Source organism: Carya illinoinensis, chromosome 10, assembly GCF_018687715.1.
Source record: "Carya illinoinensis cultivar Pawnee chromosome 10, C.illinoinensisPawnee_v1, whole genome shotgun sequence".
Taxonomy (NCBI): Eukaryota; Viridiplantae; Streptophyta; class Magnoliopsida; order Fagales; family Juglandaceae; genus Carya; species Carya illinoinensis.
Window position 1 is genome coordinate 34095857 of NC_056761.1, and position 72089 is coordinate 34167945.

The window sequence follows — 72089 nt, forward strand, 5'->3', positions numbered from 1 at the left end:
CTTCAGTTCTTGATATTCGGGTAACTGATTTTGAAGAATTGAGAACTCTCCAAAGAAAGGATCCGAAGCTGCTGAACATCAGGAAAAGAGTCAGAAAATCTCGAGGGCCGTTGCATTATAGCATGGATAATGATGGGATACTTCGGTTCCGAGATCGCAGAGTGGTCCCAAAGGACTCAGATTTCAAAGAACGGATCATGGCGGAAGCTCATGCGGCCCCGTATTCAGTTCATCCCGGCAGTACAAAGATGTATCGAGACTTGAAGAAAAATTACTGGTGGGATGGAATGAAGAAGGACGTTGCCTTATATGTGGAGAAATGCCACACATGCCGTTAGGTGAAGGCCGAGCATCAGAGACCTGCAGGTATGCTCCAACCCCTCCCTATTACTGAGTGGACGTGGGATGACATCACGATGGACTTCGTAGTGGGTTTGCCGAGAACGCCTAGTGGGAAGAATTCTGTTTGGGTGATTGTGGACCTGTTAACGAAGAGTGCTCATTTTCTGCCTGTTAATAACACCGACTCTTTGGGTAAGTTGACCCGTTTGTATGTCAAAGAGATAGTACGGCTACACGGCGTACCAAAGAGTATAGTGTCGGATCGAGACCCGAGGTTTACGTCGCAGTTCTGGAAGAGTTTGCAGGCAGCTTTGGGTACTAAGTTGAAGTTCAGCACTGCTTATCACCCGCAGACAGACGGCCAGTCAGAGCGCACCATTCAGACCCTGGAAGACATGTTGCGAGCATGTGTCATGGAATTCCAAGGAAGTTGGGAAAACCATTTGCCGCTCATCGAGTTTGCCTACAATAACAGCTTCCATGCGACCATTCAGATGGCTCCCTATGAAGCTCTTTATGGGAGAAAGTGCAGGTCGCCCTTGTGTTGGGATGAAGTTGGGGAGAGTAAGATAATTGGACCCGAAATAATTCAAGAGATGCAAAGCCAAGTTCGGATCATCAGAGATAAAATGGCGGCAGCTCAGAGTCGCCAAAAGAGTTACGCTGATACCAGGAGGAGAGAGTTGTCGTTTGAAGTTGGTGATTGGGTTTACCTTAAAGTCTCTCCCATGAGAGGTGTTAAGCGTTTTGGTAAGAAGAGGAAGCTAGATCCGAGGTAAGTCGGCCCTTTTCAGATTTTAGAGAGAGTAGGGTCCGTCGCCTATAGAGTTGCTTTGCCAGATTATTTTGGGGATGTTCATGATGTCTTCCACGTATCATCCCTGAAGAAGAGCTTTGGACAGCAAGAACCACGCTTCGTCGACCCAACGAGTATTCAGTTGCAACCGGATCTCACTTATGAAGTTGTTCCGTCGCAGATTTTGGATTGGAAGGAGCAACAGTTGAGGTCCAAGACGATACCTTTGGTTAAAGTGGCTTGGGGAGATCCGTTAGCTCAAGACTTCTCTTGGGAGCGAGCAGCGGACATGAGGGAGCAGTACCCGTATTTGTTCGAATAGAGAAGGTATGTGTCTTAATCTTGATCACAGTTGGTTTATGGGCTTTCTTGTGGCTTGCTTTAAGTTGGTGGTTGATCTGCAAATTTTGAGGATGAAATTTGTTTTTAAGGAGGGGAGGATGTGATGACCCGCTTTTGAGTGTATTTTCGCTGAAATAGTTGTTTTTATTTTAATTAATATTTTAGTTAATTATTTTAATTTAATTGCGTTTTAAAATTTTTTTTAATTTAATTGATGTTGTGTTTTATTTCTTTTAGTTGTTTTGTGGTTTTTAATCTCTTTTTGGCGGTTTAGTTTTGTTTCTCGGAATGAGGATTAGACCTCATCTTTTTCTTACATCTCTTTTCCTTTTTTTCTTTTTTTTCTTTTTCTTTTTTTCTCTTTTTTCTTCTTTCTTTCTTTTCTTTCTTTTTCTTTTTTCTCTTCTTTTTCTCTCTCCCCGCGTCGACCCCCCCGGCCTCTCTCTCTCTTCTCTCTCCCTCACGCCGGAACACTTCTCAGCCCAGACCCACCGCCGCCGGCCACCGTGCGGCACACCACCCCCACCAAAACCTTCCCCTCCCTCCGGCGCACCACCCCACCGTTTTCCACCCCCATCCGGCCGGCCGTTTGGCCGGAAAAGCTCTCCAAAGGCTGCACGGTTTTGGCTCCGATCCGCCGCCGTCGCTCCACCTCCGGCCACCATTTCTTCACCACTTCATCACCGGTCCCTTGCCGTCCTAACCCAACCATTTCCGGCCTCCAACGACCACCGGAACAGCTCCTACGAGCTAGCTTTCCTTTTGGGAAACCTGGCCTCTTTCCGGCGATTCCTCCGCCACCCACGGCCAACCACCACTTCCAATAGCTTCACAACCATCCCTAGACCATTCCCTATCAATCCCAAGCCCTAGTTTGTCCCCGTTCAAAAGTGGGTTTTTCACAACCCACGACCACAGTGAATTTTCACTGTGACGTTGCTTTTTCGCCGCCGTTTGCAACGCCGCGAGTTTTCTAAAATTGCCATATAGCGCCGTAAGTATTTTCTAAACCCTATTTTCAGATTTAAATATATATTGCTCTTTCAATTAATTAATCTGCTGGTTGGTTGATTCCGGACTGAGTCCGAGGAGTTCGGGGGTCGGATGGATGGAGGACGGAGTTGCTTGTTTTATTGTTTTATGTTGTTGGATTATTTTATTATGCATTGATATGGCATTACATGGTGCATGCGCGTGTGTTTTTGTTTATGTGTGAAAAGCCTGTGTATTGGCGTAAGTGGTCTTGCGGGTGCGTGTGTATCACGACCCCAAGCCGGGATGGGGTATTATCCCGGTGGAGCTCCTCTGGTCACTCGGGAGCGGAATAAACTGAGTGATGTCCCCTGGGTCGTCGCTAGACGACGGAAGCGGGGGCTAGGGGTTGCTTGGCTACGAACGCGCCGGGCGCGGAACCGGGCATCGCTCTACTCACCGACTCCGTGGCCCTTCGCTGGTGAGGGCTAGAGGATGCTTGGCTACGAATGTGCGGGGCACGGAACTGGGCATCGCTCGTTAGGTGTCACATGCGTGGTGGTACTCTGCGGTGTGGCACTGGAGCCAGGGTGTGCAGATGACCCCTAGGGGAGGTCATGGTGCATACGGTTAATATGGATAATGGTTTGAGACGAATAAAGGCCAAATGTGACTTTTGGCGTGTTTTTCGGAAAGGATGTGTTTTTGGGCCAAATGGGTTTTTGGCGTGTGTGGAAAATTATGTTTTTGGGTTTTGTGCATTGGGCATGTTTCATGCATATTGTTTGAGTTCTATGTGTTTTTATCTGGTAGTGTTTGGGTTGTACTTACTTGCAGTACCATTTTTGGTTCCGTAGCTTTAGGTGCAGAGTTAGAGGACGAAGAGGAGGAGGCTGAGCCCGAGGATGCGGCTCCGCCGGGTTGCTAATGCTATGCTTTATGTTTGGTTTAAAACTGTATTTGTGTTTTTGTAATATTTTATTTATGTAAGTTTTAAACAGCTTGTTTTATGTTAAGAAAAATTCTGGTACTTAGTTAACGACTTTCGTTATCCGCTGCGTGTTTATTTGTGCACATATGTTGCCTTTGCACACACTTGGCACCCGTCGATAGGATGGTGACCCAGGTTGTCACCATCCGAACGTCTCGATTTTCCCGTGTTCGGGCGTGGGGATTTGGGGGCGTCACAATTTTAATTAAAATAAATAAACTAATATTAATTAAAATAAAAACAACCCTTCAGTGAAAATACACGCAAAAGCGGGTCATCACAATAAGTTTGTTAATAAATTAATTTTGTTTTTTATTACCAATTTATCAATTTAACTCAGGGCATGCTTGGGTAATAAAATAGGATGAGTTTTTGAGTTTTAAGTTTTGAGTTACTATTATCAATTTGTAAATAATAGTAAAATGTTTTAAGTTAAGATGTTTAGTGTGTTTTTTAATGTTAAAAAATTGTATGAATATAATTTTTAATATTTTATTTGAAAGATGAAAAATTTGTATTATTTTTTTGTGTTTTATTTTTGGAAGTTTAGAAAACTTATAATGATTAGGTAATGATTAAATGAATATATTGAAAATTTGAAATTAAAAAATGTTGTATTTGAGTAATATTTGGGAAGGAAATTATGAGAAATTTTGAGATGAGATGAAATATTCTCAACTAATCTCACTTACTGTTACGCTTAAACTTTGACTCAAACTAATGAATCAAAAATTTCGTGTAGTTTTACCAGCAAGTATACATGTGTTGCAGTATCTCACACAGTCAAATTCACAAGGATTGACTTTTACGATAAAGAAAATAAATTCTAACAATGAAATGAAATTACTAAAATAAACGTGCAATCGAATATAAAATAAAATTACTGAGATGAAGACTTGTAAAATAACTGAATAAAACAAAAAAAATAATAAAATGAATTGATATTAAGAAAGACTAAGTTTTGAGGATCCGTCTAATAATTTATAAAAGTGTTTCCGATTGATTTACTTCAATTAAACTAGAATAATGATTCCATTTAATTGGAAGATTTAGCATTTAAAGTCAAGAAAAAAATAGTTGCTAATGATTGAGCATGAACGATTAATGATTAAAACATTCACTAATCTATTTGAATATCACAGGATTCCTCAAGCATTCACTGTATTCGAAAATCACAATGAATCAAGATAAATATATAGACGATCAAAATATTCAATAATAAAATCCTTCAATCAATCAAGCTCACAAAATAAATTTTACGTTGATCCGAAAATAATGTTTAAATTATTAGATTTTATCTCTAACCTTAGTATGAAAATTTAGCCAACCATACTCATGAAATGAGCCATGGAAACAACTAATCTGGAAACAACTAAGAAAATGCCGAGAAAATAAAATCTGCGAAAGGAATAAATCACAAGATCTGAAACGAAAGTGAAAACTGCAAAATAAAAATCAAATCTGAAAAGCAATAGTCTGTCAATGGTTAAAATCGTAAAACTGGAAACTAAAAGAGAGAAATCTAAAACCAAGAGAGAAGAAAACTGCTTCACACCGACTCCAAAAAATCTGGACGAAGAAGAACACCTGACGTCAATACTCTACTCAGCAAAATAAAACTCCAACCGACCAACACTCCGGCAAGAAAAATAAATTCGGACGTCCTCTTTAATGAAAGCTCCATAAAATCCAAATGACCGACACACATTTTCTCTCCCCCTCTCTACAGACAAAAACGTCCACACCTCTTCTTTGCCCCTCACTTTCGACTTACTCTAAAAAAATTAACCAATCCCAGTCGACTAACACTCCCTCAACTCCAACATCCTCCCTCTTCAAGAATAGAGCAAGGAATATAAATTGATAGCTGCCTCAAGTCCAAGACACCAGACGAAAAAATATCATCCAATCCCTTCCCCTATGTCTTTACATCTCTTGCCTTTTTCTGCATAATCCACTGAACAGCCTCCCTTTACGTCTTTACGTCTCACTCCCGTCCAGACCAGCCTCCGCTTTTCTTAAAACAAATCTAGTGCTTTCCTCCTTTTTCTTTCGTCAATCCCGCTATGTTCTTTTTTTTTTTTCAACGTATGTGCCTCCACTTGGTTTAAGCCCCCTTCTTAGACTTTGATGTTGCAAGTGATGTCTACCGAAAACCATTTTCTTCACCGCGTGCGTCTATGAACAACCACTGAAAAGTCATCTTCATCTTTTTTTTTTCCAGCTACCCAAGTACACCGCTTCCTTCCTTCTCTTCATTCCTCTCAATTAGTATGCGCTTTTGGTCAAAAGTTCCAACCGGATCTGATGTGAATTTTATTTAAACTAAAAATAAGTAGATAAAAATAGCACTCAAAAAATAAATTAAAATGAAAAATATTTTATCGAAAATATATTATATTTGTGAGGAAATATTGTCCAATTAAATCATAGTTATAAAATTAAGCATAAACATGATATCAATGAATTAAAAATCTAAACTCGTATTTATGCTTATTAACCGTTTTTCATCTAAAATCAATAATAGTGTCACCAAGAATTTAAAATACATTGGTTTTAAATATTTAAAATATGCAATATTTCAACTCAATCACACCTCCCAACTAGGTTTTTGGTAATCATTGAGCAAAATAGTGAAAATTAATCGATATGAACATTGTATAAAGCTCGAAATTCAAACGGAAGCAATCAAACAAAATTCTGAATTCTCACAAAAAATCGATTCGTGACTACTTAACACCAGGAGTTGTATCCACAAGAAAAGTCTCAACAATTATTCACATAGAATTGGGGCAAATGTTTTAGAACTCGGATATGTGTGTGTGGCTAAACCTCTGCATGTTCCTCACTAATAAGCATGATTTATTATAAGATTTTTCAACCTTAAGATTAATTATTATTGATTCTAACTACCTCAAAGCCTAAGGGATTAGCAGTTTTCACACCAACTCTGTTTAAAGGTTGAACACTCAACTCCCAAAGTTTTGGGTAACTGTTTCTAGCCCTTTATTTAGGAAAACTTATATGATTTTATCTTCTTTTTCTCCTTTTTTTCTTTTCTTTTGTTTTTTTTTGTTTTCATATAAGGCTTGACAGTCCTGCAGTTTACTTCTCCTATTTTAAATCAATGAACATTAATGAGGAACACTACAAGTGTAAGCATGCACAAAATGTTCTTCCAAAACTTGCCCTTCATTCTATATAGATCATACTAATTCTCATTTATGTAAATATCGCATCCCGATGTTTCAAGTCACTCTTCAAGAAAATATGATGCATCATAAGTCATGCCCTATGCTTAGGGTTGAAAATAAATCTTCACAAAATAATTCCGCTCAACTACTCCACCAAGATACTCAAATCTCACAAAAATGCCAGGAGTGTATTAATCATTTATGTTTCCATGCACCTCACAATTTTTTTTATTTTTTCTTGGTATTAACACATTTTCAACAGAAAACCCTCCCCCCAACTATATGTGAAATTGTCCTCAATGTTCAGCGAATGAATGTTCGATGATGTATGCTATACAGGCATGAATTGAAGTAAGATAAACACTGCAGAACATATATTGAGACAAAAATGATTAAACAGAGAGGAAAGAAGTCACCTAGGATACTTGAGTGCACATAAGGAGTAGATTTCTGTCAAAGTTGTGATGACCCGCTTTTGCTTGTATTTTCGCTGAAATAGTTGTTTTTATTTTAATTAATATATTAGTTATTTATTTTATTTTATTGCGTTTTAAAATTAGTTTTTAATTTAATTGATGTTGTGTTTTATTTCTTTTAGTTGTTTACAGTTTTTAATATCTTTGCGGCGGTTTAGTGTTGTTTTCCCGGAATGAGGATTAGACCTCATCTTCTTTCCCTACACCTCTTTTCTTTTTCCTTTTTCTTTTTTTTTTCTTTCTTTTTCCTTTCTTTTTCTCTTTTTTCTTTCTTTTCTTTTTTTTCCTCTCCTCCCCGCGTCAACCCCCCCGTCTCTCTCTCTCTCTCTCTCTCTCTCTCTCTCTCTCTCTCTCTCTCTCTCTCTCTCTCTCTCTCTCTCTCTCTCTCTCTCTCTCTCTCACGCCGGAGCCCCTTTCAGCCTCGAACCGCCGCCGTCCGGCCACCGTGCGGCTCACCGCCGCCACCGTTCGACTCCCCTCCCTCCGATGCACCTCCCCACCCCCATCCAGCCGGCCGTTTGGCCGAAAAAGCCCTTCAAAGCCTGCACGGTTTTTGCTCCGATCCCTTGCCGTCGCTCCACCTCCGGCCACCATTTCTTCACCACTTCATCACCGGTCCCTTGCCGTCCTAACCCACCAATTTTCGGCCTCCAACGACCACCGGAACAGCTCCCACGAGCTAGCTTTCCTTTTTGGGAAATCCGGTCTCTCTCCGGCGTTTTTGCCGCCACCCACGGCCAACCACCACTTCCAATAGCTTCACAATCATCCCTAGACCATTCCCTATCAATCCCAAGCCCTGGTTTGTCTCCGTTCAAAAGTGGGTATTTCACAACCCACGACCACAGTAAATTTTCACTGTAACGTTGCTTTTTCACCGCCGTTTGCAACGCCGGGTGTTTTCTAATATTGCCATATAGCGCTGTAAGTATTTTTCAAACCCTATTTTCAGATTTAAATATATATTGCTCATTGAATTTATTGACTGCTGCTGGTTGGTTGATTCCGGACTGAATCTGAGGAGTTCGGGGGTCGGATGGATGGAGGACGGAGTTGCTTGATTTATTGTTTTATGGTTGGTTGTTTGTTTTGTGCATTGATAATTGCATTTGCATGGTGCATGCACGCGTATTTTATTTTATTTGAGAAATCCTGTTTTGCTGGCGTGAATGGATTTTTAGGTGCATGTGTCTCATGAGCCCAAGCCGGGATGGGTTATTATCTCGGTGGAGCTCCTCTGGTCACTCGGGAGTGGATAATACTGAGTGACGTCCCCTGAGTTGTCGCTGGGCGACGACGAGAGTGGGGCTAGAGGATGGCCCGGCCAGGTACGCGCGGGGCGCGAGTCTGGGCATCGCTCTACTCACCGACTCCGTGGCCCTTCGCTGGCGAGGGCTAGAGGATGGCCTGGCCAGGTACGCGCGGGGCGCGAGTCTAGGTATCGCTCGTTTAGGTGTCACATGCGTAGTCGTTACCTGCGGTGTGGCACAGAGCCAGGGTGTGCGGATGATCCCTAGGGGAGATCATGGTGCATGCATAACTGGTTTGTTTTTATGGTGTTTGGATGTGGGCCATTTTCTGGGAAAATGGCGATGTTGGTTTTTCGAGGCTTTTGATCCATTTTCTGGGAAAATGGTGGTTTGGGCCATTATCTGGGATAATGGCGAGGCGTGGTTTTTAAGGATATGTTTTTATTGGGCCACATGGGTTTTTTGGCATGCGTGGTAAAAATGTGGTTTTGCGGGACATGTGCATTGGCTTTTCTTGCATCCATGTTGCTTGAGTTCTATGTGTTTTTATCTGGTGGTGTTTGGGTTTTACTTACCTGCGGTACCATTTTTGGTTCCGTAGCTTTTGGTGCAGAGTTCGAGGATGAGGAGGAGGAGGCTGAGCCCGAGGATGCGGCTCTGCCGGGTTGCTGATGTTATGCTTTGTATTTGATATTATATTATATGCGTGTTTTGTAATATTTTATTTATGTACGTTTTGGAATAGCTTTGTATTAAACAAGAGAAATTCTGGTACTTAGTTATTGACTTGCTTTTTGCTGCGTTTTTCTCGTGCACTTTGTTGCTTTTGCACACACTTGGCACACGTCATTAGGGTGGTGACCCGTGATGTCATCATCCGGACGTCTCGATTTCCCCGTGTCCGTGCGTGGGGATTTGGGGGCGTCACAGGTGGTATCAGAGCGGTTTGGCTCTGGGTAAAACCACATGTCCCGTAGGTAGTACCGGAATGCTTTTAAGGTTGTGTTTTAATTATGTTAAGTACAGTTATTTTATTTGTTTTATTTGTTTGAGGTTGTTTATTTGTTTTTATTTAGTTATGTTTTTACAAGTTGTTTCTTTTGTTTTGGTGTGATGTGGTGTTGGTCTTTGGTTCTGTTTTGTTGGTTGTTGGTTTTATTTGTTTTTGTTTTTCTGAAAGGGGGTCAAAGGTTGTGGTGGCAGGAAAATGGGAAGGCCAAAGAAATCTACTCAGGAGCCACGGGACAATACATCAAGGGATGACTCCATAGCTCAAGCCATACGGCAGATGACGGAGTTTATGCAGCAAAATTATAGGCCACAATAGACAGGGCCTTGGCCACAACAAAGGGGTCCCTGGCAGCCACAAGGAGGGCATTGTCTGCAACAAGAAGGATTTTGGCCACAACCAAGAGGTCCTTGGCCATATCAGGGAGGGCCTTGGCCTTACCCGGGAGGATCTAGCAGCATGGTGCAAGCCGGGTGCACCTATGAGCTCTTTCTGGCGCATAGGACTCCTCACTTCACTGGAGAAGAGGATCCGCTTCGAGCTGGAAAGTGGATCAAGGACCTGGAGAGAACATTTGAGGTGTGTGGATGCACCAAGGCGCAACAGGTACTCTACGCCAGCTATCTCTTGCAAGGCACTGCTTCGGATTGGTGGGATACCAAGAGAGTGATGCTGGAATCAGAATTGGGATCTTTCGCTGTGGTGACCTGGCAGCGCTTCAAGAAGGAGTTTAATGACCGCTTCTTTCCCGCATCGGTAAGAAAGCAAAAGGCGAGGGAGTTCTCAAATTTGGTCCAAGGGGGCGCGACAGTGGAACAGTACGCCTGGAGATTCATAGAACTTGAGCGATTTGCTCCTCACCTTATCGCCACAGAGGAGATGCGAGTTGATCATTTTCAGGAGGGACTGCGCCCTGATATACGCCGTATGGTGGTCAGCTATCGGATATCCAATTTTCAGGAATTAGTGGATGTGGCCACCCTAGTGGAACGAGAAAACAATCTGAGTATGGGCTCCCCTCCAGGACATAAGAGGCGGAGTTGTTCTGGTGAGGGAAGCAGCTCGGGTCGCCTCAGAAATTTGTTCAGCGGACCGGGACTCGACCGCAAGCATCCTCAAGTGTTCGCATGGGAGGACGTGTGCCTGTTTGCGGAGTTTGTAATAGAGCCCATGTGGGTGAGTGCCCTTCTGGTGGGGCTCGATGTTATAATTGTGGCCAGCAGGGTCACTTTGCCCGAGAATGTCCAAGAACAGTTCAAGGAAGCTATGGAGGTAGACGCGGTGGAAGAACAAACCCGAGACAAACAGTGCAAGCCCGGGTTTATGCTGTCACACCCGGAGAGGTGGATGATGAGGCGCCAGCGACCCATGATGCTGGAGTAATCACAGGTATGGATTAATTTAATTTTAAGTTGGATTTAATTTTTGGTGTATTTGGTTTATTCTTTGCTTTTTGGATTTCTTGGGTTGATGTGTTTGGTTCAGGAAGAGTCCGTTTGTATGAGTTTTATGCGTGTACTTTGTTTGATTCCGGTGCGTCGCAGTCATTTGTATCTTCCACGTTTGCACGGGTGTGTAATTTGGTCACGGAACCGTTGCTGAAGGCTATGGTAGTGGCTCTACCCGATGGTGAAATGGTGTGGTGTTCCAAGGTTGCTTTGGGATGCCCGTTAAATTTTGAGGGAAGGTTTTTGGATGCTGATTTGGTGGTGTTCAAGCTGTTGGGTTTTGATATCATCCTCGGAATGGATTGGCTATACCGTTATTTTGCGAGTATTAATTGCAGAAGTAGGATAATTAGCTTTCAGCTTCCAGATGGTGATTGTCTGGAATTTGCGGGGAGTAAATTCAAAGAAAAGCCGATGATTATATCGGCAATTCAAGCAAAAAGGGAGATTGCATGGGGAGCGGATGCATTCTTGGTTCAGATGGTGTCCACGCCGTCCGAGGAGAAGTCTTTGGCAGACATTCCAGTTGTGGGAGAATTCCCCGATGTGTTTGTGGATGACTTGCCCGGACTACCCCCTGTTCGGGAAATGGAGTTTGTTATAGACTTGGAACCTGGAGCGGCTCCTGTGCATAAAGCTCCTTATCGCATGGCACCGGCTGAATTAAAAGAGTTGAAGACTCAGTTGCAAGAGCTGGTAGAGAAGGGATTTATTCAGCCTAGTACTTCACCGTGGGGTGCACCAGTTTTGTTTGTTAAAAAGAAAGATGGAACCCTCCGTATGTGCATTGATTATCGAGAATTAAACAAGGTGACCATCAAAAATAAATATCCTCTTCCGCGGATTGATGATTTATTTGATCAGCTTCAAGGAGCAGCCGTGTTCTCTAAAATTGATTTGAGGTCGGGATACTACCAGCTGAGGATCAGAGACAAGGATGTGCCTAAAACTGCTTTCAGGTCGAGGTATGGGCATTATGAATTTAAGGTGATGCCTTTTGGGTTAGTTAATGCCCCTGCATCTTTCATGGATTTAATGAATCGAGTGTTTTGACCTTATCTGGATTCATTTGTGGTAGTATTCATCGATGATATTCTGATTTATTCCCGAGATGTTGAAGAGCATGTGTATCATCTTCGTCTGGTACTTGGGAAATTGAGAGAACACCAACTGTACGCCAAGCTCAGCAAGTGTGAATTCCGGTTGGAAGAAGTTAAATTTCTTGGGCATGTAATTTCTCGAGACGGAGTGGCTGTTGATCCTAGTAAGGTAGAAGCCATTTTGTCATGGCAGCGCCCGACTACAGTGCGTGAGATCCGGAGTTTCTTGGGGCTGGCCGGGTACTACCGAAGATTTGTAGAGGGTTTTGCTCGCCTATCCGGACCTCTCACAGCTTTGACTCGGAAGAATACAGAGTTTGTTTGGTCAGAGAAATGTGAGAGAAGCTTCTAGGAATTAAAGAACAGGTTGACGACGGCACCAGTGTTAGCACTCCCAGAACCGCATAAGCCATTCTTAGTCTTCATTGATGCGTCTAAGTTTGGTTTGGGTTGTGTCCTTATGCAGGAAGGATGAGTTGTTGCCTATGTATCTCGTCAGCTAAAGGACCATGAGAAGAATTATCCGACGCACGATCTAGAATTGGTTGCGATTGTTTTTGCCCTCAAGATCTGGCGGCACTTCTTGTATGGGGAAGCTTGCGAGGTATTTACTGATCACAAGAGCTTGAAGCATTTGTTTTCCTAGAAAAATCTGAATATGAGGCAGAGGCGATGGCTGGAGCTAATCAGTGACTATCAGTGTGAGATCAAGTACCATCCGGGGAAGGCTAATATAGTTGCTGATGCTTTGAGCCGGAAGTCACACTTGGAAGATGAAGCCGAGCAGTCAGAATTGGATTCGTTGCTTTGTGGGATGAGAAGGCTCCTTATAGAGAGTTCAGAGCAAGAAGAGGTTTTATCTTCAGTTCTTGATATTCGGGAAACTGATTTCGATGAATTGAAGACTCTCCAAAGGAAGGATCCGAAGCTGATGAACATCAGAAAAAGAGTCAGAAAATCTCGAGGGCCGTTGCATTATAGCATGGATAATGATGGGATACGTCGGTTCCGAGATCGCAGAGTGGTCCCCAAGGACTCAGATTTCAAAGAACGGATCATGGCAGAAGCTCATGTGGCCCCTTATTCAGTTCGTCCCGGCAGTACAAAGATGTATCGGGACTTGAAGAAAAATTACTGGTGGGATGGAATGAAGAAGGATATTGCCTTATATGTTGAGAAATGCCACAAATGCCGTCAAGTGAAGGCCGAGCATCAGAGACCTGCAAGTATGCTCCAACCCCTCCCTATTCCTGAGTGGAAATGGGATGACATCACGATGGACATTGTAGTGGGTTTGTCGAGAACGCCTAGTGGGAAAAATTCTGTTTGGGTGATTGTTGACCGGTTAACGAAGAGTGCTCATTTTCTGCCTGTTAATAACACCGACTCTTTGGGTAAGTTGACCCGCTTGTATGTCAAGGAGATAGTGCGGCTGCACGGCATACCAAAGAGTATAGTGTCGGATCGAGACCCGAGGTTCACGTCGCAGTTCTAGAAGAGTTTGCAGGCAGCTTTGGGTACTAAGTTGAAGTTCAGTACTGCATATCACCTGCAGACAGACGGCCAATCAGAGCGCACCATTCAGACCCTTGAAGACATGTTGCGAGCTTGTGTCATGGAATTTCAAGGGAGTTGGGAAAACCATTTGCCGCTCATCGAGTTTGCATACAGTAACAGCTTCCATGCGACCATTTAGATGGCTCCCTATGAAGCTCTTTATGGGAGAAAGTGCAGGTCGCCCTTGTGTTGGGATGAAGTCGGGGAGAGTAAGATAATTGGACCCGAAATAATTCAAGAAATGCAAAGCCAAGTCTGGATCATCAGAGATAAAATGGCGGCAGCTCAGAGTCGCCAGAAAAGCTACGCTGATACCAGGAGGAGAGAGTTGTCTTTTGAAGTTGGTGATTGGGTTTATCTCAAAGTCTCTCCCATGAGAGGTGTTAAGCGTTTTGGTAAGAAGAGGAAGCTAGATCCGAGGTATGTCGGCCCTTTTCAGATTCTAGAGAAGGTAGGGTCCGTCACCTATAGAGTTGCTTTGCCAGATTATTTTGGGGATGTTCATGATGTCTTCCACGTATCATCCCTGAAGAAGAGCTTTGGACAGCAAGAGCCACGCTTTGTCGACCTAGCAGGTATTCAGTTGCAACCGGATCTCACATATGAGGTTGTTTCGTTGCAGATCATGGATTGGAAGAAGCAACAGTTGAGGTCTAAGACGATACCTTTGGTTAAAGTGGCTCGGGGAGATCCGTTAGCTCAAGACTTCTCTTGGAAGCGAGTAGCGGACATGAGGGAGCAGTACCCATACTTGTTTGAAGGATGAAGGTATGTATCTTAATCTTGGTCACAGTTGGTTTATGTGCTTTTATGTGGCTTGCTTTAAGTTGGTGGTTGGTCTTGCAAATTTTGAGGACGAAATTTGTTTTTAAGGGGGGAGGATATGATGACCCGCTTTCGCTAGTATTTTCGCTGAAATGGTTGTTTTTATTTTAATTAATATATTAGTTATTTATTTTATTTTATTGCGTTTTAAAATTAGTTTTTAATTTAGTTGATGTTGTGTTTTATTTCTTTTAGTTGTTTACAGTTTTTAATATCTTTGCGGCGGTTTAGTGTTGTTTTCCTGGAATGAGGATTAGACCTCATCTTCTTTCCCTACACCTCTTTTCTTTTTCCTTTTTCTTTTTTTTCTTCTTTCTTTTTCCTTTCTTTTTCTCTTTTTTCTTTCTTTTCTTTTTTTTTCCTCTCCTCCCCGCGTCGACCCCCCGTCTCTCTCTCTCTCTCTCTCTCTCTCTCTCTCTCTCTCTCTCTCTCTCTCTCTCTCTCTCCTCTCTCCTCTCTCCTCTCTCTCCTCTCTCTCTCACGCAGGAGCCCCTTTCAGCCTCGAACCGCCGCCGTCTGGCCACCGTGCAGCTCACCGCCGCCACCGTTCGACTCTCCTCCCTCCGGCGCACCTCCCCACCAAAACCCACCCCCATCCGGCCGGCCGTTTGGCCGGAAAAGCCCTTCAAAGCCCGCACGGTTTTTGCTCCGATCCGCCGCCGTCGCTCCACCTCCGGCCACGATTTCTTCACCACTTCATCACCGGTCCCTTGCCGTCCTAACCCACCTATTTTCGGCCTCCAACGACCACCGGAACAGCTCCCACGAGCTAGCTTTCCTTTTTGGAAAATCCGGCCTCTCTCCGGCATTTTCGCCGCCACCCGAAGCCAACCACCACTTCCAATAGCTTCACAATCATCCCTAGACTATTCCCTATCAATCCCAAGCCCTGGTTTGTCTCCATTCAAAAGTGGGTATTTCACAACCCACGGCCACAGTAAATTTTCACTGTAACGTTGCTTTTTCACCGCCGTTTGCAACGCCGGGTGTTTTCTAATATTGCCATATAGCGCTGTAAGTATTTTCCAAACCCTATTTTCATATTTAAATATATATTGCTCATCCAATTTATTTACCGCTGCTGGTTGGTTGATTCCAGACTGAGTCCGAGGAGTTCGGGGGTCGGATGGATGGAGGACGGAGTTGCTTGATTTATTGTTTTATGGTTGGTTGTTTGTTTTGTGCATTGATAATTGCATTTGCATGGTGCATGCACGTGTATTTTATTTTATTTGAGAAATCTTGTTTTGCTGGCGTGAATGGATTTTCGGGTGCATGTGTCTCACGAGCCCAAGCCGGGATGGGTTATTATCTCGGTGGAGCTCCTCTGGTCACTCGGGAGTGCATAATACTGAGTGACGTCCCCTGAGTTGTCGCTGGACGACGACGGGAGTGGGGCTAGAGGATGGCCCGGCCAGGTACGCGCGGGGCGCGAGTCTGGGCATCGCCCTACTCACCGACTCCGTGGCCCTTCGCTGGCGAGGGCTAGAGGATGGCCTGGCCAGGTACGCGCGGGGCGCGAGTCTGGGCATCGCTCGTTTAGGTGTCACATGCGTAGTCGTTACCTGCGGTGTGGCACAGAGCCAGGGTGTGCGGATGATCCCTAGGGGAGATCATGGTGCATGCATAACCGGTTTATTTTTATGGTGTTTGGATGTGGGCCATTTTCTGGGAAAATGGCGATGTTGGTTTTTCGAGGCTTTTGATCCAATTTCTGGGAAAATGGTGGTTTGGGCCATTATCTGGGATAATGGCGAGGCGTGATTTTTAAGGATATGTTTTTATTGGGCCAAATGGGTTTTTTGGCGTGCGTGGTAAAAATGTGGTTTTGCGGGACATGTGCATTGGTTTTCTTGCATCCATGTTGCTTGAGTTCTATGTGTTTTTATCTGGTGGTGTTTGGGTTTTACTTACCTGCGGTACCATTTTTGGTTCCGTAGTTTTTGGTGCAGAGTTCGAGGATGAGGAGGAGGAGGCTGAGCCCGAGGATGCGGCTCCGCCGGGTTGCTGATGTTATGCTTTGTATTTGATATTATATTATATGCGTGTTTTGTAATATTTTATTTATGTACCATTTTGGAATAGCTTTGTATTAAACGAGAAAAATTCTGGTACTTAGTTATTGACTTGCTTTTCGCTGCGTTTTTCTCGTGCACTTTGTTGCTTTTGCACACACTTGGCACACGTCGTTAGGGTGGTGACCCGTGATGTCATCATCCGGACGTCTCGATTTTCCCATGTCCGTGCGTGGGGATTTGGGGGCATCACAAAAAGCAAAAGAAAGAAAAATAAAACAAACAAATACGGTGTATATAATGAGGAATCATAAGTTAATTCTGATAAGCAGGATCCTCCAGAGTAGTGGACTCAACTTCTGAAGTAAAATCACCCAAAAATAGTTTTAACCTTTGTCCATTAACTTTAAATATATTATGATTTTCTAGATTTTCTATCTCAATGGCCCCAAAAGGATAAATAGTTTTTACAACAAAGGGACTGATCCATCAGGATTGAAGCTTGCCAGGAAACAAATGGAGTCTTGAATTATATGGCAAAATCTTTTGGGAAGGCTCAAAATATTTTCAAAAAATATTTTTATCATGAAAAATTTTCATTCTCTCATTGGATATGCAAGAGTTTTCGTAAGTTTCATTCCTGATTTCTTCCAACTCATTAAGCTGAAACTTATGAAGGGAGCAAGATTTATCCACATCAAAATTAAATTACTTGATTGCCCAATAAGTTTTGTATTCCAATTCCACAGGCAAGTGACATTCATTTCCAAAAATGAGTCGACATGGGGACATACCAATTGAGGTTTTAAAAGCAGTACGATATGCCCAAAGTGCGTCGGTTAGTCGTAAAGACCAATCTTTGCGACTTTGGTTAACCGTCTTTTCTAAAAAAAATTTGATTTCCCGATTAGATACCTCAACTTGGCCACTTGTTTATGGATGATAAGGGGTAGCAACCTTATAAGTAATATCATATTTTCACATTAAAGTCTTGAAATGCTTATTGCAAAAATGTTTACCCCCATCATTGATAATGGCTCGAGGTGTTCCAAACCTTGACAAAATATTTTCTTTAAAAAATTTTAGTACAACTTTGTGATCATTGTTCTTGCATGGAACGACCTCAATCCATTTGGACACATAATCCATAGCTACCAAAATGTAGAGATTGCCAAAAGAAAATAGGAAGGGTCCCATGAAATCGATGCCCCAACAATCAAATATTTCAACAACCAAGATTGGATTTAATAGCATCATATTCTGGCAGGTAATCCCTCCTAATTTTTGACAACACTCACAAATTTTACAAAATTCATGGGCGTCCTTGAAAATAGTAGGCCAATAGAAACCACATTGCAAAATTTTAAAAATAGTTTTCTTTCTAGAAAAAGGGCCACCACATGCCCCAGAGTGACAAAAGGATATCACACTTTGAAATTCATTATTGGGAACACATCGTCTAATTATCTGATCTGGGCAATATTTAAACAGATATGGATCATTCTAAAAGAATTTTCTTACCTCCACAAAAAATTTCCTCTTATCTTATTGATTCCAAATGTGAAGAATTTCACTTGTAGCAAAAAAATTAGCAATGTCAGCGTACCAAGGCAATTGAGATATACCAAAAAGTTGCTCATCTGGAAATGTGTCTCTAATAGGAACTGTCTCTATGGAATCTGAAAGAACAAGTCGAGACAGATGATCAGCAATAACATTCTTAACTCCTTTTTTTTTATCTTTAATTATCAAATCAAATTCTTGCAGCAAAAGGATCCATCTAAGCAACCTGGGCTTTGCACCTTTTTTGGCTAAAAGGTACTTCAACGTAGCATGATCAGTAAAAATGACAATTTGAGATCCAATCAAATAAGAGCAAAATTTGTCAAGTGCAAATATTACTGCAAGTAGCTCTTTTTTAGTTGTTGAATAATTCATTTGAGCACTATTTAAAGTTATACTTGCATAATAAATAACACAAGGCTTTTTGTCCTTACGTTGGCTGAAGACAGCTCCAACAGCATAATCACTAGCGTCACACATAATTTCAAATGGTAAGTTCCAATCAGGTGATCGCATAATTAGGGCTAAAATCAACATATCTTTTAGCTTTGTAAAAACTAACTCACAATCATTAGTCCACACAAAAGAATTTTCCTTTGACAATAAATTGCACAAAGGTCTAAAAATTGTGGTGAAGTCTTTAATGAACCTCCTGTAAAAACCTGCATGACTTAGAAAAGATTTGATATCCCTGATGTTCTTTGGAATGGGCAATTTAGAAATTAATTTAATTTTGGCCTTGTCCACTTCAAAACCTTGAAAAAAAATGATGTGACCAAGGATAATCCTTCGAGTGACCATAAAATGACACTTCTCCCAGTTTAAAATCAAATTCTTTTCTTTGCATCTAATTAGCACTCTTTCCAAATGAGTCAAACATTCATCAAATAAATCACCAAAAATAGAAAAATCATCCATGAATATTTCAACGAAACGCTCTAACATGTCACTGAACATGCTCATCATGCATCGTTGAAATGTAGCAGGAACATTACAAAGTTCGAATGGCATCCTTCGATATGCAAAGGTACCAAATGGACATGTAAAAGTGGCCTTTTCTTGATCTTCAAAAACAATCTCAATTTGGTTATATCCAGAATAACCATCTAGGAAGCAATAGAATTTATGGTCCGCTACACGTTCAATGATTTGATCCATGAATGGTAAGGGAAAATGATCCTTTCTGGTGACAGAATTTAGTTTTCTGTAGTCAATGCATATACGCCAACCAGTAGTAACTCTAGTTGGGATCATTCATTATCAGCATTCTTAATTACAGTCACACCAAATTTCTTGGGTACCACCTGCTCGGGACTAACCCATTTGCTATCAAAAATAGGGTAAATAATCCCTACATCTAGAAGTTTTAACAGCTCTATTCTGACAACCTCTTTCATGCTGGGGTTTAGTCTACGCTGTATCTCTTTAGAGGGTTTAGAATTGTCCTTTAGATATATCCTGTGGGTACAAATGAAAGGACTGATGCCTTTGATATCAGCTATAGTCCATCCTATTGCCTCTTTGTGTTTAATGAGAACACCAATTAATTTTTTCTCCTGAATTTCATCCAGCTTTGATGAGATGACCACTGTTAATGTCTTTGCTTGGCCTAAAAATGCATATTTGAGATCAGCAGGTAACGGTTTAGTCGAGTTTTGGTGTTTGCACACTTGAGGGGATAGACACAACATCATGAGTTGGCAATTCCTCAAAACTTGTTCTCCATTTATCAGTGTCCATTATGGGAGCATATTCTAGCAAAAAATTCATAGATACAAGCACAAAGTCATTATCAAAATTTTCACCATGAACCAAACAAGCCTCAACAGGGTCAGAAAGTATTAACAAATCAAATTTATTTTGAACAAGAGTTTGGATCAAATTTGCTTCATGCACATCATCATCATCGCCAAGTTGTTTACAAATATTGAAAATATTCAACTCCAAAGTCATGTTGCCAAAAGAAATTATCATCACACCACTCATACAATTTATTAAAGCATTTAAGGTCGCAAGAAATGGCCTACTCAAAATTATAGGAATTTGAGTGCAAACATCAAAAACAGGTTCTGTGTCTAAAACAATGAAATCCACTGGGAAATAAAATTTGCATGCTTGCACTAACACATCCTCAACTATCCCTCTCGGTATTTTAATTGGACGGTTAGCAAGTTTGAGTGTTACCTTGGTGGGTTTAAGTTCACCAAGACCCAACTACTCATATACCGAGTAGGGTAGGAGGTTAACACTAGCTCCGAGGTCAAGTAAAGCTTTTTCAATTTTAAAATTTTCAATCATGCAGGAAATTGTTAGACAACCCGGGTCTTTGTACTTTAGAGGAGAATTGTTCTAGAGGATGGCACTTACTTGCTCAGTGAAGAAAGCCTTCTTTTTCACTTTCATCGTACGCTTCACTGTGCACAGATCTTTCAAAAATTTAGCATATGATGGAATCTGTTTGATTGCATCCAGCAGAGGAATGTTGATTTTTACTTATTTAAAAATTTCAAGAATATCAGCATTTTGAACCAACTTGTGAGAATGTTGTAACCTTTGAGGAAATGGGGCAGGTATTGGGGCTTTCACAGGCATATCTAGCTCGACCTTGTCAAGCTCACCATCACTCTTGAAATTTGAAGAATTGTTGGTCTCATCAACTTTCATTGAAAAACTCTTATTAATTATTTTTCCATTGCGTAGAGTGGTGATGGACTTGGCATGTTCAAATTTTGAATAAGAAGGATTTGAATTTCTAACCTCAAATTTACCTTTGGGATTCGACTGAAGTTGAGTGGGAAACTTACCGTTTTCTTGAGCATGCAATGCGGAGGTCAAGTCGCTAACGGAACTTCTCATCTCAGTAATGGCTTACATTGTTTGAGTGTTAATATTGGTTTGCTCCTGCATAAAAGTTTGTAATGTCTCTTCAAAGGTTTTCTTATGTGGAGGCACATAAGTAGTAGAAGAAGACGGCCCTTGAGGATTTTGATTTGAATTTGACTCGTTCCTCCAACTAAAGTTGGGGTGATTTCTCCATCCAGGATTATATGTTTCCAAATAAGGGGAAGAAAATGGTCTCCTATAAGAATTCGTGACATTTGCTTGTTCGTGCAACACCTCTTTAAAAGCGGGAATTGTTGGACAATCCTGAGTTAGGTGTCCACTAATCTTATATATGCCACAATCCTCTTCTTCCTTTTCAATAGACTTAGCCGAATTTACCTTCTTAAGTTCCATGGCCTCGACTTTTCTTGTCAAACTTGTTATTCTAGCATTCAAATCATCATTTCCTTTAAGGACATACATACCCTCTTGAGACATGGGATTGAGTTTGAACATATTTGACCGATCAGAACGATCTGTGTTATCCCAAGATTGGGCATTTTTAGCCAATTGCTCAAAATAATCCCAAGCATCATTAGGATCTTTATTTAAAAATTCACTATTACATATCATTTCTACAAACTGATGCATTTGAAATGTTAAACCTTTATAGAAAAAACTAATGGTGCGCCAAGTCTCATAGCCATAATGTGGGCAAGTTAGCAATAATTCTTTAAAACGCTCCCAACACTGAAAAATGTTTCATTTTTTTTTTTTGAGAAAAATTCAGAATGTTTCTGCGAAGAGTGTTGGTACTGTGAGTAGGAAAAAACTTTTTCAGAAATTCTCTTTGCATTTCTTGCCATGTGCCAATAGATCTTGGTCTCAAGGAATTAAGCCAATTTTTAGCTTTTTATTTCAAAGAGAATGGAAACAACTTTAATCTAATAACATCATCATTGACAGTTTGGGTTTGTAAAGTTGCACAAGCTTCTTCAAATTCTTTCAGATGCAAATATGGACTTTCCGAGTCTAAGCCATGAAACTTGGGAAGTAATTGAATTACTCCCAGTTTTAAATTAAAATTTCCCATATTTGTAGGAAAAATCATGTAAGATGGAGTACTTATCCTTGTTGGCTACAAATACTCGTGCAAAGTTCTCATTGGTGGATTATTTTGTGCCTCCTCATTTTCGAGTTCATCATGAACACTATGATTGTCAACCATCATATGATTGTCAACCATCGTATTAGAATGAGAAATTTTAGAATCACTAGACAACTTATCAACCAATTCTTTTAAAACAATTTCCTCTCTTCTCAATCTACCAGTTTGATCACGTTGACACGAAATCATTCATCATAGAGGATCAAGCACATTAAAAAACTAAAAGGTAAATGCAAAACAAGCAAGAAAGTAAAAGAAAAAATTTTGGAACGAGATTACCAAATGATATAAATATGGAAGCAATGTTACTTGATCCCTTTTCCATCAAAATAACAACAATTGTACCTACAAAAAGAATATGAGAAAATCAGCAAAAGATTACTAATATATATATATATATATTTTTCTTTCCTAAAAAAAAATTATAACATGTTGCAATCCTCGGCAACGGCGCCAAAAACTTGTTGCGCTTAAACTTTGACTCAAACTAATAAACTAAAAATTTAGTGCAGTTTTCCCTGCAAGTATACAGGTGTTATAGTACCTCACAGGGTCGAATCCACAGGGATTGACTTTTGTGATAAAGAAAATAAATTCCAACAATGAAAAGAAATTACTAAAAGAAACGTACAATCGAATATAAAATAAAATTATTGAGATGAAGATTTGTAAAATAACTGAATAAAACAGAAAAAATGATAAAATGAATTGATATTGGGAAAGACTAAGTTTCGAGGGTCCGTCTAATAATTTATAAAATTGTTTCCGATCGATTTACTTCAATTAAACTAGAATAATGATTTCGTTTAATTGGAAGATTTAACATTTAAAATCAAGAAAAAAATAGTCACTAATGATTGAGCATGAACGATTGATGATTAAAACATTCACAAATTTATTTAAATATCACAGGGATTCCTCAAGCATTCACTATATTCAGAAATCACAATGAATCAAGATAAATATATAGATAATCAAAATATCCAATAATAAAATCCTTCAATCGATCAAGCTCACAAAATAAATTTTACGTTAATCCGAAAACAATGTTTAAATTATTAGACTTCACATCTAACCTTAGTATGAAAATTTAGCCAACCATACTCATGAAATGAGCCACATAAACAACTAATATGGAAACATCTAAGAAAATGCCGAGAAAATAAAATCTAATGAATGAATAAATCACAAGATCTGAAACAAAAGTGAGAACTGCAAAATAAAAATCAAATCTGAAAAGCAATAGTCTGTCAATGGTTAAAACCATAAAACTGGAAACTAAAAGAGAGTAATCTAAAACCAAGAGAGAAGAAAACTGCTTCACGCCGACTCCAAAAAATCTGGACAAAGAAGAATACCTGACGTTACTCTACTCAGCAAAATAAAACTCCAACCAATCGACACTCCTGCAAGAAAAATAAATCCGGACGTCCTCTTCAATCAAAAGTCTAGAAAATCCAAATGACCGACACACCTTTTCTCTTGCCCTCTCTATAGACGAAAACATCCACACCTCTTCTCTCCCCCTCACGTCCGACTTACTCTAAGAAAATTAACCAATCCCAGCCGACCGACACTCCCTCAACTCCAACGTCCCCCCTTTTCAAGAATAGAGCAAGGAATATAAATTTATAGCCACCTCAAGTCCAAGACGCCAGACGAAAAAATATCATCCAATCCCTTCCCCTTCATCTTTATGTCTCTTGCCTTTTTCTGCATAATCCACCGAACAACCTCTCTTTACATCTTTACGTCTCACTCCTGTCTAGACCAGCCTCCGCTTTTCGTAAAACAAATCCAGTGCTTTCCTCCTTTTTCTTCTGTCAATCCTGCTACATTCTTTTTTTCTTTTTCAAAGTACATGCCTCCACTTGGTTTCAGGCCCCTTCTTAGATTTTGATGTTGCATATGATGTCCACCGAAAACCATTTTTTTCACCGCGTGCGTCTATGAACAACCACCGAAAATGTCTTCTTCATCTTTTTTTTTTAGCTACCTAAGTACACTGCTTCCTTCCTTCTCTTCATTCCTCTCAATTAGTATGCGCTTTTGGTCAAAATTTCCAACCGGATCCCATGTGAATTTTATTTAAGCTGAAAATAAGTAGATAAAAATAGCACTCAAAAAATAAATTAAAATGAAAAATAGATTATCAAAAATATATTATATTTGTGAGGAAATATTATTCAATTAAATCATAGTTATAAAATTAAGTATAAACATGATATCAATCAATTAAAAATCACAACTCGTATTTATGCTTATTAACCATTTTTCATCTAAGACCAATAATAGTATCACCAAGAATTTAAAATACATTGGTTTTAAATAGCTAAAATATGCAATATTTCAGCTCAATCACTTACCAAGCATGACCTTAGTCTATTTATTCATTTTCATTTTTTAGAGAATCTCATTCCTTCAACTTCAACAACTTAAGCATTTATTTGTTTGTGATTAGGACTAGGCCTTTATTTTCTTCAATGTAACCTGATTTAGTGTCTACCGTGCCTCTATTTGTAATCACACTAACTTTACCATTTGACCTTTTAGTTAAAGGAGATGGCTCATCAAGTCTTTTTAGGCCACGATTCCTATTGGGTGTCTCTCTCACTTAGTTTAGCAAGATAGTGGCCTGTCATTTCATGTAGATTGAAGTGTCGAGACATGCAACACAATATTACATGCTCTCATTCATGATAAATAAGATACAATGCACCTAGTATGTTTCTAACATTATACAATAATCACAGCGAAAAGTTTTCTTCTTGAAATTTGTACCGGAATAACTGAATCCAACTTTCATAACATTAATACTTAAACCAATTTATCACCCATCAAAACATGTCTTTACACAAAAGAGACATTGTATTAGAGTCAGAACTCATTAATACGTATTGGTTCAATAGGTATAAAAGACATCAAATTAACTCCTTGATCCTTTCTATGGTTGTCAAGACCATATCCAAAAACATCACAATTAGCTCTATATCCAAAAACATCACAATTAGCTCTATCTTCTGGTTTAGATTAGGCTTGATTTCAATCAATCTCCTCATCCAAGGGACTGAGTTCATTACCATCTTGCTTGACTAAACCCAATCTTGCTAAAACTTTTACCATTCCAAGGGGAATGATAGTTGAGATTACTACAGTGAGATTTTTCAATCTCGGCCAGTTATACGTCTAAGTTACCATCAATTTATAAAGCATGCATGACAATAAACATGGCATGTATTCTTGACTTACATGGACTTGTTTTTACAAAAACATAACTTTATGGACATTAGAGTTTTCATACTTCATAACATGCTTGCTTTCATAAAAAAATTTCATTCATTCTTATTCATATCTTATAGAGTTACTCGTACTTCATGACATGCTTGCTTTCATAGACATTATTATTCATTCTTGTTCTTACTCATACAAAGGGTGGACACCTCATGTTTCCCCATAAACCATGCACTCCTGCTAGTTACTGCATCACATCATAGGTCCTTAAACAAGTTGTGAATACGTCATCAAAGGAGGAATACTCAAGTAAATTGTAACACCTTTACCATGAGTATCCTTTAGTTTTTGGCAGATCGAATCGCCTTCACCAAAAACCCTTAACTGTTTTGGCATATTGTAACCCCTTCACCATAAACATTTTATTTTGCACACACCAGCATCAGGTACTATGACTTCACTTTGGAAACATTTTGGTCCCATCTGAAGCCTGTCAACAGTTCATTGTCAACTTAAAGAATTTCACTTTAGAGTGGATAGGTGTGATGCCCTGTCCCTAATTAAAGACTAGATGAGATTCATAGTACCAAAGATACTGGTTGGTCAGTTAGCCCTAAGAGAAATTGTTAGGCATGTAGTAATCCTAAGGGAAGTACATGTGTATGAAATCCTTGTAACAAGACAACAGAAATATAAATGAAACAGGTTGTAGTTACAATGTAAAATTGTATGTATCAAAAGCTAACTTCACAGAAAGGGGGCTTCTCACTCTTCATAGCCTTAAAATATTACATTATCCCATCCATAGATTTAGGCTCCGTTTAGATGTTGAGCTGAGTTGAGTTCTTTATAAATAGTAGTGAGTTGAGATGCTGGAGGGAGTTTTGTGAGGCCTACCTAAGATGAGTTTAGATGTATTTATGAGAAGTTATAAAAGGTTGTGGGTCGTGCATGTAAAGAGGTGTTAAGTCGGAAAAGGTTATGGGACCCAAGTGTAAAGAGGTTTTGAGTTGAGATGAGTTTAGTGATTTGAGAATTAGGTGTTTAGATTTTAGACTCAATGTAAAATTAGACTGAACTGAGTTGATATTAATTCAGTCCAAGTTTCAAATGGGGCCTTAGTCGTCATAGACAACCAGCTAAATTACAATTGAGTACTCGGCTCAGTAATATACATCCTACAAAAGGCATAAGGTAGCTATGGCTAGTACTAGTGCTATGACAGGGTCCTAATCTCCTTAGTTAGGACTTGGGCAGGATTGACTCATCTTCCTCAGGCATCATGCTAGGATTTGAACCTGCATCAAAGTCTATGGCTCTGAGAAGGAAACCATAGGTAAGTTAAGTAGCTATGACAAGAGCATTAATAAAAGATAATGCTATAAAAAATTCTATGAAAACATTTAATGTAAATACTTGAAGAACACGTATGTGCATTATGAGGTTCCACCTTCTCTCTTGTAGTTACGTGCATCCTCAAGACTTGAGGAGGAATCACCATTTCAAGATGTAGCACTCTCTTTATGCAAAGTAGGTAAAAACTCAATAGTACTATTATGGTGAGGAATTACCAATCTCCACATAATAGAAAACATGTAAAAATCAGTATTCAATCAAGTATTGTTCCTTTTCTTTGCTTATAGGCATAAATTAGCCACACAAGCTCTCAATTGCTCATAAGTGCGTACACACGCTTGCTCATAGGCACACACTAAAACTTTTTGCCCCAAGAATGCTACTCTACCTAATTGTAACTAACTTAAAAACACCAGCATGTGATACACCAAGGGATCCCACATCCCAACTATGAAGTGTGGTCAAGTTCAACATCATTCCACCCCACTCTCCACGAGGCATTCTCCTTTGTGTGCAAGTGAGAAGGAAATGGTGAGGGCATGAGGGACTAAGAGAGGTGAAGGAGGGGCTACTTGTGGGTGGTTGGGGTAGTTTATGGGTGTGGGAAGCTTTCTTGATGGCTTGGACAAAGGACTTTGGTGATTGGACTAGGTGTTGACCGATTGAGTGAGGATGGGGGTGTGTGATTTTGCTTGAGTGTGAGGTCACTACTTGGGATGACATGGGAGTACATGGTAGGTCATGGAGGTGGTCAATCAAGGGTGACATTGCTTGTCGAAGAAGCCAAAGGGATGGGGCCATTTGGTTGATGCATTTCTCTTAGCACTCGATTTCACTAATCTGGGGTTTGGTTGTCAAGCTTCAAAATAGTGGGATTTGGTCATGGATTGGTGTAAGAGAGGAGCATATGTGTGTATGAGAAGTACATAGGGGGCATGATGCTTGCTTGTAAAATTCCCTTAAGTCAAGAGGGAAAAAGAAAGAAAAAACCTAGTGGGGATTAGGAGCCATTTGGGGTTACCTTTTGAGGGCTGGTCAAGAAGGTACATGTGTAGTTGGAATAGTATGGTGGGTGGAAGAGAGGCATGGGCATGTAAGAGAGTATGGGGTTTGCTTGATTCTTACTCAACCTCCTTACATGTATACTAAATTTGAAATGTATAAAGTGAGGTCCAAATGGAGGGTGGTGATTGTGTCATGTGTCCAAGAGGTTCCCTGGTATTCCTAGGTTGATTTGGATATCCTACATGGTGATGTGATAGTTGGTGACGTGGTCTATGAGATGCCAGGTGGTGCTCTCCGATTGGTCCATTTGGCTTCTGAAAATTACAAAATTTTTTATTACACCATAAAATCTTAAAAATTTATATGAACCTAATAGTGCAATCTGTTTTGTTTAATTTTGATGTTAAGTCAAAAGGTCCAAAATTTATTTTGTTCCTTTAGCAGATCATAATTCGATTATGCTAAAGAATCAAAACCTAACTAGAATTTCATCCATGAAATTTCTCCTACATTTTCATAGCATATTAAATATCTAACTAAAATAAATTCTTTCCATTGAATTTCTTTCTAGGCGTTACATGGCCTCTCGATAGATATTAGATTGAATCAAGTTTTCTTTGTTTCATTGTTCTATATGAAAAGGGGGATGTATGAAAGTAAGGCCAGCACTCTTAGTAAGATAACTCAATATGGACAAAATAATAGGATTACAATCAAGTATCCATATTAGTTTAACACGAAGGCAAGTTGACTCGATTGATAATAGTGTTAACTTTGGGTCAACTGTGTGACTCAAAGATTGACCTAAAGTCTTGTTAATTTGGTTAATTATTACTATTAAATAAAGTTAATTCAGATTACCTCAAGCGCAACAGGATTCCCACAAGCCCAAATCATTATGCTCATGATTATATAAAGTCAAAATGACATAATCATTTGGGTTATGAGTCATAAGATAAAAAGTAAGAATCTACATAATTTTTTCTGGACACTCGCATCAATTCAATTAGACCTGACCACTTTCTAAGATATGCTCTGCGAGTCCATATCATTCATGGGCCATGGCCTTAAGATAATATGCTAAAGTAAAGACATCAATTTTTCATCTCATGACATAGGTCCAGGTTCAAGGCCAAAGGAATAGATCATTTATTGATCCATTAGGGCTCACATAGTAATGGAGTATGGACCCATCTAATCACTCCCTCGTTGTGATGACCTGCTTTTACATGTATTTTCACTGAATGGTTGTTTTTAATTTAATTAATATAGTGGTTTATTTATTTTAAATTATTGTGTTTTAAATTAATTTTTAATTTATTTGATGTTGTGTTTTATTTATTTAGTCGTTTTACGGTTTTTAATATTGTTTTCAGCGGATCTGTTTTGGTTTCCGGAGTGAGGACTGTACCTCATTTCTTTTCTCCATCTTTTCTTTTCTTTTTCTTTTCTCTTTTTCCTTTTTCTTTTTCCTTTTCCTTCTTTTTATTTCTTTTTTTTTTTCCTTTCCTTCTTCCCCGTGCTTTCCCTTTCTCCCCCGTGCATTTTTCTTTTTCTCTCTCCCCTCCCTCACTCCGTTCCGTCCAACCGCCCAGACCCACCGCCGCCGGCCACCGTGCAGCACACCACCACCACCCATCTCTTCCCCTCCCTTCGGTGAACCACCCCACAAATTTTCACCGCCAACGGAGCCGCCGTTTAGCCGAAAAATCACCATCAAGCCGAACGGCTTTTGCTCCGTTTTGCCACCGTCGCTCCACCTCCGGCCACCACCTCTTCACCACTTCATCACTGACTCCTTGCCATCCTAATCCACCCATTTCCAGCCTCGATCCGTCACCGGAACAGTCCCCACGAGCTAGCTTTCTGATTTGGGTATTTTGGCCTTCCTCCGCCGTTTTTGCCGCCACCCTTAGCTAAATTCCACTTTCCTTAGCTTCATAAACATCCCTAGGCCATTCCCTATCAATCCCGAGCTTTGGTTTGTCCCTGTTCAAAAGTGGGTATTTTACAACCCACGGCTATAGTGAAATTTCACTGTTATATTGCTTTTCTTCCGCCGTTTGCAACGCTGCGAACTTTCAAAAAATACCGTATAGTGCTGTAAGTATTTTCCAAACCCTACTTTTAGATTTAAATATATTTTACTCATTTAATAAATATTTATCTGTTGATTGGTTGATTCCAGACTGAGTCCGAGGAGTTCGGGGGTCGGATGGATTGAGGACAGAGTGCTTGGTTTTTGTTGTTTGTGATTGCTTGGTCATTTGTGCCATGAGGCGTGCGTTACATATTGCATACATGTGCATTTTATATTAAATCGAGAAAATCCTGTTTTATTGGCGTAAATGGATTTTGGGAGCGTGTGTCTCACGAGCCCAAGCCAGGATGAGTTATTATCTCGGTGGAGCTTCTCTGGTCACTCGGGAGCGTAATATACTGAGTGACGTCCTCTGAGTTGTCGCTAGGCGACGACGGGAGCGGGGGCTAGGGGATGCTTGGCTACAAACGCGCCAGGCGCGGAACTGGGCATCGCTCTACGCACCAACTCCGTGGCCCTTCGCTGGCCAGGGCTAGAGGATGCTTGGATACGAACGCGCGGGGTGAGGAACTGGGCATCGCTCGTTTAGGTGTCACACACGTGGTCATTACCTGCGGTGTGGCATAGGAGCCAGGGTGTGCGGATGACCCCCAGGGGAGGTCATGGTGCATACGGATTAATCGGTTAATGGATTAAGTTGGATATGGGCCAAATGTGACTTTTGGCTTGATATTTGGAAAGGATATGTTTTTGGGCCAAATGGGATTTTTGACGTGCATGGAAAAATATGATTTTATCAGTTTTGAGCATTGGCATCCTTTCATGCATATTGTTTGAGTTTTATATGTTTTTATCTAGTGGTGTTTGGATTTTACTTACCTGCGGCACCATTTTTAGTACTGTAGATTTTGGTGCAGAGTTCGAGGAAGAGGAGGCTGGGCCCGAGGATGCGGCTCCGTAAGGGTGCTGAAGTTAAAGTCTATGCTTTGTAGTTAGTGTTTAAAACAATATTTATGTTAGGTAATATTTTATTATGTATGTTTTGAACAGTTTCGTATTAAATAAGAAAAATTCTGGTACTTAGTTATGACTTTTGTTATCCGCTGCGTATTTCTTCGTGCACATTTGTTGCTTATACACACACTCGGCACTCGTCGATAGGGTGGTGACCCAGGTTGTCACTATCCGGACGTCTCGATTTTCCCGTGTACGTGCGTGGGGATTTTGGGGCGTCACACTCATATGATCTTCTATAGCACATGTAATATGAATGTATGTTATGGCAGAACTCTCACTCAATTGAGCTTGTCACATTCAAACGCCATAAGAATCTTAGTCTAGGTGCCACAAATGCGACCTAACTTAAATTTTTTAGTACAATCACTCATCTAGTGCCTATCTAAAATCTTATATTCAACTTTAATCAGGCTTTATGAAGTTTTTCAAATACTTCATATACGAATCTTTTAAGTGTCATCTTAGTCAAGTTAATACAACATGCTTTAAATTTATCTTGAATTCTATCAAAGTATCAAGATGTTTACTTGCTTGCTTTTCAAGTACCAAAGTAATCAGTTTGTCAGTTTGTCTCACCTTGCTTTCTATTCAAGCGCCAAAGTGATCATCCATGTGAGTGGATGGATTTTTGTTTTGTGGCATATTTATAATGTGTGCTTTGATCTTAGTATCAATTAGCTTATAATATGAGATAAAAACAATAATCTAATTGATATAATAGATACTAACATTGTTAAATATATAATAAAGTCTAAAATATCCTTAAGACAACATATATCAAATTCAATGAAATCCCAAACTCCTAACATGAGTCTGGAAAACATTTATATTAGTAACCTTAATAAAAAGAATTAGCTACACCTTACTAGTAGAGATATGTTGTTGAATCATCTCACCTTGCACAACATCTCTAACATAGTGAAATCGAATATCTATGTGTTTGGTTCTGCCATGGTATTTGGGATCCTTGGCATATATCATTATATATCTTAATGGCTTCATCTGCAAAAGTCGTAACCTCTAGGTGCTAAAAATATGTCCACAGAATAGGCTCTTCTATAGCTGCTGAACAAGTAACATACTTTGACTCAATCATGGACAAAGTAATGTATGATTATTTCTTGCTACACCAAGAAACAACTCCCCCATTAAAAATAAATGTGTAACCCGTAATGGATTTACGTTCATATTTATCACTAGACCAATCAGCATCGCTATAATCTTTTAGTCTAATATCACTGCTCTGATAGTAAAGAACAAGGTTTCTATCCCAGGAAAATATGTAAAAATCTCTCAACTGCTTGCCAATGAACAAGTCTTGGGTTATCCTGATAACAGCTAAACAATCCAACTGCAAAGCAAATGTCAAGTTGTGTACACAACATAGTGTATATTAGACTTTTGATTGCACTTGAATAATGAATTTTGGCCATCTCTTTCTTTTTCTCATCATTTTTAGGGCAATATTCTAGGCTCAATATATAACTATACGCAATTGGAGAGTCTATGGGTTTGGAATTGTGCATACAGCATCATTCTAAAATCTTCTTAATGTAAGTCTCTTGAAACAAACTAAGAAATTTCCTAGATTGATCCATTAAGATTTAACTCCAAAAACATAATTTTCTTCAACCATGTTATTTGAAGTATAGAACAACCACTTTTTTGTAGCGACAATTATCTCCCTATCGTTTTCAACTAATAAGATATCATCCACATATAGAGACAAAATTAGAAAACTCTTCCTTATACTTTTGATATATACACAATAGTCTTCTTTTAACATCTCAAAGCCAATTGAAGTAATGGCCTCATGAAATCTAAATTACCATTTTTTAAATGATTGTTTAACGCCATAAATGAAACATTTCCGTGGCATACTTTGCGATCTTGTCCTCCAACCTAAAAACCAATAAGTTGATCCATATAGCTCTCCTCATCTAGTTCTCCATTGAGAAATCTAATTTTCACATCCATTTGGAAAATTTTCAAATATAAATGGGTAGCTATAGCTAGAATAAGGCGAATGAAAGCAAATCTCACTGGGAAGGAGAATGTTTGTTCATAATATATACCCTTTCTTTGGGTATAGCCCTTCATCATGAGTCGGGACTTATACTTGTCAATTGATCCATCTAGCTGGCGCTTATTTTTTAAAACTCATTTGTTTCTAAAAAATTTACACCAAGGTGGAAAATCAATTAACTTCCAAATTTGGTTCTTTGCATAGAACTCATCTCATATCTTATAGCAGCCAGCCATTTATCTGAAGTAGGTAAACTTGTGCTTCTTCATAAAAAGTAAGCTCATGAAGGTCACACAGAGCACACAAGAAAAGATTCTCCTTCAATCTCAAAACGACAACGAGGAATGGTTGAACCTTCGCTTATACATAACTGAGACTCTTGTGAGTCACTTTCTACTAGTACATTCCCCATAGAAGGCAAGTCATTCCCACTATCATTTATGATTTTAGGATATGATAATTCATACTAATGCACAAGATGTGATAATTCTCTACCTTCGCCAAAAGATGGCCTAACTCACTCAAGTTCTTGGAACTCAAAAAGTATAATATCATTCTTTAGTTCACAAATATGAAAAATCATTCTCAATATACATGACATTACGCGACTCTATTTCCATCATTCCTCCATTAGGATGATCACCATACATTACATAATCTTTAGAGCTCTCTGAATATCTTACGAAGATATATTTATTTTCTCTAAGGTCAAGTTTCTTATATTTATGGAAAGTGGTGTCAACATAACCCACAGAACCCTAAGGCTACAAATGTTTCAAATTTGGTTTTGCACCATTACATAATTCAGATGTGTTGAAGAAATAGACTTAAAAGGCACACGGTTTAAAATGTAGGTAGCAGCTAGCCTCTACGACACTTTACTACCCTTTTGTCTCTTGGCTTAAGATTATTGCCACTCTAGTAGATCTATCATGTTGCTCTTACTAGCTTAGTCATGGTAGGTGGATTTCGCTCCAAATGGCAAGATATTTCAGTAAAAGTCTTAATATTCTCACTACATGCCAAAGCAAGTTTCATTTACCCCATGTTGACTCCGGCAAACATCGTATCACAATAGTAACTTGTTGTTCATCAATAAGATTATGGCCATTAGCCTTTAGATCACGAGGCAAGACAAATATCGACTTCAAATGCTTAGTCATGGTATGTTTAGGTTCCATAACATAGTGCTCGAGTCTCAAAGTGAGAGCACTGAGCCTAGTAGTTGATGTTCTCACACATGCAATTTTTAGTTGGTTCTAGACATTTCTCATACTCACCAATAAGATCATTGTGTATGCTACTAAGTGACTCGTCGTCGAGTGTGTTTCCAAGTGTAGAAGTGTCAAGTTGTATCAAGGATAAGTCCAGGATCGTATTCCACAGGGACAACGGGTTATCAAAACGAATAAGAGATTTGTGAGTAACAAATGAATCAAGTATGAGAGATGAAAATAAAATTCAAATGCAATGCAAAAAGATAATCGAAGTTGAAATTAGAGTTTCTAAAAAAGAAACAAATTAACAAACACTTGGGTTGGGTTTGAGACTCTCTTTATTTTGGATTCTAGATAATTTTCTCGATTAACAACCCAATCAAGGCATTGATAATCGGAAGATAAAAAGGGTTAGGCTCAAGTTTTTACAATATTTTCCTAAGGGATTTTCTATTTTACTAGCCGAACACACATTAACAAACAATCGAGAGAAGCCTTGATAATTTTCAAGCTTTTGTTGTGCCTTACGTCAACAACAAAACAAGAGCAAGAGCTTCAATCTATTTTCAATTTAAATCCAATTAGTAACTTAGTGAAATCAACATTCAACCATAAAATATTACATTAAACTAGAACCTAAAATAAATTAAATCTCATTCCACAACCCAAGTTTCTAAAATTAGCTACACATGATGTTTCTAGCTGTAAAAATTAATCTAATTAAAGCCATATCAAAAACTAAGAAAATACTAACTAATAAACCCTAGAATGAAAAATAAATAGTCTATAAAATATCAGCTCAAAGAAATAAAACAAACGAGACTAAATAAATAAATAAACTAAGAAAACTAAAATGAAACTGCCACCTCAAGACGCCAAACGAAAGAGTTAAGAAGAAAAGAAAAAGAAGCTAGCCGCCTCCTACTACTCAACGTAAAGTAAGAAAATAAAAGCTAAAGACTCTCCTACTTCCTAGCGTCTAAACGGAAAAGAAAGATTGAATAAAACCAACTCTGCTGCTTCCATCTAAAACTACCAAATGAAAGCAAAAAAAAAAAAAAAAAAAGAAGAAAATAAGAATAATGAAGTTGCCTGCTACTAAACGAAAAGAAAGAAAGAAAAAGCTAAGAACTAATGGGAAAACAACAGCCATCCACCCTACTGTCTGAATGGAAAAAAATAAAATAAAATAAATAAACTCCAACTAAACTCTACTGCTTCTAGCTAAACGAATGAAAACCAGATGAAGTAAGTGACAAAACCAGCCGGTTCTTTAGTCTGAAAAATGAAAAAGAAAGAATAATAAAACTCTACTCTGCTGCCCTGCGTCTAAATGAAAAGAAAGGAAAATAAGAACTCAGCCCACTCTACTGCTACTAGGTCTGGAACGAAAACAAAATAAAGCTTGAAAACAAAAACTGCCACCTTGCGTCCAAATGAAAAGAAGACAACGTCTGGAACTGAAAGACACAATAGCATGCCAAAAGGCTACTGAAAATAAACTAGAAAACCGAGAGCTTCAGAGAGCCCCCGCCTGAAATGAAAACTGGAAAGAAAAAAAAAAAAGTAAAACTCCCTTCTGCAACGTAAAGAAAAGAAAAATATGTCTGTCCCAATAAGCTTCAAGCCCCCAGTTTTATGAGGTCCGTAAGCTTACAGCCAGCTCAAAAGAATAAAAAAAAATGATAAAGAAAAAAAGAGAGCTGGAACCCCGTAGACCATGTGCATGGTTCTGTTTTTGGTCCAGCACATGATTACGTTGCTTTCTTGCGTGCCGTTTGCTGTGTTTGTTGGTTTGTTTCCCTTCCATCCGTGAGTTCCAGCATCCTACCATATTCAGGCCATGTTCAACAAAGTAAAGAGAGAATTTGTCGCCCAGCCATGTGCTTAGTTCTGCTGCTTTCCAACGAAATCTGAGTGTGTGCTGTCCGTCCCTGTGAGTGTCTTTCTGCTGCTGTACAGCGTCTGCAACTTCCAGGTTGGTTCTGTCCAAATGAGTGCTTTGCTGGTCTGCATGTGTATTGCATGTGTGAGTTGGTGTCACTTTTATGCATGTGTGAGTCCAGCTGTGTGCTGTCCATGTGGTGGCCGAGTGAGTTTGTTTTGCAGCTATACAACATCTGCAACGTCCAGGTTATGTGCTGTCCTGCATGTGTGAATCGGTCTACATGTTTACTGCATGTGTGAATGGGTGTGAGTGCTGTCCGAAGGCTGGTTTGCATGTGTGCATTTTTCTGCATGTGTGCATTTCGAATGAGTGCTGTCCGAAGGCTGGTCTGCTGCATGTGTTAGTTTTCTGCTCCAGCCGTCCAAGGGTCTCCACGTGCTGCGTCATAGATGAGATTCCTACTTGACCATAATCAATTCTTTTATTTCTTTATAGGTCCCATTCTTTCTTTCCTTCCATAAATGCCCTATGATATATAAATGAAATGATATTATAGTTTAAGTATTTCAAGAGCAAATATGAGACTTTGATGTGCAAAATATTATCATCAATAAATTTTTCATTAAGTGTTAAAATTTTAATGCATAATTAAGTGTTCAACCATTCTTTGATGTAATAAATCACTCACTAAAACAACTTAATTATGCATTTCTAACACTTCATCACAACCCCCAACTAGCTCTTTGCTAGTCTCTAGCAAAAAGAGTGAAAGAATTCATGCAAAGGTGAGATTACCAAATACAATTTCAGAAAATTCAAGAATTACATGCTATGAAATAGACTTGTTGAGTTTAAGAACACTAGAGATAGATTAATATGAATTTTGTATCAACTGAGAGATTTATACATAATTTAGTTAATCAACCAAGGGAATTACATGTAACAAAGCTTGCTTTCTATCAAGTGCATGGAAATGGGGTTAGAATTCCAAGATCGACTACCAAGAGATATTAACAGTTTTAATCACAACAACCAATCTGAGAAAACCACATGGTCTTACTCTAATTCAAAACCATTGTAGTGGCGGCTTTCACGCTATTACACTTTGAAAGGCACCTACTTTTTTTTTTTTTTTTCTTGTAAGGGCCCCGGTAGTAGGTAGCCTTTTCCACTACACAAATGTAATTTATGTTTTTAGATTTCCTAGTGGGGGAATCGGACCTATGAATGTGCATCTATCCACACTTTCACAAGTCACCCCTTACCACTAGTCTACCTAAAGGATTTTTTTTTTTTTTGGATCCCTGGCTTGTCCCTTTTCTCATTTAATTCATTTCAGATTTCTTCCTAAGCCATTAGGATATGGTTCATTAGAGTCTCAAACAATTGAAGTGTAAATCAACCAACAATGACTCAATGTAGTCTTTCTAGGCCTTTTGGGTATGTGTTGTGTGTTTTAGCAAAACTTTTAGGAAAATTCTTTTTATCATCCTCACACTTCACACACCACACTTATTTTAATTTTTTTTTTCATTTTTTCTATAATAAATATATAGTGTGTGGATGATAAATAGAATAATTTAATTAGTTTAATAAGAATAAAATGAAATAAAAAATAAAAAAATAAAAAATAATATTTTAATATATAAAGTGTGTGGTGTGGGATGTTGTGTAGCATTCCTCAAACTTTTAACATCTTTCCCTTGGTTTAACAACTAAATAAACTGGATAAGTCTCTCTTTTGACATATACTCATATTTGCACTACATTCCACATGTTCCGTGACCTCAACAAATCTTTCTTTTTTTTTTCTTTTTTTTTCCTCTTTTTTTTTTTTTTTTTTGAATCACTTTCCAGCGTGTAAACTTCAAGAATGAGGGATTTAATCTGCTTTCAACTCATTACTAACACTCTCCTAAAATGGACCAAAATATGTCTAAGGCATGCAAACAGAGAAATAAATTCTCTTCCATCCCCCAACTAGATTATAGCATTGTCCTCAATGATGCGAGAGAAACGAAAGAATTTACACAAAGAGAGTAGTTAAGGGGCAAAACAACTAAAAGAAGAACCGAAAATTCAAAGAAAAACTGAAGGAAAGAGGAAAAGGAAGTACCTGGATAGCTTTGAAAGGAATGCAGCTAAAATAAAAATAAAAACTGAAGAATAAAAAAAAACAATGAAAAGAACTGGATAGATCAAGAACCATCAATTAGGATCAAGCAAATGTAGAGTAGATTCCTCATGTGCAAAGTTAGAAATAAAAGGCTTGAGCCTTTGACCATTAACCTTAAAAATGTTATCATTGAGAGGATTCATTATCTCTATAGCACCATGAGGAAAAACAGTTTGTACCATATAAGGCCCACTCCATCGAGACCTTAACTTACTAGGGAACAAGTGTAACCGAGAGTTGTACAATAACACTTTTTGATTAGGCTCAAAAGTCTTACGTTGGATGTGTTTGTCATGGAAGTTCTTCATTCTTTCTTTGGACAACTTAGAGTTGTTGTAGGCATCCTTCCTCAACTCATCCAACTTAGACAACTACAATTTTCTCACACAACCAGTTTTATTAATGTTAAAATTGCATTGCTTAATGGCCCAATACGCTCTATGTTCCAACTCTACAGGTAAATGGCAAGCCTTACCATACACTAGTCTATATGGAGACATGCCCAAAATGGTTTTAAAGGCTGTTCTATAAGCCCACAAGGCATCAGACAATCTCAAAGACCAATCCTTCCTGTTTGGGTTAACTGTTTTTTCAAGAATATTTTTAATCTCCCTATTTGCTAGTTCAGCTTGTCCATTGGTTTGAGGATGATAGAGAGTAGAGATTTTGTGATGGATACCATACTTCTTCATTAAGGCCGAGAAATGTTTGTTACAAAAGTGGGTGCCATTATCACTGATTATGGTTTTAGGCATGCCAAACCTTGTAAAAATGTTTTCTTTTAAAAATTTTAAAACAACTTGATGATCATTAGATTTGCATGGAGCTGCCTCAACCCACGTAAAAACATAGTCAACAGCAAGCAAAATGTATAAATAACCATAAGAAGAAGGAAATGGTCCCATAAAATCTATCCCTCAACAATCAAAAATTTCAATCACTAGTATGGGTTGCATAGGCATCATATTTCTCCTAGTGATTCCTCCTAATTTCTGACAAGGTTCACAAGTTTTACAAAAACTAAAGGCATCCTTGAACATGGTTGGCCAATAAAATCCGCTTTGAAGAATTTTGGCCACTGTTTTGTGAGCTGAAAAATGCCCACCACAAGCTTCCGTATGGCAAAAATTTAAGACACCAGAAATTTCATCATTGGGCATACACTTCCTAATGATTTGATCTGAACAATACTTGAAAAGGTAAGGATCATCATAAAAGAACGATCTCACCTCATTCATGAATTTCCGTATATCTTGAGCGCTCCCATGAGGTGGTTTTTGTCCTGTCACCAAGAAATTAACTATATCAGCAAACCAAGGCAAATTTTCAACTAACATAAGATGTTCATTAGGAAAAGAATCAAGAACAGGTGTCGGTTGTTCAGTTTTAGCAACTGTGAGCCTAGACAAATGGTCGGCTACCACATTCTCTACTCCTTTCTTGTCCTTGATGATAATATTGAACTCCTGGAGTAAAAGTATCCATCTAATCAACCTTGGTTTTGCATCTTTCTTTGTCAATAAATACTTGAGAGCTGCATGATCAGTAAAGATGACTATAGGAGAACCAAGAATATATGCACGAAACTTCTCTAAAGCAAATACCACAGCAAGTAATTCTTTTTCAGTAGTAGAATAATTTTTTTGAGCAAAATTTCAAGTTTTACTTGCATAGTAAATGACATAAGGAAGTTTGTTCCTACGCTGTCCAAGAACAGCTCCTATAGCAAAATCACTTGCATCACACATGATTTCAAAAGAAAGTGACCAATTAGGAGGTTGAAGAATAGGAGCAGTGGTTAGCAAAGTATTAAGTCGACAAAAAGCTTCTTGACACTCGGGTGTCCAATCAAATTTTACATCATTCATCAATAGCTTACATAGAGGCTTAGAAGTAGAGCTAAAGTCTTTGATAAATCTCCTATAAAAACCCGTATGCCCAAGAAAAGATCTAATGTCTTTTATTGACTTAGGTGTAGGAAGTTTAGAAATCAACTCAATTTTTGCTCTATCTACTTCAAGTCCTCTAGATGAAATAATATGTCCCAGAACAATGCCCTGTTGTACCATGAAATGACACTTCTCCCAATTAAGTAGCAATTGCTTCTCTTCACACCTGGCCAAAACAGCTTGTAAATTGGTTAAACAACTCTCAAATGAATCACCAAATACAGAAAAATCATCCATAAACACTTCTAGGGTGTTCTCAATCATGTCACTAAAAATGTTAAGCATGCATCTTTGAAAAGTTTCTGGTGCATTACATAAACCAAAAGGCATTCTCCTAAAAGCAAAAGTACCAAAAGGAAAAGTAAAGGTGGTCTTTTCTTGATCCTCTGGTGCTATTTCTAATTGATAGTAACCAGAGAATCCATCTAAGAAACAATAAAAGGCATGTCCAGCAACTTTTTCTAACACTTGATCAAGAAAAGGCAAAGGAAAATAATCTTTCCTAGTGGCGGCATTCAACTTCCTATAATCTATACACATGTGCCAACCAGTAGGAATTCTGGTGGCAATCGATTCATTTTGCTCATTTTTAACAATGGTCAGCCCAGATTTTTTTGGAACTACATGAATAGGACTTACCCACTTGCTATCCGAGATGGGATAAATGATACCCACATCAAGCAATTTCAACACCTCATTTTTAACCACTTCCTTCATTGTGGGATTCAACCTTCTTTGCATTTCCCTGGAAGGCTTCGCATCATCTTCTAAATAAATCCTATGGGTACACTCCAAGGGACTTATACCTTTTATATCAGCCATTGTCCACCCAATAGACTTTTTATGCTTCTTAAGGACATCTAGCAATTTATCTTCTTGTTCACTAGTTAGTGAGAAGAAATTACCATAGGGAAGGTGCTTTGTGGTCCTAAGAAAGCATACTTCAACTCCAATGGAAGAGGTTTGAAGTCCAAAGTTGGGGATTGCTCCTCCGAAGGCTTGAGGGTTGGTGTCAATGGTGGAAGTTGCTCAAATTTTGGCCTCCATGGTGGTGTAACTTGCTGACCTATTGAGGAAACAAGAGATGAGTTATTAACATTATCAAATATTTTCAAATCTTCTTCAAATTCCTCTAAAGAATCAATAAGTTGAAAGTAATGTGTAGAATTTTCATCAATGAAATTTTCCAGTAAATTCACTTCATGAACTTCTTCAACTTCTTGCGGTTACCTGCAAAGATTAAAAATATTTAGCTCCAAGGTCATATTTCCAAAACTCAACTTTAAAGCTCCACTTCTACAATTTTTGAGTGTATTAGAAGTAGCCAAGAAGGGTCTTCCTAAGATAACAGGTGCTTGGAAAGTAGAATGATTAGTCAATTGCATGTTGAGTACGACAAAGTCTACTGGATAGTAGAATTTGTCTACTTGAACCAAAACATCTTCCACAACACCCCTTGGAATCTTAATAGACCTATCAGCCAACTGCAATGTGATAGAAGTAGATTTCAACTCACCCAATCCAAGCTGAACATAAACATTATAAGGCAATAAGTTCACACTTGAAGCTAAGTCTAATAATGCTTAGCCTATTTTTGAGCTCCCTATCATGCAAGCTATGGTAGGGGATCCTGGGTCCTTGTATTTGGGAGGAGTGTTGGTTTGGATAATAGCACTAACCTGCTCAGTAAGAAAATCTTTCTTTTGGACATTCAATTTTCTTTTTACGGTATATAAATCCTTTAAAAATTTAGCATAGGTAGGAATCTATTGAATAGCATCTAACAATGGTATATTAATCCTAACTTACTTAAAAATTTCAAGAATTTCAGCGTGATGCTTATCTTTGTGCAAAGGGGCTAACCTTTGAGGAAAAGGTGCAAGTGTAGTGCTTGGGACACTTTTAGATTCCAAAGGATCATGTGCCTCATTTTCAGAAGGAGGTTTAGAAGTGTTACCATTCTTTTCTACTTCTTGAGCTGGAATGCCAATCACCTTACCACTTCTCAAGGTTGTAATAGCCTTGACTTGTTGATATTTGAATCTCCTGCCATACTTTGAAATTGCTGGTTTTGGCCTTGGGGATTAAGCTAAGATTGTGCAGGGAACATCCCTTTCTCTTGAGCACTCATGGTTGTAGTCAACCTTGTGACTGACCCTCGAATCTCAGCAATGGCTTGTGAATTTTGACTGTTGATAGCAGCTTGGCTTTGCATGAATTGCTAAAAATTGGTGGACAGCTGCTGGAAGTTGGTGGATAATTGCTGGAAATTGTCTTCAAGGTTCTTTTTCTGAGCTGGGACCATGTGGTTGGCATATTGAGATGGTCCTGGACCTCCTGGAGTAGTGTGGGGTACAATTTGTGAAGGACCAACTATGTTGGGTGCAGGTAAAGCAGCTTGATCACCTCTCCAACTGAAATTAGGGTGATTTCTCCATCCCGAATTGTAGGTGTTGGAATAAGGACCTGAAAAAGATTTAGCAACCATATTAACAGTATTAGATTGATCCAAGAGAACTTCTTTAAAAGCTGGAATGGTTGGGCAATCATTAGTTGAATGCCCTTGGCCCTCACAAATATTACAACTCAAGGTAATCTGAGGTACAGCTTGTACTTCATTCACTTTCTTCATTTCTATGGTTTCTAATTTCTTAGAAATCATAGCCAACCTAGTATTCAAATCATCTACTTCTCTCAGATTATATTTTCCACCCCCTAAAATTGTCCTTGAACTTTCCGGCCTATCATGAACATCAGATGTATCCCATGATTGTGCATTTTCAGCTAGATAATCAAAATATTCAAAAGCTTCCTCAGGTTCTTTGTTAAAAAAGTGCTCCATTACACATGGTCTCCACAAATTGTCTCATTTTTTGTTGCAACCCCTCATAAAAAAAACTAATGACCCTCCAATTCTCATATCCATGATGAGGACATGCATTTAAAAGGTCTTTGAATCATTTCCAACAATGATAAAATGTTTCCACATCCTTTTGGCCAAAATTCATGATCTGTCTTTTCAAGGCATTGGTTCTATGCATGGGAAATTTTTTTTTTAAAAGTTCAGTTTGCATTTCTTGCCAAGTCCCAATGGATCTTGGTCTTAAGGAATTCAACCATGTCTTAGCCTTGTCTTTTAAGGAAAATGGAAACAGTTTCAATCTTATGACCTCATCAGTGCATGTTCTATCCACGAATATTGAACACACTTCTTCAAACTCTTTGATATGCAAATAGGGGTTTTCAGATTCCATACCATGAAAGTGTGGTAACAATGGAATCATCCCGGGTTTGAAATTAAAAGCATTTGCATTAATAGGTAAAATGATGCAAGAAGGTGTGCTAGTCCTAACAGGCTGAAGATATTCTCTAAGAGTCCTATTTGGAGTCTCCACTTCCCTATCATGATGCTCATTTTCAGCCATGATGCTATCAGTGTCTGATGATGATTCAACAGAAGATGATGTAGAGCTAAAAGATGTCAATGATTTTGTCCTAAACAGTCGAGATGTATGGTCTCTAGTCCAACCAGTCATACAAACAAGAGCAGATAATCAAAGACCATGAAAAATAAACGAAGAGAAGGAAAAAAAATTAGATGTCACCCAGGCTGGGAAAAAGTTCACAGCTCTACAACGTCCTCTCAGTAGTAGAGGAATGCTCTAATAAGCACCAGTTGTCCTGGCAATGGCGCCAAAAACTTGACTCATCGTCGAATGTGCTTCCAAGTGTAGAAGTGCCAAGTTGTATCAAGGATAAGTCCAGGATCGTATTCCACAGGGACAATGGGTTATCAAAGCGAATAAGAGATTTGTGAGTAACAAATGAATCAAGTATGAGAGATGAAAATAAAATTCAAATGCAATGCAAAAAGATAATCGACGTTGAAATTAGAGTTTCTAAAAAAAAAACAAATTAACAAACACTTGGGTTGGGTTTGAGACTCTCTTTATTTTGGATTCTAGATAATTTTCTCGATTAACAACCCAATCAAGGCATTGATAATCGGAAGATAAAAAGGGCTAGGCTCAAGTTTTTGCAATATTTTCCTAAGGGATTTTCTATTTTACTAGCCGAACACACATTAACAAACAATCGAGAGAAGCCTTGATAATTTTCAAGCTTTTGTTGTGCCTTACGTCAACAACAAAACAAGAGCAAGAGCTTCAATCTATTTTCAATTTAAATCCAATTAGTAACTTAGTGAAATCAACATTCAACCATAAAATATTGCATTAAACTAGAACCTAAAATAAATTAAATCTCATTCCACAACCCAAGTTTCTAAAATTAGCTACACATGATGTTTCTAGCTGTAAAAATTAATCTAATTAAAGCCATATCAAAAACTAAGAAAATACTAACTAATAAACCCTAGAATGAAAAATAAATAGTCTATAAAATATCAGCTCAAAGAAATAAAACAAACGAGACTAAATAAATAAATAAACTAAGAAAACTAAAATGAAACTGCCACGTCAAGACGCCAAACGAAAGAGCTAAGAAGAAAAGAAAAAGAAGCCAGCCGCGTCCTGCTACTCAACGTCAAGTAAGAAAATAAAAGCTAAAGACTCTCCTACTTCCTAGCGTCTAAATGAAAAAGAAAGACTGAATAAAACCAACTCTGCTGCTTCCGTCTAAAACTACCGAACGAAAGCAAAAAAAAAAAAGAAGAAGAAAATAAGAATAATGAAGCCGCCTGCTACTAAACGAAAAGAAAGAAAGAAAAAGCTAAGAACTAATGAGAAAACAACAGCCATCCACCCTACTGTCTGAATGGAAAAAAATAAAATAAAATAAATAAACTCCAACTAAACTCTGCTGCTTCTAGCTAAACGAATGAAAACCAGATGAAGTAAGTGACAAAACCAGCTGCTTCTTTAGTCTGAAAAATGAAAGAGAAAGAATAATAAAACTCTACTCTGCTGCCCTGCGTCTAAACGAAAAGAAAGGAAAATAAGAACTCAGCCCACTCTACTGCTACCAGGTCTAGAACGAAAACAAAATAAAGCTTGAAAACAAAAACTGCCACCTTGCGTCCAAATGAAAAAGAAGACAACGTCTGGAACTGAAAGACACAATAGCATGCCAAAAGGCTACTGAAAATAAACTAGAAAACCGAGAGCTTCAGAGAGCCCCCGCCTGAAATGAAAATTGGAAAGAAAAAAAAAAAAGTAAAACTCCCTTCTGCAACGTAAAGAAAAGAAAAATATGTCCGTCCCAATAAGCTTCAAGCCCCCAGTTTTAAAAAAATGAGGTCTGTAAGCTTACAGCCAGCTCAAAAGAATAACAAAAAAAAATGATAAAGAAAAAAAGAGAGCTGGAACCCCGTAGACCATGTGCATGGTTCTGTTTTTGGTCCAGCACATGATTTAGTTGCTTTCTTGCGTGCTGTCTGCTGTGTTTGTTGGCTTGTTTCCCTTCCATCCATGAGTTCCAGCATCCTACCATGTTCAGGCCATGTTCAGCAAAGTAAAGAGAGAATTTGTCGCCCAGCCATGTGCTTGGTTCTGCTGCTTTCCAACCAAATTCGAGTGTGTGCTGTCCGTCCGTGTGAGTGTCTTTCTGCTGCTGTACAGCGTATGCAACTTCCAGGTTGGGTCTGTCCGAATGAGTGCTTTGCTGGTCTGCATGTGTATTGCATGTGTGAGTTGGTGTCACTTTTATGCATGTGTATTGCATGTGTGAGTCCAGTTGTGTTGTCCATGTGGTGCCCGAGTGAGTTTGTTTTGCTGCTGTACAATGTCTGCAACGTCCAAGTTATGTGCTGTCCTACATGTGTGAGTCCGGTCTGCATGTTTACTGCATGTGTGAATGGGTGTGAGTGCTGTCCGAAGGCTGGTTTGCATGTGTGCATTTTTCTGCATGTGTGCATTTCGAATGAGTGCTGTCCGAAGGTTGGTCTGCTGCATGTGTAAGTTTTCTACTCTAGCCGTCCAAGGGTCTCCATGTGCTGCCTCATAGATGAGATTCCTACTTGACCATAATCAATTCTTTTATTTCATTATAGGTCCCATTCTTTCTTTCCTTCCATAAATGCCCTATGATATATAAATGAAATGATATTATAGTTTAAGTATTTCAAGAGCAAATATGAGACTTTGATGTGGAAAATATTATCATCAATAAATTTTTCATTAAGTGTTAAAATCTTGATGCATAATTAAGTGTTCAACCATTCTTTGATGTAATAAATCACTCACTAAAACAACTTTATTATGCATTTCTAACACTTCATCACTAAGTATGGTAAAACGTGTGCACCGATCTTTGTTTGTCCAAGCCTGATAATCTTTCATATTCTGATGATGTTGAGAAGTATTCTCTTCCTTAGGTTATATCATAAGGTGGGACAAATTTTCTAGATCCTCTTGTTCGTTAAGCATATATTGGATTTTCCTATGCCAAATGTCATAGTTGGTCTCATCTAGTTTCTCTTATTTAGTAAGGTTAGCAACTATGTTCTTAGTAGTCATTATCATTAAATTAATTGGGCAGGATTAACATAAGCATATATTTAATTTTATTCCAAAATCTAACTAGACCATGGTATTCTTTCCCACATAGTGAGATCAAAACTTTCGCTAAAAGGTAGTAACCATCCCTCACTATACAAGTCAAATACCACATCCAATTAATTTTGAATAAAATTTATAGACTAGTTTTAAAAAAACTCATAACTTATACTCATATAATTCATTCATCAAATATGGAAAGATTCATAATTATTGAGCTAAAGACATTGCTTATAGGTTCCATGAAGCCTCATTGGTAATTTGGTGTATCATGTTAAGGTGACTTTAAAGCATATTGATAGACGTGAAACACATCCCTTTACTTGACATCAATAACAAAATTATATTTCCAAATTTTCAAACTCATTCCAAAGCATCAAAGAAGATGTAATCATGTTCATAAGGTAAAAAATAAGCAGCATAGGCTTCGATACCAATATTAAATAAGGTTAATCCAAATTACCTCGAAGAAATTAGCAGAACTCTCAAAAGCCTAGATCTTTGCTAGTCTTACAACCCACGTCAAATTTTATACATATACATCACTTAGGAGGCTATTAGAATCTCCTAAAATAATTCCACACCTTAAGATCAAGAGCTCAAGATGATTGGTCTAGGAAATTGTTAAGAGATAGGAGAGTCTTTGCTTTGTACTCTCACTTTTTTCACATTCTTAAAATTAATGTACATAAAACTCTAATTTAAAATATTTTCTGATGGAGTGATTAATTAACTTCCATAAAGTTAAGTGCTAGTGGCGAGGAGTTAATTAACAACTAGTGGTGGCAGGTTAATTAATTGCTTCTAACTTTACACCCATGTGAACACTACATTGGTTATGGGGTATCCACCACTAAGTATTACCATAACATATCATTCAATTTGGTCCATTCTCACCATATTTATAGTACAAACTAGGGATGGCAATATATGACATGCCTGTCAACCCAACATAAACAGGACAAGATAAAAGTTAACGGATCAACCTATTTTGACCCGTTAAGAAATTTACTCAAAATTATATTTATATCCTTACAAACATAAAAACGAATATCCCTAAACCTAGTTGTTATCTCTTCGCCCTCATACAGCCCCTCTCTCACAGCTGCCTCATTCCTCACTCTATTCTTCACCTTTTTGCTCCTCATGCCTCCCCTCACTTCACCTTACACTGTGCCTCTCTCATGTCGCCTCTACTCTATCTCCCACCTCTTGGAGCCTCGCGCTGTCCCCACACCCACCACCTCCAAGTTATAAAAAATTGCTAAACATTTGCTTGGAAGTTGGATCTACCAAACATATGTTCAATGTATGCACTTTTTAGTTTATGCTAAACATCTGGTAGTGTTAAGGTGTGATTGGTTGGCTACACTTTGATTTGTGATAAAAATATTCGATTAGTTAGTGGGTTGGGTTTGGATCTGCTTGGATCTTTGGTTCCTCTTTGTTTCTTATTCCTTTCCAAAACCATATAGAGATTTCATGAGTTTTTTTTATTAAGAATCCCATCTATTGAAGTCATGAAATGGAAAACCTAAATATGAGAGCCAGTTCTTCTCCTTTCACAAAACATAGATTTCATTTTTGTAAAAAGCCCTCCTGTCACAATCAGGAAAGAACCTAAATATAAAAACATAGATTTCATTCTTTTGTAAGAAGCCCTCCTGTCATAGATTTCACAAAATTGCTTGGTACACATATTTTGATAGGTACTCGGTACATATATAAAACTTCATCTCATGAAGAACATTCTTGAAACATTTAAGCAGGAATCAATGTTAAATACTGTATCTTTCTTTTCTAATCTTTTAAGCTTAGACTCATTTTGTTTTATTTTATTTTGATTGAAAATGTTTTCCTTTAAGTACAACTAAAGAAGATCATTTAGATGCTAAGCACATGTTTCCTGGAGTTCTCAGCTCATAGTAAACACAAGTAACAATAGCTTGTTTTTAGTGTTTACTAGCAGCAGAGTACAAAAACATTTACAATCCATTTGCTGAACCTGCTTCTGTTGCTTTATTATTATTATTTTTATTACCTGAAATGGGTGCTTGTTGAAAGTATTTGTTTATAATACAGTTATTGGTTGTACTACTATAATATAGTTGGGTTGTTAATTGTATAATACAAAAGTATGATTGGCTTAGTTTGCTTTTCAATCTCACTACATTTGTTGGAGAGATTAGGTAGATGTAATATAAAATGTAGGGGCCTAGGTGCTGCTCAGCCAAGGTGTTGTATTTGATTTCAATCTTACTACACTAATGAACATTTATTTTGTTGTGGCGTGATAGATAAATACCACTTCTTTACCATAGTACACTTCATAACATTTAGAACAAATCAAGTTTTATTTTAGGCAAACAATACATAGTAAAAGCAGTTGGCTAAAATTATTAATATTTTATTATTATATGTAGTGTTTGGATAATTCAATGTGGGCATAATTTTGAATGGAAAAGCCAAATTCAAGTGGGTATATAAGCTCTTGGGTCTTTGTATTTTCTTAATTATGAAATGATGAACTTATTTGTTACAATTAAGGAAGTGATAATCTTCTTTGTCTCTGTTCTTTTATTTGCAACAAGAAGTGTACCACAGAGATTGGAGGAGAAGCTGACGCTGGATTTAGAGGGGAGACCATTCACTTTCTCCTTCAAGTTCTAAAATTATGTAGATTTGTATTTATCATTATTGGGATTGTAACATTAATACTATTACACTATGTTTATAATTTTATTGTTTTTATTGTAATTTTGGACTTGTGAAGTTATACTCTCATATTTGTTATTGCTGAAATGTTAATTTTGGCATTTTTATTATTTGGAATCTTGATTGTAATTTTGGACTTAGTTTTATAATTTTGAAAGATATGATGATTTTAATTTTAATGTGAAACCAGTTGAAAAGGGTCGACATGGGCCATGTCGTGTCAATCCATTATCTGATTAATTAATAATGGGTCATATCATGTCATGTTGTGCCAACCTGTTATTTTAATAGATCATATTAGGGTTTGAAATTTTGATACATGGCTCACTAAAAAATGAGTAGCACAAAGGCTATCCCAAGTGCATGAGGATGTCGTGTAATAATTAGGAATGAAATTCCTAGATAGTCTCATCGAGAAAAGTTGCTTAAATCCAAACTCATATAAAATGGTAAAAAATTTCTCAAATAAAAGTGGTGGTATGTACAATGAATGGAAGGATGCAACAGAAATAAAAATGGTACTAGTCATAGACTGGATTCATACTTTTGGATTTTTTTTAAGTGTCGAAATAAAACATAAAAGATTAACAAATAGAAATTAAAAATTAAGGATTCAAATATGCTAAACAATTTTAATTAATCTGAAAATTAAATAATAAAACTGAATTTAATCTAAAATGTAATAGGAATATATATTTAATGGAAGTTTAAAGAAACAAGAAAAATAACTAACATAAAATAAAATAAATAGCAAATAAAATATCCAAACTTTTAATCCAAAAATATCGAGGATACACCATAAACTTCAAATTGAAATTAAATAAAAAGTAGGGGAGGAAAAGATCAAGTCAAATGAACGGAGATGGAGATTGAAAGTAGTGGAGGGGGCTAGACTGTAGCAACAATTGGATCCCCAAGAAGCTCTTCAACGATGCTGTTGATATTAAAATTATGTGTTGCCGAAATTCCCCCAAAAGATAAAATGTTATGTGCGGCACAACTTGAATTATTTTAGAAACGAATAAAAGCCAAGAGAGAAAAAGTCAGTTGTGACATCCCGTTTTTACGTATATTTTCACTGAATGAGTGTTTTTAATTTAATTAATATATTAGCTCTTTTATTTTAAATTATTGTATTTTAAATTAGTTTTATTTTAATTGATGTGGTGTTTAATTTATTTTAGTCGTTTTACGGCTTTTAAAATCGTTTTCGTCGGTTCGGTTTTTGGTCTCCGGATGTGAGGACTGGATCTCATTTTCTTTCTCTATCTTTTCTTTTCTTTTTTTATTTTTTCCCTTTTTCCTTTTTCTTTCTTTTTTTCTTTCCTTTTCTTCTTTCTTTCTTTTTCTTCTTCTTCTTTTCCTCTCTCCCGCGCGCGACCTGCTCTCTCCCTCTCATCACTAACGCCGTCCGGTTGTGCAGCCCAGACCCGCCGCTCGCTGGCAACATGGCTGGCATCGCCCCCACCGGTTAGCTCCCCTCTGGTCGGCGCACCACCCCACCAAAAATCAGCCCGATCTGAGCCGCCCTTAACCCTCTAGAGCCTCTCCTTTCTGCACGATTTTGAGCCATTTCCGGCGCCATCACTCCACCTCCGGCCACTATCTTTTTACCACTTCTTCTCCTACCTCTTGTCGTCCTAACCCACCCATTTTCGGCCCCGATCCATTGCTGGAGCAGCTCCCACGAGCTCAACTCCGTTGAGCCCTTTTTTGCACTTCGACCGCCATTTCCACCACCACCCACGGCCAAAACTCACTTCCTTTAGCTTCATAAACATCTCTAGACCATTCCCTATCAATTTCGTGTCTTGGTTTGTGCTCGTTTGAAAGTGGGTAATTACTACCCACGGCCACAGTTTAAAATATACTATTACGTTATTTTTTCTCTGCCGTTTGCAAAGTCGTGAGCTTTTGAAAAATACCTTATAACGCTGTAAGTATTTTCCAAACTCTACTTTTAGATTTAAATATATTTTACTCTTACAATAATTATTTGACTGTTGGTTGGTTGATTCCGGACTGAGTCCGAGGAGTTCGGGAGTCGAATGGATTGAGGACGGAGTTGCTTGGTTTTGTTGTTTTGTGATCGGTTGGTTAATTGTGCCTTGAGGCGTGCATTGCATGATGCATTCATGTGCATTTTATTTAATTGAGAAAATCCTATTTTATTTGCGTAAATGGATTTTCGGGTGCGTGTGTATTACGACCCCAAGCCGAGATGGGGTATTATCTCGATGGAGCTCCTCTGGTCACTTGGGAGAGTAATATACTGAGTGACGTCCTCTGGGTTGTTGCTGGGCTACAATGGGAGCGGGCGGGATGGTAACGCTCTCGTACTGACTCTGTGGCCCTTTGCTGGCGAGGATTAGAGGATGCTTGGCTACGTACGCACCGGGCGCGGAACTGGGCATCGCTTGTTTAGGTGTCACACGCGTGGTCGTTACCTGTGGTATGGCACAGGAGCCAGGTTGTGCGGATGACCCCTGGGGGAGGTCGTGGTGCATTTGGATTAATTGGTTATTGATATGAGTTGGATTTGGGCCAAATGAGACTTTTGGTGTGAGTTGGAAAATAATACGTTTTTGGGGCCAAATGGGATTTTTGGCGTGCGTGAAAAAATATGGTTTTACGGGTCATGTGCATTTGTATTCTTTTATACATATTGTTTGAGTTTTAATATGCTTTTATTTAGTGCCGTTTGGATCTTACTTACCTGCAGCACTATTTTGGTACCGTAAATTTTTATGTAGAGATCGAGGAGGAGGAGGAGGCTGAGCCTGAGGAGGCGGCTCTGCTGGAGTACTGAGTTGGAGTTTATGCCTTGTTGTTAGGTTTGAAACGATATTTGTAGCTTGTAATATTTTACTCTGTATGTTTGAATGGCTTTGTATTAAACAAAGAAAAAATTCTAGTACTTAGTTATATGACTTTGTTTATCCACTGCGTGTTTTCTTTTGCACACTTGTTGCATGTACACACACTTGGCACTTGGCGATAGGGTGGTGACCCATGTTGTCATCATTCGGACGTCTCGATTTCCCCATATCCATACGTGGGATTTGGGGGCATCACATTTGTTTTCGTGCTGAACTACCTAGGAGCATTCTTTTCATACGGCGCTGGGTGAATGATATCATCCTCTCCTGTCCAATCTTCTCAATAGAAAGAAAAGTTTCTTGCATCACTTGAAGTCCTAATCCAATCCCAATTGACGTGTGGCGTTGAATGAACCAAAAATGAAAAATGTATGTTGCTGTGAAAATGTCCAATAGAATAAAAAGTGGTGCCGTCCACAATTAGAAACCCATGGTAAATAACAAAACCTCTTCGATTAGGCCAATTTCATGTTTCTTTAAACCAAATTTCAATATTTTCTTCAATATTTTCATGACATCACCATGCTTAACACACTAGATAATACCTAGCAGGCTAGGGTTTATGCTCTTTTAGAGAAGAACTCCTCCAGAATGAGATATGAGAGAGAAAGATAGAAAATGATAGGAAAATAGCAATTTTCTCTTCTTAGTACACTGGTCAACATATATGCTGTCAGGACACTAATGGAAACAAATACGACAACTGAGGCCAAAGAGGCCAAAATGGAATTAAACTAACAGAGGCTTATAAGCCAGTCTAAAAGCATAATAACATAGTTGGCCTAGTGGCCCAATTACAAAAGGCCTAATAGAAATGAACCCATCCCTTGCTACTGAGCCCAGAAGCTTGACCCAGTCCATCCTTCTCCACTTCACTTCAGTTGACTACAACAAGTACACTTTAGATATACGACCAGATCAGCTGCATTAGTTCCTCGATTCCCCTTTCATTCCTAACTTCGAAATCCAAGCTGCCATGGATCCTCCCCTTAAGCCCCTCAGCCTTATCCCACCCTTTGTAGAATCTGGAAAGGCCTAAAAAATTTTGGAGCCAACTTGTTGTTGTGATGGATAGCCACCGTGGACTGTCAGTAGGGCTGGAGTCTAAGGTACACCCATTCTCCTTCATTGAATTCCCTCTCCTTTCTTCTCAGATCAGAATACTTCTTCATATGGTCTTGTACCTTTTGCAGATTATGTTGGAGTATGTGGGACACCCTGTCATGGTTTTGGAGAAGCTCTTCCACTGCCATCACTCTAGCTGTGCTAGGTATAAATTCTAACCAACGGGGAGGGGAGTATCCGTATATAGACTCAAATGGCATTAGTGTGGTTGATAAATGTGACGTAGAATTATACCACCATTCTACTAGAGGTATCCATGATACCCAGTCCTTGGGTCTATCCCCTGAGAAGCATCTCAAGTAGTTTTCAAGAGTTTTGTTCACAGCCTCTGTTTGCCCATCAGTTTGAGGGTGATAGGTTGTACTCATGGCCATCTAAACCCCTTGTAAGTGAAATAACTCTTGCCAAAATTGACTCGTAAATGTCCTGTCTCTATCCAAGACTATGGAGAGGGGAAGCCCAAGTAACTTGAAAATGAGTGTGAGGAATAAGCTGGCTAAGTCTTGCGCTGTATATGGATGTTTGAGGGGGGTTATGCGACTGTACTTGGTCAATCTGTCTACCACCACCCAAATACTGTTAAATCCCTTAGAGTTAGGAAGTCCTTCCACAAAATCAATGGTTATATGCATCCATGGCTGAGTGGGTATCTGCAGCGGATGTAATAACCCACTCAGAAGAGTGTTAGAGGACTTGATCCTCTGATAGAGGTTGCAGTATCTAATAAATTGTTTGACGTCCCTCTTAAGTCCTGGCCAAAAGAAATCCCTTCGTACTCTCTATATGGATTTGCCAAAGCTCGAGTGACCCCCCCTCCCCATGGTCTACTGTGACCCAGCTCTAGTAACCGAGTTTTAAACTCATCATTTTGAGGAATATAAAGCTCTGTTTGTACAGTAAAAAATCTAATCTCATGGTATACTCAGGTCCCAATTTATTTTCCTTGAACAAGGATATTAGAGCTTGTACCTTAGGATCAACGAGGTAGGCCACCTTTAAATCCTCCAGCCAGTCCACCATAGGAAATGAGATCAGCATTAAGGTCTCCTCCTCATCTTGGTCCCTCCTATATAGTGCATCTACCGCTCGGTTCTCAATCCCCTTTTTATATTCCACCACAAAATCGTACCCCAATAATTTAGAGATCCATTTCTACTGCATCGAAGTCCCCATTGGTCTAAGAGATGTTTTAGGCTTTGTTGGTAGGTCTTGATCTTGAAAGTACCACCCAATAGATAGGGCCTCCATTTCACTACTGCAGTCACCAAAGCAAAGAGTTCCTTTTCATAGGTGAACAGGTGTAGTGACCTTCCCTTGAGAGCTTGACTGAAATACGCAAGGGGCCTCCCATGTTGCATTAAAACAACCCCTATGGGTACTCTAGAAGTGTCACATTCAATGGTGAAAGGTGATGCAAAGTCTGGTAATGCAAGTATCGAGGGTGAAAAGACCACTTCCTTCAACTTAAGAAAAGCCACTTTCGCTTCCTCACTCCACTAAAAATTCTCCTTTTTCAACATTCTGGTCAGCGGCTCTGCCATTCCTCCATAGCCTTTAATGAATCTTCTATAGTACCCTGTGAGGTCCAAGAATCCTCTTAAAGCTTTTATGGACCCAAGAAGGGGCCAATCCATCATGGCTTGTAGTTTCTTGGTGTCAACCTGTACACCAAGTTTAGAAATTAGGTGTCTCAAATATGATATCTCCTTACAATCAAACCTACATTTAGAAAGTTTAGCAAACAACTTGTGCTCCTTTGGGTCTCAAGAGCCACAAGTATAAACTTCCTCAAGTGGGGTTTGAACACCTCATTCATTAGGCTTTGAAAGGTGGAGGGGGTATTAGTTAGACCGAAGGGCATAGCTAAAAATTCATAGTGACCCTCAAGGGTTCTAAAGGCTGTTTTGTGTATGTTTGAGGGTTTCACTCTGATTTGGTGGTACCTGGATCTTAGATCTAGCTTAGAGACCTGTTTAACTCATCCATTAGCTCCTCCACAACTAGTATGAGAAATTTATCCTTATAGTGATTGCATTAAGGCCCCGATAGTCCACACAAACCTCCATGACTCGTCCGCCTTCCTCACTAGCAACACCGGGGATGAATAAGCACTTTGGCTGGGCCTTATGATTCCCAAGTGCAACAGCTCCTACACTATTTTTTCTATTTCGTCTTTTTGGAAGTATGGGTAATGGTAAGGTCTCATAGAAACTAGCTTTGTATTGGTTAGGAGGTTGAGAGCATAATCATGGGATCTGCTAGGGGGTAGGCCTTTTGGCTCACAAAACACGTCTGGGTACTGTTTGAGTAACTGGGTAGGCCCTTCTTCGATCAATTTAGTAGCTGCCAACCCTTGCAACTGCACTATTTTTCCTTCTACCAAAAATTCTATGGTTAGTTGTTGGAAATCCCACAAAACAGTTCCCGAGTTTTGTAACCATTGAATTCCAAGCACCATATCACACCCCGCCAGCACTAGAACATGCACTTCAACAATAAAATTGGTTCCCTGAATTTTTACACACACACCCTTACATTTTCCCTCACTTTGAAGTATTTCTCCACTTGCGACCTTCACTCTTACCCTTTCTTCTTGATTAATGAGCAATTTTACTTTATCTAGCACAGCTAGGTCCAAAAAGTTATAGGTAGACCCTATGTCTGTAAGGATAGTTACCCATTGATGTCCAATCTTCCCCATCACACTCATGGTCTTTGTTTGGGATCCTATTAGGGCATGGAGGGATATTTCTGGCTTTATGGGGCTATCTGACTCTATGATGGTGTTTTTTGGTTCATCCCTTTCCACAATAGGCTCCTCACTCTCCCCTGCCTTTTTTGGTTCAAACAAAACTTCCTCTAGTAAGTAGAGTTTAGGGTTTTGGCACTTATGCCCAACTGTCCACTTAGAGTCACAATAATAGTAGAACTCCTTCTCCCTCATTTCTTTCATTTGGGCTTGGTTAATTTTGTGAATCTGTAGGTTCAATTTAGGAGTGGGTTTAAACGGTTCATTGTTGGGCAGGTTCGGTTTTTTAGTTTTCCCGGGTCAGGTGAGTACACAAGGCCAAATTTGTTGGTTTTTCTTTTTGTATTTTAGCTAGGCTATAAGCAATAGCTAAGTTTGATGGGTTAAACATTCTCACAGTTAATCTAATATCATCCTTCAAGCCACAAATAAAATAAAATAACTCTAATTGTATTGATTTGTTAAGCCCTTCGTTCTATTTGCTACAGATTCAAATTGATCCTTATATTCATCCACTGTACCTCCTTGTCTCGACCTAGATAGAGTTTCAATAGGGTCATCAAACCCACTTGGCCCAAATTTGGCCAGTAAAGCTCTAGTTAATGACTCCCAATCACCTATCTGACCCGAATCCTCCAACTCTTGGAACCAAGTTAATGCGACTGTCCCCAAATGGAATGAGGCTAACTTAACTTTTTGCTACGGCAGGGTATTGGGAAATGTAAAGAAATGTTGTACCTTATAGATCCATCCAATTGGATCTTCTCCATTGAAGGTGGGAAAATCAAAGCGCACAATTCTTGTCTGCACATCTCTAGGCCTCGGGTCCCCTTCATTACCCCCTGAGTTTAGCCCAGACGATGACCCACTAGGGCTTTGATTCTTACCTCTCCTCTATAGCTCTCCTAACACTATTATCAACTGCTGTAGCACTATGTCTACTTGCCTTTTTAGCATTAGCATTTTGGTCTCCAATGTTTTATATTGAGAATCTGTTATTTTCTTTAGAGCATTTAGCCCCTCTTATAAATCCTCGAGCCTTGTGCCGTCAGCCATGGTCTGTAATGTTTTGAGATGGTTTTCACAGGAAATTGTCTCTAGATACCACTTACAATACACTAGATAATACCTAGCAGGCTAGGGTTTATGCTTTCTACAGGGGAGGTCCTCCAGAATGAGATAAGAGACAGAAAGATAGAAAAGGACAAGGAAATAGCAATTTTCATTTAGCATAACCTCTTCTTAGTACACTGGCCAGCATATATGTTGTTAGGAAACTAATGGAAACAAATACGACAACTGGGGCCAGAGAGGCCAAAATGGAAATAAACTAAAAGAGGCTTATAAGCCAATCCAAAAGCATAAAAACAAAAGGCATAATAACAAAGTTGGCCTAGTGGCCCAATTACAAAAGGCCTAATAGAAACGGACCCATCCCTTGCTATTGAGCCCAGAAACTGGACCCAGTCCATCCTTCTCCACTTCACTTTTGTGACGCCCCCAAATCCCCATGCACGGACACAGAGAAATCGAGACGTCCGGATAATGACATCACGGGTCACCACCCTATCGACGTGTGCCAAGTGTGTGTGTAAGCAACGAATGTGCATGAGAAACACGCAACGAAAAGCAAAGTCAATAACTAAGTACCAGAATTTTTCTTAATTTAATACAAAGCTGTTTAACACATACATAATAAAATATTACAAATCACAAATATAGTTTTAAACCAAACAACAAAGCTTAACTTTAACTCAGAACTCCAGCAGAGCCACATCCTCGGGCTCAGACTCCTCCTCTTCCTAGAACTCTGAACCAAAATCTACGGTACCAAAAATGGTGCTGCAGGTAAGTAAAATCCAAACACCACTAGATAAAAACATATAAAACTCAAATAATATGCATGAAAGAAAAACCAATGCACACGTCCTGTAAAACCATTTTTCCCACGCACGCCAAAAAAACCCATTTGGCCCACAAAAACATAACGCTTAAACCAAGTCTCGCCATTATCCCAGATAATGGCCCAAACCACCATTTGCCCAGAAAATGGATTAAAAGCCTCAACACATCCTCGCCATTTTCCCAGAAAATGGCCCGTATTCGAAAACCACAAAAACGATCCATTTATGCATACACCATGATCTCGGGATCATCCGCACACCCTGGCTCTGTGCCACGCCGCAGGTAATGACTACGCATGTGATACCTAAACGAGCGATGCCCAGACTCGCGCCCAACGCATACCTGGCCAGGCCATCCTCTAGTCCCCGCCACTCTAGGGACTACGGAGTCGACACGACAGCGTTACCGTATCGTGCGATCTGGTCGTCGCCCTGCGACAATTCAGGGAACGTCACTCAGTATTATCCACTCCCAAATGACCAGAGGAGCTCCACCGAGATAATAACCCATCCCGGCTTGGGCTCGTGAGATACACGCACCTGGAAACCATTTAGGCCAACAAAACATGATTTTCTCACTTAAAATCAAATGCGCATAAATGCAATATAAATGCAACCTCAAGGCATAAAACAACCAACCAATCCAAATCAACACATCAAGCAACTTCGTCCTCAATCTATCCGACCCCCGAACTCCTCGGACTCAGTCCGGAATCAGTCAACCAACAACAAATATTTATTTATGAGCAAAATATATTTAAATCTAAAAGTAGAGTTTAGAAAATACTTACAGCGCTATATGGTACTTTTCGAAAGCTCGTGGCGTTGCAAACGACGGAAGAAAAGCAACGTAACAGTGAAATTTCATTGTAGCCGTGGGTTATAAAATACTCACTTTTGAACGGGGACAAACCAAAGCTCAGGATTGATAGGGAATGGTCTAAGGATGTTTATGAAGCTAAGGGAAGTGGTGTTTGGCCGTGGATGGCGGCGAAAACGGCGGAGGAAGGCCAAAATACCCAAATCAGAAAGCTAGCTCGTGGGGACTGTTTCGGCGACAGATTGAGGCCGGAAATAGGTGGGTTAGGACGGCAAGGAGTCGGTGATGAAATGGTGAAGAGGTGGTGGCCGAAGGTGGAGCGACGGCGGCAAATCGGAGCAAAAGCCGTTTGGCTTTGAGTGACTATTCCGGCTAAACGGCGGTTCGGATGGTGGTGAAACTTGGTGGGGGTGATCACCAGCCAGAGGGGAACAAAACTGGGTGGGTGGTGTGCCGCACGGTGGCCGGCAGCGGTGGTTCTAGGTGGAGAGAGAAAACGAACGAAAATGGTGTGGAGAGAGAGTGTCGCGAGGGAGAGAACCGGGGAGGAAGAGAAAAAAAAGAAAGAAAAAGAAGAAAAAGAGAAAGAAGAAGAAAAAGAAAAAGAGAAAAAGAAAAGATGATGGAAAAGAAATGAGGTCCAGTCTTTACTCCGGAAACCAAAACAGGTCCGCCGAAAACGATATTAAAAACCGTAAAACGACTAAATAAATTAAACACAACATCAAATAAATTAAAAACCAATTTAAAACACAATAATTTAAAATAAATAACCAATATATTAATTAAATTAAAAACAAACCTTCAGTGAAAATACACGTAAAAGTGGGTCATCACATCCTCTTCCCTTAAAAACAAATTTCGTCCTCGAAATTTGCAAGATCAAACACCATCTTAAAACAAGCCACATAATTCCACATAAAACCACCTGTGACCAAGATTAAGAACGTACCGTTATTACTCAAACAAGTATAGGTACTGCTCTCTCATGTCCACTACTCGCTCCCAAGAGAAATCTTGAGCTAACGGATCTCCCCATGCCACCTTCACCAAAGGTATCGTCTTGGATCTCAACTGTTGCTCCTTCCAATCCATGATCTGCGACGGAACAACCTCATAAGTAAGGTCCGATTGCAACTGAATACTCTCTGGGTCGACAAAGCGTGGCTCTTGTTGTCCAAAGCTCTTCTTCAAGGGCGATACGTGGAAGACATCATGAATATCCCCAAAATATTCTGGCAATGCAACTCTATAGGTGACGGACCCTACCTTCTCCAAGATCTGAAAAGGGCCGACATACCACGGATCCAGTTTCCTCTTTTTACCAAAACGCTTAACTCCTTTCATGGGAGAGACTTTGAGATAAACCCAATCACCTTCTTCAAAAGATAACTCTCTTCTCCTGGTATCAGCGTAGCTTTTCTGACAGCTCTGAGCTGCCGCCATATTATCCTGATGATCCGAACTTGGCTTTGCATCTCTTGAATTATTTCGGGTCCAATTATCTTACTCTCCCCGACCTCATCCCAACACAGAGGCGATCTGCACTTCCTCCCATAGAGAGCTTCATAAGAAGCCATCTGAATGGTCTCATGGAAGCTATTATTATATGCAAACTCTATGAGCGGCAAATGGTTTTCCCAACTCCCTTGAAATTCCATGACACATGCTCGCAACATGTCTTCAAGGGTCTGAATGGTGCGCTCTAATTGGCCGTCTGTCTACGGGTGATATGTAGTACTGAACTTCAACTTAGTACCCAATCCTGCCTGCAAACTCTTCCAGAACTGAGACATGAACCTTGGGTCTCGATCCGACACTATACTCTTCGGTATACCGTGCAACCGCACTATCTCCTTAATGTACAAGCAGGTCAACTTACCTAAGGAATCGGTGTTATTAACAGGCAAGAAATGAGCACTCTTTGTTAATCGGTCAAAAATCACTCAAACATAATTTTTCCCACTAGGCGTCCTCGGCAAGCCCACTACAAAGTCCATCGTGATGTCATCCCACTTCCACTCAGGAATAGGGAGGGGTTGGAGCATACCTGCAGGTCTTTGATGCTCGGCCTTGACTTGACGGCATGTGTGGCATTTCTCAACATACAAGGCAATATCCCTCTTCATTCCATCCCACCAATAATTTTTCTTCAAGTCCCGGTACATCTTTGTAATGCCGGGATGAACTGATTAAGGGGGCCGCATGAGCTTCTGTCATGATCCGCTCCTTGAATTCTAAATCTTTGGGTTCCACCCTACGATCTCGGAACCGAAGAATTCCATCTTTATCTATACTATAGTGCAACGACCCTCAAGATTTTCTGACTCTTTTTCTGATATCCAGCAACTTCGGATCCTTCCTTTGAAGAGTCTTCAATTCTTCAAAATCGGTTACCCGAATATCAAAAACTGAAGATAAAATCTCTACTTGCTGTGAACTTTCAATAAGGAGCCTTCTCATCCCACAAAGCAAAGAATCCAATTTTGACAGCTCGGCTTCATCTTCCAAGTGCGATTTTCGTCTCAAAGCATCAGCAACTATATTTGCCTTCCCCGGATGATACTTGATCTCGCACTGGTAGTCACTGATTAACTCCAGCCATCGTCTCTACCTCATGTTTAGATTCTTCTAGGAAAACAAGTGCTTCAAGCTCTTGTGATCAGTATATGCTTCATAAGCTTCCCCATACAAAAAGTGCCACCAGATCTTAAGAGCAAAAACAATCGCAACCAATTCCAAATCGTGCGTCGGATAATTCTTCTCATGGTCCTTTAGCTGACGGGATGCATAGGCAACAACCCGTCCTTCCTGCATAAGGACACAACCCAATCCAAATTTAGATGCATCGCTGAAGACTACGAATGGCTTATGCAGTTCTGGGAGCGTTAACACTGGTGCAGTCGTCAACCTGTTTTTCAATTCTTGGAAGCTTCTCTCACACTTATTTGACCAAACAAATTCGGCATTCTTTCTAGTCAACGCTGTGAGAGGTCCAGATAGGCGAGTAAATCCCTCCACAAATCTTCGATAATATCCGGCAAGTCCCAAGAAACTCCAGATCTAGCGTACTGTTGTTGGATGCTGCCATGACAAAATGGCTTCCACCTTACTAGGATCAAAAGCCACTCCGTCTCGGGAAATCACATGCCCAAGAAATCCGACTTCCTCCAACCAGAATTCACACTTGCTGAGCTTGGCATACAACTGGTGTTCTCTCAATTTTCCAAGAACTAGACGAAGATGATGCACATGCTTTTCAACATCTCGGGAATAAATCAGAATATCATCAATGAATACTACCACGAAGGAATCCAGATAAGGTTGAAATACTCGATTCATTAAATCCATGAAAGCAGCAGGGGCATTGGCTAATCCAAACGGCATCACCTTAAATTCATAATGCCCATATCTCGACCTGAAAGCAATTTTGGGCACATCCTTGTCCCTTATCCTCAACTGGTAGTATCCCGACCTCAAATCTATCTTCGAGAACACAGCTGCTCCTTGAAGCTGATCAAACAAATCATCAATCTGTGGGAGAGGATATTTATTTTTGATGGTCACCTTATTTAATTCCCGATAATCAATGCACATACGGAGGGTTCCATCTTTCTTTTTAACAAATAGCACTGGCGCACCCCACGGCGAAGTACTAGGCTGAATGAACCCCTTATCTACCAGCTCTTATAACTAAGTCTTCAACTCTTTTAATTCAGCAGGTGCCATGCGGTAAGGAGCTTTATGTACAGGAGCCGCTCCAGGTTCCAAATCTATAACAAACTCCATTTCTCGAACAGGGGGTAGCCCAAGCAAGTCATCCACAAACACGTCCAGAAATTCTTCCACAACGGGAATGTCTACCAAAGACTTCTTCTCAGACAGCGTAGACACCATCTGAACTAAGAAGGCTTCCGCTCCCCATGCAATCTCTCTTTTTGCTTGAATTGCCGATACAATTACCAGCTTTTCTTTTAGCTTACTTCCCGTAAATTCCAGACAATCACCATCTGGAAGCTGAAAGCTAATTATCCGACTTCTGTAATTAATACTCGCAGAATATCGGTATAGCCAATCCATCCTGAGGATGATATCAAAACCCAACAACTTAAACACCACCAAATCAGCATCCAAGAACCTTCCATCAAAATTTAATGGGCATCCTAAAGCAACCTTGGAACACCACACCATTTCACCATTGGGTAGAGCCACTACCAATGACTTCGGCAAAGGTTCTGTGACCAAATTACACATCCGAGCAAACGTGGAAGATACAAATGACTGTGAAGCACCCGAATCAAACAAAGTGCAAGCATAAAACTCATATAAACGGACTCTCCCTGAACCAAACACATAAACCCATGAAATCCAAATACACAAAGAAATCAAAGCACACCAAAAATCAAATCCAACATAAAATTAAATTAGATCCATACCTGTAATTACTCCAGCATCATGGGTCGCTGGTGCCTCATCATCCACATCTCCGAGTGTGACAGCATAGACCCGGGCTTGCACTGCTTGTCTTGGATTTGTTCTTCCACCGCGTCTACCTCCACAGCTTCCTTGAACTGGCCTCGGACACTCATGGGCAAAGTGACCCTGCTGGCCACAATTATAGCATTGAGCCCCACCAGAAGGGCACTCACCCACATGGGCTCAATTACAAACTCCACAAACTGGCACACGTCCTCCCATGCGAACACTTGAGGATGCTTGCAGTCGAGTTCTGGTCTGCTGAACAAATTTCTGAGGCGAACCCGAGCTGCTTCCTTCACCAGAAAAACTCCACCTCTTATGTCCCGGAGGGGAGCCCATACTTAAATTATTCTCTCGCTCCACAAGGGTGGCCACATCCACTAAGTCCTGAAAAGTGGATATCCGGTAATTGACCACCATACGGCGTATATCAGGGTGTAGTCCCTCCTGGAAATGCTTAGCTCGCATTTCCTCTGTGGCGATGAGGTGGGGAGCAAATCGCCCAAGTTCTATAAATCTTCGGGCGTACTGTTCCACTGTCATGCTCCCTTGGACCAAACTTGAGAACTCTCTTGCCTTTTGCTTCCTTACAGAAGCAGGAAAGAAGCGATCGTTAAACCCTTTCTTGAAGCGCTGCCAGGTCATAACGGTGAAAGATCCCAATTCTAATTCCAGCATTACCCTCTTGGTATCCCACCAATCAGAAGCGGTGCCTTGCAACAGATAGCTGGAGTAGAGTACTTGTTACGCCTCGATGCAACCACACACCTCAAAAGTTCTTTCCAAGTCTTTGATCCACTTTCCAGCTTGAAGTGGATCCTCTTCTCTAGTGAAGTGTGGAGTTCTATGCGCCAGAAAGCTCTCATAAGTGCATCCAGCTTGCACCATGCCACTAGGCCCTCCTGGGTATAGCCAAGGCCCTCCCTGATGTGGCCAAGGACCTCCTGGTTGTGGCCAAAGCCCTCCTTGTTGTGGACAAGGCTCTCCTTGTTGTGGCCAGGGACCCCCTTATTGTGGCTAAGGACCCCCTTGTTGTGGCCAAAGTCCTCCTTGTTGTGGCCAAGGCCCTGCCTGCTGTGGCCTAAAATTCTGCAGCATAAATTTCATCATCTGCCGTATTGCTTGGGCTATGGAGTCATCTCTCGATGTATCGTCCCGGGGCTCTTGAGTATATTTCCTTGGTCTCACCATTTTTCCTGCCACAACACAACCTTTGACCCCCTTTTAAGAAAACAAATAAACCAACATAAAACCAAAAACCAAAACAAACACCACATAGCAAGAAACAAAAGAAATCAGCATGCAATAACATAACTAAATAAATAAAAACAAGTAAACAAGTTCAAACAAATAAAACAAATCAAATAGCATTTTACTTAACAAAATTTTTTTAAAACACAACTTTAAAAATATTCTGGTACTACCTACGGGACATTTGGTTTTACCTAGAGCCAAACCGCTCTGATACCACCTGTGACGCCCCCAAATCCCCACGCACAGACACGGGAAAATCAAGACGTTTGGATGATGACATCAAGGGTCACCACCCTATCGACGTGTGCCAAGTGTGTGTGTAAGTAACGAATGTGCATGAGAAACACGCAGCGAAAAGCAAAGTCAATAACTAAGTACCAGAATTTTTCTTAATTTAATACAAAGCTATTTAAAACATACATAATAAAATATTACAAATCACAAATATAGTTTTAAACCAAACAACAAAGCTTAACTTTAACTCAGAACTCCGGCGGAGCCCCATCCTCGGGCTCAGCCTCCTCCTCTTCCTCGAACTCTGTACCAAAATCTACGGTACCAAAAATGGTGCCGCCGGTAAGTAAAATCCAAACATCACTAGATAAAAATATATAAAACTCAAATAATATGTATGAGAGAAAAACCAACGCACACGTCCTGTAAAACCATTTTTTCCACGTACGCCAAAAAAACTCATTTGGCCCACAAAAACATAACGTTTAAAACCAACTCTCGCCATTATCCCAGATAATAGCCCAAACCACCACTTTCTCAGAAAATGGATCAAAAGCCTCAACACATCCTCACCATTTTCCCAGAAAATGGCCCGTATCCGAAAACCACAAAAACGATCCATTTATGCATGAACCATGATCTCCCCTAGGGATCATCCGCACACCCTGGCTCTGTGCCACACCCCAGGTAATGACTACGCATGTGACACCTAAACGAGTGATGCCCAAACTCGCGCCCAGCGCGTACCTGGCCAGGCCATCCTCTAGTCCCCGCCACTCTAGGGACCACGGAGTAGACACGACAGCGTTACCGTATCGTGCGATCCGATCGTCGCCCTGAGACAATGCAGGGGACGTCACTCAGTATTATCCACTCCTAAGTGACCAGAGGAGCTCCACTGAGATAATAACTCATCCCGGCTTGGGCTCGTGAGACACACGCACCCGAAAATCATTTACGCCAACAAAACATGATTTTCTCACTTAAAATCAAATGCAATATAAATGCAACCTCAAGGCATAAAACAACCAACCAATCCAAATCAACACATCAAGCAACTCCGTCCTCAATCCATCCGACCCCCAAACTCCTCGAACTCAGTCCGGAATCAACCAACTAACAGCAAATATTTATTATATGAGCAAAATATATTTAAATCTAAAAGTAGAGTTTAGAAAATACTTACAGCGCTATATGGTATTTTTCAAAAGCTCGCGGCATTGCAAACGCGGAAGAAAAGCAACGTAATAGTGAAATTTCACTGTGGCCGTGGGTTGTAAAATACCCACTTTTGAACAGAGACAAACCAAAGCTCGCGATTGATAGGGAATGGTCTAAGGATGTTTATGAAGCTAAGGGAAGTGGAGTTTGGCCGTGGGTGGCGGTGAAAGCGGCGGAGGAAGGCGAAAATACCCAAATCGGAAAGCTAGCTTGTGGGGACTATTTAGGCTATGGATTGAGGCCATAAATGGGTGGGTTAGGACGGCAAGGAGTCGGTGACGAAGTGGTGAAGAGGTGGTGGCTGGAGGTGGTGGCTGGAGGTGGAGCGACGGCATCAAATCGGAGCAAAAGCCGTTCAGCTTTGAGTGACTATTATGGCTAAACGGCGGCTCGGATGGCGGTAAAACTTGGTGGGGGTGATCACCGGCTGGAGGGGAAGAAAATTGGGTGGGTGGTGTGCCGCACAGTGGCCGGCGGCAGTGGTTCTGGGTGGAGAGAGAAAACAAACAGAAATGGTGTGGAAAGAGAGTGTCACACAGGAGAGAACCGAGGAGGAAGAGAAAAAAAAAAGAAAGAAAAAGAGAAAGAAGAAGAAAAAGAAAAGAGAAAAAGAAAAGATGAGGGAAAAGAAATGAGGTCCAGTCCTCACTCTAGAAACCAAAACAGGTCTGCCGAAAACGATATTAAAAACCGTAAAATGACTAAATAAATTAAACACAACATCAAATAAATTAAAAACCAATTTAAAACACAATAATTTAAAATAAATAACCAATATATTAATTAAATTAAAAACAACCCTTCAGTGAAAATACACGTAAAAGCGGCTCTCACAACTTTAGTTGACTATAGCAAGTACACTTCAGATACATGACCAGATCAGCTGCCTTTCATTCCTAACTTCGAAACCCTAGCCACCATGGATCCTCCCCCTTAAGCTCCTTAGCCTTGTTACACATGCATAAATGTAATGTATCACTCAAGATACCAGGGCCAATCAAGAACCTAGAACAAGTAAAAGCAAACAAGAATAACCAAGAAACTTGAGAAAGAAAACAAGAATCAACTTTATTGATTCTTGAATAAGGTTTTCAAGGAACCTTAAACCTCCATGCAATTCAAGAAACTGATCTCATGCAATTGAACAAAGCAAAATGAAGTTCTACGCCATTAAGCTTTCCTGATGGCTTCCCTTCCCCCCAAACCAAATGCATTGTTTCATTAAAGGGGTTAAATGCACCATTCGCATACCATTTCTATTAATTCAGTTACTCCCTCGATCTGGGCACTATTTCATTAAAATGGAACTCACTGTTTTTTCAACACTTCATTAACATGCAACTCACCATTTTGAACACGTTACTTCACTCTTCCCTTCCTCTCAGCATGAACAATTCAGAAACCAACTTCCTACTCCTTACAATCTCTACCCCTTTAAGGACCTTGTCCACAAGGCCCTTACATTCCCCTCCTCTCAAAAAACCTTGCCCACAAGGTGTGGGGAAAGATTCCTCATCTTCCATAGTAGTTCCCATGAGCTATCCTCAATTGGTGCCCCAAACCATTTAATCAATACCTCTATTGCTGCTTCATTGCCCACTTTCTTCAATCCTCTTTCCAAGATTCCATTAGGTTCAGGTTGAAGTCTGCCTTGTATATCCACTAAACAATGGAGAAACACGTTGCCCCAACTTCTTTTTTAAATAGGATACATGGAAAACAGAATGTATTCTAAAGGATATTGGTAAATCCAATTTATAGGCCATTGACCCAATCTTTTCAATCACCTGGAATGGACCATAAAACTTTGGTGACAGCGTCAAATTATGTCTCATAGCAACTATTTTTTTTCTATAAGTTTGAAGCCTTAAAAGAACCCAATCTCTTATCTCAAAAACTCTCTCAGTTCTTGACCGGTGCAAAACTGCAAGTGCACAGTATCGTAGTTTTATAGTAAAGTAATAAGAAGAGTATCGTCCTCAGGGATTAGTACCTTACGTTTGCCAAATACCAAAATTATACTAAACTTGATTTTATCTAGAGGAATCACTAAGATTTTTGTAGTTGCAATTTAAACTAGATCAACTCAAAGAAAAATATGCAAAGGAAATAACACTGACGTTCGAAGATCAAATTAATGGGAAGAAAACTTCTAGGAAATCGATTTCACCTACTTCTTCACTATGCTTTTCTCATCCGGCTAATTTAATTTAAATCTCTTTTGTCTATTAGCACATCTCTAATTCATCCAAAAGCCTCTTTCGATAGTCAATTGGAATTGACTCTTGGTTATCAATTCACACAAGAATATGCTGAAATATCCAAGATCTACCATATACTTACCTATGCTGAAATATCCAAGATCTACCCTATGATTCCCTCTTTCGATAGCAAATCACAAGATTACTTATCATCTAATCAATGGCCAGTTAATTAGAAGCAATAAATTCAGAATAAATCAGATAAACAAAGAGAGAATTGCATTAAATTAGCATAGACAATCAAGCATAGTTCAGAAATAGGTTACATCGTTTTCCTAGAATGAAGAAAATTTAGCTCATGCCAGAAATGGAATTCAACATAAACGAATTCACCATAATTGTTCTGAGAAGATGGGAAGAAAATAAACACTGAAAAATCCTCCTTGCAGCCGCAACTCATCGTCAAAAGCTCAAGGGAACGATTCAACGCTTTTCTCCCGTCCGTGCTCGTGTATGATTCCAACGTACGTGCAATAATTGGAATTCCCTCTCCAAAAACAGATGATTTGAATCCCTCTAGCTATGTTTTTCTCTCCCAAGAAGTGTTCTCCAGTCAAAACTCCGGCCATAGAGTGAAAAATCTCTTTTTTATATGGTCTCAAGGCGGAAAACCCTAATTCTGTCAAAATACGATGTTCGCTCGAGCGGGGTGTCGAGCGCACATCGAGCATTCGACTCTGCCTGATTTCGCTGGAGCGTCATATCGAGCGCACGTCGAGCGTTCGACTCTGCCTGATTTTGCTCGAGCGGCCAATGTCTCCGCTCGAGCGAACCTTGTTTTCCAGCAACCCACTCGAGCTCCCTATCGAGCGGAAGTCGAGCGTTTGAATCTGCCTGAATTCGCTTGAGCTGCAAAAAGCCTCCGCTCAAGCGAACTTGTGAATTCTGCAATATGAAATTTTGCAGGTCATCAAATACCCCCAAACTTACAACTTTGTTTGTCCTCAAACAAAAAGAAAAGCAAATGGTAGTTTAGGCAATATCGACTCGACCCGAAAGAGAAGTATCATCACTCACCAAGCTTTTATGAATTTAGATTTCATCTCTAGTATCTTACTCTTTTAACATCAAAGATAGCAAGAAAATCAATCAAAAATTTTACAATTTGTCAAGCAAGAGTTAGGCGTTTATTTCAACCTAAAGCTAAGACCTTGAGTGTGTGTGTGATATAGTCAATTTAACCTCAAACCACCTGCAAACTCAGATAAAAGTAGAACAACCAAAATCAGAAGAATTCTCTTAAAACTTAACCCCATAAGTTCCAATTTTCAGAAATCCTCTCCACTAATGTAGTCAACACCAAAATCAAAGATCAAAAGGTCTTTAATAAGGTTGTAATGATAGGCCACAGGGTGAGGGTTAAAAAAGAACTGGATATGGAAAATTAAATCAAACTGGAAAAATACTTAGTGAAAAGAACATTAAAAGAGAAACCCACATGATTCAAATCATAGCTCTTTCATGGCAATATGCTCATACTTGTGGCATTATTATTGCTGTAATCACTGATGTAATACCAACAATTCCCTTAACAAAATCTGAGGTAATTCACACTCCGCTTAGCGACTTCTTTTTTCTTTTTCTTTCTCTTTTCTTCTTCTTCTTCTTCTTCTTTTCTCTTTTCTCCTTTTTTTTTTCTTTTTTAGTCACTTCCTTTCTTCTTCTTTTTCTTCTTCTTCTTTGATCAATCAAAGCAAAGATAATACGGTTCATCATGAAATCAATTTTTCTCTTTTAAATGTAACTCTCCACCAAAGTATTTTCTGAAACTATCAAAGGTAGATTCATTGTTTTTTAGGCTTAGAGCTGGCATGGTTTATGTAGTTCAAAGAATAAATAAAGGCTCAAGGGGGTTGACTATGGAAACACACCATGTAATGATGGCATGACATTTAAGACGGCTGGGAAAGCTTTTTAGTTATGCCAAAAAAATGCCTAGATCATTTTTCTGATATTTGGTCTCAACTAGGATTTCACCTCAAGGACCCATCAACGGATTCTAGAGAAAAGCAAAATCAAACCTCCCTCTTTCAATTAATTCAACTTCTTCTCTTCATAAGCAAAATGGAATAAGAGAAAAACGACTATGTGCTCAATTGTGTTCAGGGTCAAAGATTTAAACCAAAGTACCCACAAAACTTCACTTGACATAAAAGAAATTTTTGAAAATTTTTCTGAAAACCATCTTCAATCACAAATTTCAGAGTCATAGAGAATTAAATCTTACTTCAATGCATGCTTGGTAAGAGAATCAAACAACCCATCAACAACCCAAGACTTAGAAAACAAGAGGATCAAATGATTATAGGAGTTTACACCCCCAAACTTAAACTAAACAATGTCCTCATTGTAATGCAAAAGTAAAAAGGATTGAAGAAATAAAAGGAACTTCCCTGGTTGCATCATGAATATTCCGTAGATTAGAATTTTTCAGCTCTTTATTCTTGCTAAATAAACCTGCATCAAAAACCAATTTATTAAAACTTAAATAAATAAAGATAATAAAATAAATGAAAGAAAGATGGATAGATCTATGGGTTGCCTCCCATAAGCGCTTGTTTTAAAGTCTACAGCCAGACTTTTCAATGATCATCAATTAGGATCTCCAAGAGGAATAAATGCATAGTTCCTCTCCATTTGCTCTCCATAGTAGTGCTTCAATCTTTGACCATTAACTCTGAAAATATTCCCTATCTTATCCTTCAAATCTACTGCTCCAAAAGAGAAAACCTCATGAATTGTATAAGGACCAGTCCATCTTGATTTTAACTTTCTTGGGAAGAGTTTGAGTCGTGAATTGAAGAGTAAAACTTGTTGCCCTGGAGCAAACTCTCGTCTCAGAATCTGTTTGTCATGCCACTTCTTCGTCCTTTCTTTATAGATCTTTGCATTCTCATATGCATCATTCCAGAACTCTTCCATCTCATTCAATTGAAGATGTCGCTTTTCACCTGCTGCCTTCAAATCAAAGTTAAACTTATTTACAGCCCAATAAGCTCTATGCTCCAATTCCACAGGAAGATGACATGCCTTTCCAAACACTAATCGGTATGGAGACATCCCGATAGGTGTTTTAAAGGCTGTACGGTATACCCACAAAGCATCATCAAGCTTCTTCGCCCAATCCTTTCTATTGATTTTGACAGTCTTCTCAAGGATGTTCTTGATCTCTCTATTTGAAATTTCAGCTTGACCATTAGTTTGAGGATGGTAAGCAAGTGCTATCTTGTGCTTCACACCATATTTAGAAAGAAGATTCTCAAACAACTTATTGCAAAAGTGAGTCCCTTCATCACTAATAATAACTCGTGGAGTGCCAAATCTTGTGAATATGTTCTTGTGTAGAAATTTGAGCACTACCTTTGCATCATTTGTTGTTGTAGCAATTGCTTCCACCCATTTTGACACATAGTCAACTGCTAATAAGATATAAGCAAAACCAAAAGGAGGAAAAGGCCCCATAAAATCTATTCCCCAAACATCAAACAACTCAACTTCTAAGATACCTTTCAATGGTAACTCATGACGCCTTAAAATATTTCCCATACTTTGGCACGGGTCACAAGTTTTCACCAAAGTGTAACTATCACGAAAAATAGAAGGCCAATAGAACCCACTTTGAAGTACCTTAGCTGCTGTACGGGTGGCTCCAAAGTGTCCTCCATATGATGATGAATGGCAATGATGGAGGATGTCTTGCATCTCTTCTTCTGGCACACATCTTCTAATGATTTGATCAGGGTATCTTTTGAACAACAAAGGCTCATCCCACAGATAATAATTCACATCATGCAAAAATTTCTTACGTTGATGAAAAGTAAGATCAGGTGGTAAAACTTTACAAGCTAGATAGTTAACAATATCAGCATACCACGGAAGCTTGATCTCACATGCAAACAACTGTTCATCAGGGAATGCCTCTTGGACCACTGAATCTGGTCTTTCTTCTTCTTGCTCTAACCGAGAGAGATGGTTAGCCACTAAATTTTCACTTCCCTTCTTGTCTCGAATCTCCAAATCAAATTCTTGAAGAATGAGGATCCAACGAATTAGCCTAGGCTTAGCATCCTTTTTGCCAAACAAATAGTGAAGTGCTGCATGATCAGTGAACACTATCACCTTTGTACCAATGAGATAGGACCGAAATTTGTCACAA